We start from the raw sequence: 72,089 nt of genomic DNA, 5'->3' as shown, positions 1-72,089 counted from the left end.
AACTTACTATATCCTAATATCTACTACATACTATTATATAAATGAATTACATATTTAGCAAGTGTTTTCCTCATAAGTTGAATTGACTTATCTGAAATTGGAGCAGTCCTATTAAATTTCTGCATAAAACACAATGATTTCAATTAGTGTATATGAAATCCAAACTATAGAGAACATAAAATTCAAACCTAAATATTACCGTTTCCCATCCACTGGTGTAATGTGCACGAATGATGGTCATAACTTTTTATTGTTTTGAAGAAACTTCAAATTCACCCCTTTTATTTATTACTTTTTTTTAATCTTTTAGAAACAAAATCTATTTACCAGAAGAAATTGGATGTTAATAATAATATTAGACATCTAGTTTGAAAAAATATATGTTTTTGGGTATCATTAAAATACTTCCCAACATGGTCCTAGTATGTATCTATCCATTAATTAATCAGTTTTCATTGGTGTTACTTCATATATATTATAAGTACTACAAAGAGAGGTAGAGGACTTCATGTGTCTTGATGCATTAATGTCATGTTGAAAGTTACGCTCTCAAATAAAAATATTATAGTTTTTAATCTTATAGTAGGTATTCAATCTAACAATTAACATGAAAGAAAATTCATACATTGAAATTGTTGAATTGCATTTATTATCAAGTAGAAAGAGTGTAGTGTTTTGGTTGTTACACTAATGAAAAAGTTTCATCTTGACTATTAGTTACAATCTTCAAACCAAGTGGTTAACATTTAATCCAAAATTAGAAAAACATCTTTATTTTCCATGATGTTTACATTTATTTAGTTAAAGCTAATAATTTTATTAGTTTTATTTATCAAAAAAAAAAGAGTGGATATACATATGTTTTCACCAGCTATTATATAAAGAGGATTCATCATTTACCTATATACATTTGTTTTTTAATTTTATCATTTAATAACAATCATCATTTTTTAAATTAAAATAATTATCTTATCAATTTTACTTTTAAGTGACATTTTTTAATTTTCATTATTTTATAAAATTTAATTATTCTCTTAAACTAAAATAATTATTTATAATAAAAAAATTACATAAAAGAAATAAAAATTATTTACAATAAAATTATAAAAATTATCTATATTAAAAATTGTAATTTTCTTTTATCATAAATATGTATTTTTCAGTGTATATGATAAATGCATATTTATACTCTCATTTAATCTTTAATTTTGGATTCTTAATTTATTTTTCTGCTTTAAGATATTGTTTTAATTAGGATTTTTTTATAATTTGCAGCTGAAGCTAAGTTGATATCATAGACATGTAAAAATAAATTGATTATAACTTCATGACACCTTAAACATAAATTCAAGAATAAAAAATAATCAAAACTACACAAATTCAAATCAAATATTGCATGAAGAAGACAAGAAAAACATGAAAAAGTGAAGAAATTTGATTAAGCCAACAAGAGATAAAAAAACAATAAAAATTGAACATTGCGGTTCTCTATTATTTATACAAAAAGGGCTTTGATAAATCTTTATGATAAAAGACAATTTAGAATAAATATATCTTTAGATATTTTATTTGATATTTTTTGTATGGTATGTAGGATAGGCCAAACGGTCAACGCATGCAACTGTTCCATCTACTACTTTTGTCAATGGTCAAAACAGATCAAATGTTGGGCCAGCGATTAAGTTATCAATCTTATACCACCGCTCAAGTTATTATTATTGGACCAATGGTTTGGGCAAATAAACCGTTAATAAATTAATAACACACAGTTAAAGATATTGATTAAAGATATTGATTGAAGACAGTGTTAACTGATTGAAGTTGTTTACGAGTAATAGACCAGATTTAAAGGTAAGTTCGTTTTATTGGACTTACAAATACAAGGCTAAGCGGCAAAGGTAAGTACGTTTTGGCTAAAGTCATAATACTCAATTGTGAGAGAAAGTTCCTAAAACAACACCTAAGCGTCGGAGTGTCTTTTGCAGGTATCCTCCCCATTCCAGACTTGAATAAGTGCTAGGATAAGGAGATTCAAAAGCTAGAATATAGGAAGGCTACAACGTAAAGGTGCATCTCTCAGCCCTACTCAAATATATACAGAAACATTTTTAGATTTCCATAATAATAAAATATATCTTGAAGATATTGAATTTTTTAGAAGATAAAAAGATAAAATTATTATGAGAAATAAAACTGTAACAACAACGAAAAAAATCGAAACAATGCTGTCAACACCCAATTTCGTCCGGGTTGACTAAATAGTGAGTCTCTTTTGATTTTGCCTTATTTTACTTTATGTTTTTATAATTTTAATTCTATTTTTATTATTATTTTATTTCGTTTTTATTATTTCATTTGATTTTCTATATGAGTATTTTAAAAAGAAAAAAAAAAGAAAACAAAAGAATAAAAAAAGAGAGAGGCAAGATCACGTACACCCCATTTCTCAAAAGAAAAAAATCGTTCCTCCCTCACACACACTGACACACGCTCCCTGGATTTCCACCCCTCTGCTCTTCACACACCCGTAACCACCTCAACAACTTGGCCTTTTTCACTCCCAACTCCATTACCTCTAGGGGGATCCATTCACCTCTGACCAAAAACATCTCCGCCTCCATCACGTTTTCGTGGACACCACGCCTCAGTGCTAAAAAAAAAACACCATTCCCCCAATCTTCATCACCTTCATCTCAAACACCATCTCCAACATCATCAACACGTCCACGGCCAAACACCCATCCTCCATACTCACACTCACAGCCCATATCCATCACATCATCCTTATTACCATACGGCCCATCATTTTGATTTTCTTCTTCTTCATTTTCATCACTCACGGTTACTGGAAATTCCCCAACCATGGCCTAATTTCAAACTCCTCTCTACCCTTCCCCATACTCTGTCAACACCGAAAGAACCCCTTATCACCTCCAATCCCATTATCATCATCAACCCTGACTTCTAATACCAAAATCCCCCAAATACTTTTTTCCTGCAAAGAAAAGAGAATCAATCCAAGCACTCAATCAATACACAGAGCAGAATAGACCCATATGCGCACAACACACAATAATCGTTCCCAATCCAGTAGACAAAATATCAGACAATACTGAACCAATCAATAGTTGATAAAAAAAAAAAAAAGGGATGGGAAGAAAGAATGATGCCGCGACGGCCTGCGGTGGTTGGCCTCACTGAGGGTGGCGTCGAGGGGCGAGAGTCTCTCTCGCACGCGAAGCGGCGGAGAAGAGAAGGAGTTGGCGGAGCGGAGTTTGGGCTGACGCTGGCTCCGGCGTGCGCGTGGTTACCGGCGACGCCACGAAGGCGGTTCACGGTGGTCTGGTTCGAGGAAGCTTGGCGCGGCAACCAGTGGAGTCTGTGTCGGCGATCAGCGCACTGGTGGCGTCCTAGTTTGCGGCTGGCGGCGGCCGATTTGGCGGAGGCGGCAGTGTGCGTGCGGAGGTGACGCCCCTTCATCGGAGTTCTTGGCTGGGAGAAGAGAGATTTGGTTCGTAGTGGGCATATGGAAAATGGAAGAATGAAGAAGGTATGAACAGACCCCTAATGGGATTTTGAATAAAGAGTCTTTGGACCTAGCTATTGGGCCGCGTCCTTTTCCTCCTGCCACATGCACAATTCCATTCACACCCCCACTGCCCACTCGCACCCCTGTTCCGTTTTGGGCTTCAGATCATTCTGTTTCTGCAAACAAAAATAAAAGAAGAATTGGGCCTGCGCACAGTATTTCGGGATGCACCTCCAGTTTCATCCTTACACCCCTGACAGATACAAAGTTGGAGAAAAAAGGTTTTGGCCCAAACTAAAGAGCCTCAACTTTACGTCGCACCTCTGGTTTTTAATCTCTACACCCTTATTCTTGTTGGGCTGTTTCTCTTGTTTCATTTTTATGCTTTTGTTTCTTTATTTTTATTAGTATTTGTTTGGTTATTAGTTTTTACTGTATGTAACCTCTTTATATGATAACCCCACTCCTAGATCTTGTCTTTTATTTTTATTTTGGTTTATTTGCTGCACTTTAAACACGAAAAAGACGATAATAAAAAATAATAATAATAAATAATAATAATAACAAAAAATACGTTTAAAGGTTAAGCACACGTGTGACCGCTCGCGTCGTCCTTGTGCTAAAAACCTTTTCTTCTTTCTTAAATAAAATTACGTTTAAAGGTTAAGCACACGTGTGACCGCTCGCGTCGTCCTTGTGCTAAAAACCTTTTCTTCTTTCTTAAATAAAATTACAAAAAAAATACGTTTAAAGGTTAAGCACACGTGTGACCGCTCGCGTCGTCCTTGTGCTAAAAACCTTTTCTTCTTTCTTAAATAAAATTACAAAAAAATACGTTTAAAGGTTAAGCACACGTGTGACCGCTCGCGTCGTCCTTGTGCTAAAAACCTTTTCTTCTTTCTTAAATAAAATTACGTTTAAAGGTTAAGCACACGTGTGATCGCTCGCGTCGTCCTTGTGCTAAAAACCTTTTCTTCTTTCTTAAATAAAATTACAAAAAAAATACGTTTAAAGGTTAAGCACACGTGTGACCGCTCGCGTCGTCCTTGTGCTAAAAACCTTTTCTTCTTTCTTAAATAAAATTACAAAAAAATACGTTTAAAGGTTAAGCACACGTGTGACCGCTCGCGTCGTCCTTGTGCTAAAAACCTTTTCTTCTTTCTTAAATAAAATTACAAAAAAAATACGTTTAAAGGTTAAGCACACGTGTGACCGCTCGCGTCGTCCTTGTGCTAAAAACCTTTTCTTCTTTTCTTAAATAAAATTTCAAAAATATGTTTTAAAGATTGAACACTCGTGTGATCGCTCGCATCGTCCTAGTGTTCAATACCTTTCTCTCTTATTTACGTAATATTAAACGAGGGTATGAGTGCTCGTGCGATCGTTCGCATCAGCCTAGCACTCAATACTCTCAAGTCTTCCTAAATAAGTAGATAACGGTATGAGTGCTCGTGTGATCGTTCGCATCGTCCTAGTGCTTAATATCGTTATCTCTCTTTTAAAAAAAAATAATAATTAAAAATATTTAAATATCATTTTAAAGGTATGAGTACTCGTGCGACCGTTCGCGTCGGCCTAGTACTCATTACCTTCTTTTTCTCGAAAATATTAAAAACATAAAATCTCCAAAAATTAAAAACATCTGCTTTTTCAAACAAACAAACAATCTTTCCGCTAGAACTACGTAACCCTGATTTCTCATTTTGAATGAGAATACGTAGGAGCAAGGTCAATCCTTGTCGGGCCCAAAAAACTAAAAAATATGTTTTGTTTATTTAGAATTTTATTTTAGGGGATAATTAAACATTTTGAAAAACCACATCATATTCGTGCATTTAGTTAAAGGTACTGCCTTAGGGCAGGCGTTGTGGGGTGCTAACACCTTCCCCACGCGTAACCGACTCCCGAACCCAATCTTTGGTTTTCGTGGACCGTGCTTTATCGTTTTGAGGTTTTTCCATAGTTTTCCATAATAAACTATGGTGGCGACTCCAAATCTCTTTTTAAAACCCGTTTCTTTTTGGATCGTCGTCCCGTCGCGATTCCGGTTGCGACAAATGCTTAGTTTAATTTTTAGACAGGGAAACACAAAGGGTTTGGAAACCTAATTTAATCCTCTTCCTCATCTTTTGCATTCTCTAACATCTATTCATTATTCTACATTTCATGGAGTGTTAAGCCTCTCAGGTTAATTATGCTGTAATTTCTTCATTGGATTTTGATGTTAGAATGAAATAATTTTCTTGTTGTGATTTATTTTTATCCATGTCTTTTGTCTGTTAATCAAGTAAAAATAATTATTTTACATTGTAGTGCCAATAATTGATAATGTATTTTTATTAAAGATGAGAACTTTAACAAAAGAGTATACTTTGGTTAATTAGTTTTTTATTTTACATAAGAGATAAAAGAATATATATGATTAAACATAGTAATAGTTATTTGAGAATGTATTTTCTTAAATTTACTATAATTAATCTACAACGTTCTTGTTCTTAATTGAGAATATACTTTTATTAATCATGACAACGCCAACAAATTAATTGATAAATAATTAATTTGAAAATCTAAGATAATAATTAATAAAACAGTCATTTTTAGAGAACGAAAGATTAATTTTATTTTGAAAAAGTTGTGGAATCAATCCATTTTCATTATTATTATTTTTTTATCTTTTTTATATTTTCAATTATATTTTTGTTTTTTCATCATTATTTTGTTATTTAAGTTTGGGTTAAATATGTTTTTGATCTCTTAATTTTTAGTAAAATTTGGAATTGGTCCAACTTCGAAATTTCAAATCAATTTAATCTTCCATCTTTAGAAATGTGCAGATGGAGTCTTTTTAACCAAATTTTGTTAAACTTATAAGACGTTTCAAACGCATTTTTATCTAACATTGAAGCGAAAATAATTCAAATAATATAAATAACTCAAATGTTATCATGAAATGCTTTGAAACATCAAATAAACTTAACAAAATTTGATTAAAAATACTAAATCTACCCATTTCTAAAATTTGGAGATTAAATTGATTGATTCCATATTCCATTAATAAACCAAAAATATATTTAATCATTTAATCTTTTATTTATTTTATTTTTTTTATCTTTACTTTGTTTGATTAAACCTTCTCTTTAATTTTTATAAAAACTAATTAGTTAAAAATCAATTTTATTTTAGTTAATAGACATGTTGGTCAAATGTGTTAAATGAAATTTAATTAATTCTATAATACACAAAATATGATTTTTTATGTGTATTTTTAATGCAGCAAATATATAAATTTATATTTTATTCTTATTTAGTTTGTCTTATAAAATAAAACTATTAACTTTTAATCTTATTTTAACTAATTTTTATGGTTAAATTAATTGCTTTAATAGACAAATTTTATCTAGATTGAATTCCTAAACTTTAAAGTGAGGTGCTTCAATGACACGAAACATGGGAAAAAAGTATGTATATATAAATAAATAAAAAATAAAAGAATAAGTAAGGTGTTCAGTAAGAAAATAGATAAGCAAATGAAAATAAAATCCTAAACAATGGGAAGGCATCCAAATAAGGCATTCTTGAGCGATCCCCGTCGCCTCATCGGCCGGACCAGTTCCCAGCAGCTCTCTCCGCCGTCGTCCTTCGCCGTGAACCTCGGCTGCGGTGGTCGCGACTCAATCCGGTCCTGCCTCATCTTAATGTCACTTAACTCCATTTGCAAGGGAAACTTCATCCCCACCCCAAACACCTTGTTATACCGCCGCCGGCAACTCTCGCTCCTCCGGCAGCGGCTATCCCTCCCGGACGGCGACCGAAGCCACGCCACGAAGCCATTGGTCCGACCCGAAGACTCGGACCTCAACAGAACCCGGGTCTCGCTTTCGGATCGGCGTGTTATGACTTTGCCGCAGAAAACGATGTCGTCGGGGACGTCACTGGAAACGAAAGCCGTTGCGGGGAACTCGAATTCAGAGCGTTCCATAACGGAAACAGTTATTAGTTAAACACCGATTTTCTAAGAGAATCAATCTTTTGGTTTGAAGAGTTGAGAATAACTGAAGTGTAACACAGAAACATATAAATATATAGTTGAATAAAAAAGAGAAAAAAAAAACACACCGGTGTTTCTTCTAACGTTAGAGTTACGAGATCTGTTTCTAGAATGCGTAGATAGAGAGACCTAAAGTAATTGACGGAGTCATGGGAGTGAAAATTTTTTTTGCATATTATATATTTCTTTCACCACCTGACTTTGAGAAATTCTAGAGAACTAATTATATATATATAATTTAAAAAAAAAAAAAACTTGACGTTACACCTCATTTGATAACTTTGTTCCCTTTCCCAAAGGTACGTTTCTTATTAAATAGTCAACATTCAATAGAACATGTTTAAAGTAAATCAGGGTTTAATTTGTACAACTAAGATCTTCAATTTAAATTTTATATAAAATAGTAATTAACGGAAAGAGAACACTCATTTCATCTCTCTAGATAATTCCATTCAAGCATTTGTTTTTACAGATAATCTATTTTTATTAATGATTGTAAAACATCTCTCGTCATTTTAATTTTAGCATGTTTGGTTGGGATTATTTTTATACGAATAATAGTCAATTTAAAAAAAATTAGGTTAATTTGCTTGTTTTCTAGAAATTAAATATGCCTCTTTAGTTTTAAGAAAATTAAAAGAAAAAGGGGAACCCAGCAAACTAATGTTTAAACTCTCAAGAGTGATAATGTTATAATAATATGATGGATTTGTACTTAATTAAGAGCACAGATAAAAATGTAATTTAATGTATATCCTTGAGGACCTTGGCATTCTTAAATGATCCATTGATAAATGTTGTTTTTTCTTAATATTTTTTGGGTTTAGGGTTACTAGAAGTTTTGACTAAAAGCTTTGTTAATGTTTTTTGTTTCCATTCTACCAATATAGTATTGAGTGGGTAGAGATTTGGTGGATATCATCATTTGGTGTGAAAGGTTATTGTATTGTATTGTTCTTGACAGAAAGCAATGAGGAGAAAATTAAGTGGGCATTGTGTGGATGTTTGATTGACTTGAACCTCAAGATCTTGTGTTTGTGTCTGTGTGTGTGAAGAATGAGAAGCTGTAATATGATCCGTGATATGATCTGTTTCATGATGGATTTTGTAGATTTCTAGTGTCATAGGTGACGAAAACGCGGGTTTGGTTCAGCTATTCTAGAATTTTTCCTTTTAATTTTCTCAGACTTATAAAACATTATAATTTGTAACATGAAAGGTCAACGTGATGATAGTAGAGCTTGATAGGGTAATATATTATAATCATTCATTAAATAAATACATTACATTCATTAATTCATATTTACATAACAATTATTAGACAAAAAAATAAATAAATGTGAAAAGAGACGTGTTATATTTAGATAATTTACTTTATTGCTTACTTTTTTTAAAAAAACTAGTACAGTAATTTCTTAAAATAAAAAAAAAAAACCTTTAACTTGTGCATTCATAATATTATTTTTTAATATTGTTAATTATTGTAATTAATGTAATTGTCAATTATAAATATTATTATTATTAACTTATTTATTTGTAAGGTTTTAATGTTAGTTATAATAAAAGGATCATTAATTGTTATATATACACTATTATTATCATATTAATATATTATTTTTTACTTTCAATATATTTTTTTACTTTCAATACATTTCTATTTGGCATTAGATCACTTAAGTCTTAAAATATTAATGCAGAGAAAAGTTTTAGCACAAGTTATTTTGATACTGTATTTTAGTTTAAACATCTCACTAGCTCTAAAAAATGTTGAGAGATACATGAATTGCAAAGAACACCCTTACTAGGTGGGAGAACACATATGGAACTCATTGTTGGTACAAAGAAATTTATCAGACTATCGAACAAATGTGCTACCGTCTAAAGAAATAGGGCTTTAGAAAAAGGTGGTGTACTGCACACTAGTGGATCAATCACCACACATTAGCATGTCATTCGTATAGTACAAATCTTCATTCATTTCTTAACAATTAGGATATAACATTATGTACTTTGAAATTGATATATATATTCTATAATTTTACAGACAGTAAAGCTTGGACGGACTATCCACGTTGATGAGGTATTTACACAAACTCATCTTCGGAAGGGCATTAGCGCATATGTTGATGAGAGGCCTCGCAGGGCTATTATAAGTTAACCTTTTAACAATATTCAATCTTGTATTATTTATTTTCTTTCACAGTTTTAACTTTATGTTACTAACGCTTTATATATTATTTAACAAGAAGATTTCTCCTTACACTCTCATAGGCTAGATTTAAGGTGGGATATACTCGTGATGTTGCATCAAGAGTAGATGGTGGTGATGATGACATCATTGGGACTTGGTGTTCGGTTGATATGACGTCGTTTGCGAATTGGCCGTTAAAAGTCCAAAATATTCGACGTTCTACGTGAATTTTGTAATAGTGATTATTTTACCATTATCAATCGATTTCATCTATCGATAATTATAGTTTTTTTTAGTTGTATGAAAAGGTTCTTTTATGAGTCCAATTGAGTGAAATGATCAATTTATTGATTGTATGAAAGCACCCGTATGATCTTCCTTGTTATATGTAACATTCCAAAATACAGCAATAAACCATATGATAGAATAATTACATTAATAATAATCCAGATTAGTCTTACACTAGAGTCGAGCGTACGCTCATGGCCGAACGGCCTTACAGAAAGAGTTACAAATTTAAGCCGTACATTGCTACCTAAACTATCCGACCGGTTTACAAAATAACAATACCGATCGTTCATACTTAAACAAAATGGAAGGTGATCGGACGTCCACCTTACTATAACTAGACTATTGACCGAACGTCCTACTCTTCGGTCTTGACTTCGATTTCTTCCAAATTTTCTTCTTCCAGCGCCTTTTCCAACAGCTCGACTCCTTCTACTCACATTCACACGGATGATCATTGCAATGACAAGGACAGACGTACAAAACCAGACACGACAGGAAACGCAGGGTAAGCTTATGTAATTTAATTCATGCATAAACATACATTTCAAATAATTCAACACCAGATAAATTTCAACGTACGTATCACACAAGCCTATCACTAGATTGACTGTCCGGACTGTATGAAATTTGCGTAGCTACAAGCGTTCGTGCACCCGGGTGATGTATTAACTAGAATACTCTCATCAGCTGCCACCCGAGGTTAGTCTGTTCCGTCCAAAGTAACTAGGACCTCCTGTCGTTCCCACACATGACCTACCCTCCTCTACGTGAGGACGAGTACTCACGGAACATCAGGATGAACCGCCAGCATTAGCATGCCCACAATCATACTTTACCAATTCCAATATTTATCCATGAGTCGTTCCTCCCTAGAATGCTCGTTCAAATCCACATCATTTCATTCATATCACATTCTCTTCCTATTTCATTCATAATCATTCTCAATTTCATCTTTCATTATCACTTTTCTCAAATTCATCTTTCATTACCAATAAGTTAAATTTCATCTTTGTTCAAAGATTCTTACAGATACTCGATACCGAACGTTCAATCCTCACTCAGAACGAGGACGAACACGTTGAACGAGACAGAGAGGTCTCCTGTTCCAGAATAGAATAAGACCGAGAGGGTTACTATCGGATTACGAAAGAAACCGAGGTCAACTGCATATCACAAGAATGACTAGAACGGACGTTACTTACAAAGTGAGTCAATTAGATGAACTGACCCTTGAGAGTTCTAACCGAACGCAGAAAGAACTAGGCCAAATACTAAAGCTCTAAGCCGGAACCAAATGGACGTATACACTTCAAGACTTTCAGAGAAGAATACTTAGAAGGATTCACCTGAAGAAACCGAACGCTTAAGAATATTTAGCTTATTTAAATTTACATCAAGAATTCCGAATGTCAGTCAATGACCGAGCACGGTGGAGAAGAAGATTTTATTTAAGTTAAACGAACGCTACTTTTCATCAAGATAGATTATATAAGAAACGAGTACGAGTGCTTGGTGTAAGACCGAGCACTACTCAGTACGAGCGCTTGGTGTAAGACCGAGCACTACTCAGTACGAGCGCTTGGTGTAAGACCGAGCACTACTCAGTACAAGCTCTTGGTGTAAGACCGAGCACTAATGAACTTATAATAAAAGGCTTGATAAATATAGTCAGATACTATATCATTACATATATATAAAGATTTAAGTTATCACAGGATACCCAGATACAACTATGCTTGACCGAACGCTCAAGCATAGTATTACCACACGAGGACGCTCGTCCTCAACTAGGATTCTCTCCAAATGAAAGAATCTCATTTCAACTATGTTTACCAGAAGAACCGAACGGTCAATGACCGTTCAGTTACGAACGTACACTTTCATATGAGAAATTTCATATTCAGAATTCATTTGTATTTATCTCCTTTCTTAACATATAGTTTCATAACTTTATACATTCATATCATGATCAACTTTCATACTTCATAAAATCCATATCATATAAGGTTCATATCTTTCATTCATTAAAACATAACTCAACCATATTTCATTTCCACTCATTAAACAAACGAACGTTCATGCAATCCAATCATATCAATCATCATGCATCAAAGTCATTCAGTTAACTAACGAATGGTCATACAGTACAGTACATACATATTAAATTAAATAAGCTTCCCTTACCTCTGAGCATGAACGTACGTCCTACAGACTGAGACTCAGTTCGCCGAACTACGATCCTTTCTACCCTCAACGCTCAACGACTCTTCGAACCAAAATAAAACAACAGTCCAACTCGTTCAGAATGAAACTAAGGACCCATGCAACCAGAACTTGGTTTGCATGTTTACAAGAACGAACGGTTAAAGACAAGGAAAACTTACCCGTTCAGAATTTGAAACCAATCGGATCAAACTAAAGCTTGGGACGCCGGAAGTGCTCCTACGGTGCTTGAATGGAGATCGGAGAAGAGAAAGTGAGTGTTTACTCAGAGAGAAGATGAAGAGGATGTAGAGAGAAGGAGGAAAGAATGAGGTTCTTCAGAAACGTGAAAAGAGGGTGCATACAGAGAGTGGAGCAGATTTTCTGAAAATCCAAGTTTTGCTGCACACGTCACAACGAACGTCCCCTCTTCAGTCGACACCTGCTTTCCACTAACTGATTTTCGGATCATCTTCGCTTGACACCTAGCGTCCGCCATCTGAGTGTCGAGCCCCCATCTTGACACGTGAACTCCACTAAACGATACGTGCGTGGATTTTACTGGTTCTGATATTTGATTTTACTTGACATTATACTGAAATTGAAAATTACAAATATTATTCCCAGCTTGTGGTTGACATGATCATGCTTTGTGATTGATGTTATAGAGAACGTCCAAAATATCAAATAAAGGAAGAAGATTTGGAAACTCCTAGAAATGTCTCAAGAAGGATAGGGGAAGGATCATATACTGTAAAAGTGACTCTAGAGATGTAAGAGGTGAAGAAAATAATCGACCCCGGTAGGTTAACTGTTGGCTACTATTTTTTAGTTACATATTGATTTTTTCTATGGACTATTTCTAATTAGCAGTGATCAAGGTAAAATCTTGAAAAGTGCTGGATGGGACGTTAGTATTGGTGGATCACAAGGTACTGGAACCCTTCGTAATGTTTCTCGACCACCTCAGTTTAGAGAGAAGAAAGCTGAAGCTTCACATAATCAGGTAACCCAAAGAATCCATAGAGTGGTTATCAAAGGGATCTGCTAATAAAAGGGCACAGTGAGTCACTTGAAAGTTCCTCACCATGATGAGCATCTGGACAATCACACTGAAGATGTAAATGACTCTTTCTTTTCATATTGATGTTTCAGTGCTATAAATTGTGATCAAGGTTAGTGTACTATATTTTTATGGTTCAGTTTGTGTTAAAGTTTTGGTGCTTCTAAGAAAACTGGTGCATGAAATCAATAGAATATTAAAGAATATTTTGTTTAATAAATAAGTTATTAAATAATTAATAGTTAAATAAATTATTACAAAACATATTCGAATCAAGAAACCAGCTCTAGGCAGATCAATTGAAATCAAGAACTGCATAAATATATGTAAAAATTTAATATTCCTTCACAACTACAATCACTCATCATACAACAATAAGTTTTTCAAAGAGTCATACACAGCTATAAGACATATTTTGACATAGTATCGTTTTTGCTAGAAGCAAAAGAAAAGGTTTGCTTGAATATCTTCTTTTAAATTGATTTCCTTCCATTTCATGACACAGAAAGAATGCAACTGGGCTTAATGAACTGTGTTGCACATACCAGGGTTCCTAACACACCAAAGGGGCTGAATCGGTTCAGCCCCTATTCCTCTACTTACCATTCTGCTTCTCCATTCATTCAGTCTATCTGTGGCCTCTGCATATCTTTTCACACCCTTTTCATCCTTATTTCCTGACCACAATGACTCAGCAAATGCACTAGTTCTTGGCCAAATTCTTGCATCCAAAACAGTAGAATCAGATTGTTCAGACCACAGTGCTACTTCTCCACCCAAAACCAATTTTGCTTCTTCCTCATTCAACCCATATGCTATATCATAATTGTATATGGTTTGCCATGTCTTAAAAGGTCCACACCAAGAGCCACCGTTGTCTTTGTCGTCCCCATTTTGATTATCATAGGCACTGTTGTTTCCTACAAAGTCACCATGGCCACAATCCAGGTAATAGAAGTCTGATGATGACACAATGGTGCGGTATCCCAAAGAAACTATCCTCTTAGTGTTGTTGTGTCCATTGCTCCATGTCTGCAAAATCACATGCTCCTTGGGAAGAATTGTGGATGAAACATGGACTGTTTCATCCAGTAAAACATCTTCCCAATAGACAACGGTGCGGTTGAGGGACAAAATGAAAGGGAGAGTGTTGTTGATAAACTTCTCAAGAACTTGGTTGAGAGTTCCACCATCTGATAGATATTTCTGAATTGTGGGATCAGTTTTCCAGCAACCTGGTATAATCTCATCAGCACCCGAGTGGTAAAATGTTTCTGGGAACAATGTGGTCGTGTCACGTATTACATTCTTTAGCACTTGGTAAGTCTTGGGGTTTAGAGGGTTCAAATGACCTGTTCCTGGTTCTGCAGCAAGGACATCGCCGCTAGCTGGCGACCAGAACATGTTGGCACAAGTTACAATCTCAGGGTAGGCTAAAGCCCAAGATCCTGTGTGCCCTGCAAAGCAGTTCATTCATACCAATCAGTGACCATAATTCTCATATATCTCGTGAAAGAGGAAAACAGAAAGTATAGTATCACTACAAATTCTCAAAAAGCTTCTCTTCTAATCTACCTACAGATTTTGGATACTAAAGTAGTTTACTAATATAAGTTATAAATTAAAATTACCGATCCAAATCCGTAAAAAATATATATAGAAAATCATAAATTATGTACGTATGTAATTTATAAGTAGGTACAAATTTTAATGTTTTAAAACATACAAAAGCCTAATTGATTTATAAATTTGCCACATGATTACAAGACTTCTTTCTGTCAAAATTATTATAACCCTTTAAGTATGTGGTGTAACAAGGTTCTCATGAATCAAAAATCTATTAAATTTTAATGTATTGAAATTGAACACGTAGTAGACTATCTTAGAATATGTTATACAACTTTACCAGGAGATTTTGATTAATTAATTGATCGTAATTCCGTGAGTGTCAAAACATACAGAAAGAAACAGACACAAGAATCAAAGACATGTAATCATTAATTTATTGTTCTTGAGCTGAAATTTTTCAATGCAACGTAGGCTCCAAATAAAAAGACAAAATAAGCAACCAAAATACAGTTCAAAAGTAAAAGAAATTGAACTAACCAGGTGCATCAATCTCAGGCAGAACACGAACCCCATGATCGAGACCAAACTCCACGATCGTTTTAACATCCTCTGGTGTGTACACCATGTGAGAAGCATAAGCACCCTTTTCAGCCAAAGAAGACTCAGAAGGAAGCACAAGTGGAAAAGATTGTGAGTCCGTGAGATGCCAGTGGAAGACGTTGAGTTTGTTCATGCTCATGGCTTCCACCGTCCTCAACAAGTCCTTCACGGGGTAGTAGTTCCTCGACGTGTCCAACGTAATCCCACGGTGGGCATAGAGTGGGGAATCCCACACACGCACTCCCACTGCAACACACGAGGGACGACCCCATGCAAGCTGGGAGAAAGTTTCAAGTCCTCGTATGGCGCCCCACGTAGTCTTGGCAGTGAGGATGGCTGAAGAAGGGAAAATGGAGAGGGTGTAGGACTCGTCGACACCATGGACGAGTCCTGCATCAGGGTCATGAACGACGAGGGTGAGAAACTCTAATGGTGGAATGTTTTTGGAGATGTTGACCTCCGGGGGGACAAGTGGGTGGTGATGTTCGGATATTACGAGGTTTCGGTAGCGGGTGATGGCGGCGGAAAGGTGTTTGTTGTGGTGAGGAGTGGGGGTGGTGATGGTGAACTTGGAAGCAATGAGGGTGGCTTGATGTGGTGGGGCCCACGTGAGGTTTCTGGGCTTGGGCCACACGTTGAGGATTGTGGTTGAGTGTGCATTGTTGAGTGTGAAACAGGAGCATGAGAAGAGGAAGAGAAGTGATAAAAGGAGTGTTGTTTCTGATTTTTTCATGGTGATACGATTGTGTGTTGGAATGTTTGGTAATGATTATATATATACGAGGAATTTGTGTTTTGAAAATGGATGGAAGTGGTTTAAGAGTCAGCAGTTTGATTCATTGGAAACTTAGTTCTTTGTTTGTCTGCTGTTTGTCTGGTTGTTGATTGGACTGTGTGTTGACGCTTGCTTTGTTTCATTGCATATTGATTTAGAAGTAATCAATTGTTTAGAGCAATGGACTGCACTGATAAATTATTCATAAGCTGTTAATAAAATTTTATGATTAATTGTGAATAAAGTTTATAAATGGGTGTTAAGCTCTTTAAATTATTATAAAAAAATAAATTTGTTTTGGAATTTTAGTATATTATGCATGAATATATATATATATTCCTTTACTTATACGACAGATAAACCTCAAAGAATTAGAACATTTAAGACTCTTCTGACCACTTGAAATAAGTCCAAGAAAACAACACTAGAATATTGCAAGAAAGGGAAATTTGTAGGTGGAAAACGTTCGAGTGAAAGGCAAATGACATCGTTTAACGAAAGAGTTGTAGGCCTTCTATGTTTAACTAAAGATTACTTTTGTTTCAGTCTAACGAACCATTTGGATCATTAGAAAAAAAATGATTTTTTTGGTACAGAAAATAGTTGCCGGCCACCCTCTATGTGTTCGGGTTTCAACTGAAAATAGGACATTCATTAATACTTGCCGGCAATTATGTCTTCCATTTTCCTATTTCTAGATGATCACTGATGTTCAATAATTAATTAAGATTAAAAACACACTCTGAAACGTTCACTTATGCCTTTTCTTTTTAATTATAAAATATCATCTTATTTTCAGCCTAGTTATTTCAGTTTTTAAAGACTTACATAATAAGAAAATAATAAATAAAAAGGTGTTTACTACAAAAATAATAAACTTGTATTAATTATTTTTGTATTAGCTATTTAAATTATTATCTTTAACTAATTTTTTTATAAATTATTTTTTAATATGTAAATACATAATAATCCAATATATATGTGTGTGTCCATGTCCTACATTTTTGGAGTTTACAAGCATCCACTATGTGTCTGCATTACATCTTAAATGATAACGGTCTATGTTTTGGGAAAATATTAAAATTAGTTTTTTTGGAAAGGGTAATTTTGTTGTGAGGAAGTAAGAAAGTTTAAAAAACTCCAAAAGGCTAATATGTCATTTTGTGCTTTTGAAGGATAGATAGATATCACAATTTCTTGTGTAGGAAGAAAGAGGCATGGAGGCATTGTGTATATTAAGTATTATTTATCAATGCAATTTATTTTATGATTTTTCTTCCTCCACTTCCAACGTTTTTTTCTTTCACCAAGCAATATGCAAAATAACCAACATATTTTTAAACTTAAATGTTTTGAAATAGAAATTAAAAGAAAAAAACAATGCATGGAAGCTTGATTTTCTTTTTTTGTTGTAATATAAGGAAATGGTGCTTAAAACAAAGAATGTGGATTTTAAAAAATGGTTCAAATTTTAATGTTGTAAACATATTTTTATGCTCTTAGAAATATCAGCATCTCCTTTGTCATGCTCCATTAAACTCCATCGATGCCAAAGTAGCAGTTTATTTGAATCACTCTTAGCTTTTACTACTTGCACCCCCATAACTTTTAATATGACCATTCTACCTTTCATCGTGGTGACTTTTAGACTTGTTTCAAAATCCTTTTAGAACAAATTTTCTTAACATGATTTCCATAACAGGAGTTTTGGAATATATGTGATATACTTTCTGAAATGAAACTTTTCAAAACATATAACATGTTTTTTGGAATAGGATTCGAGGAATAAAATTCTCAAAACAAACTTTCCAGAACATACGAGATACTTTCCAAAACAAATTGTTCACCACACCAAAGTTTTACTCTCTCTCTCTCACTCTCCCCCTATTCTTCTTTTTCTTTTAAAATAGTACAATGGAAAATGAAGGTGTAGTGAAGAAGAAGACACAGTAAGTAGCAGCAATGCTTATAGTGGCGGCAGCAGCGTGGTGTAGTAATGGAAGGTATTTTAGTCCTTTCCCTTGTTAATATAAGCGTGCAAATAGTAACCATGGGAGTACAGGAAGAAAACATTCCAGTGTATTGATTGTGAACTAATTTCGTTTGGGCTTTAATTTCACCACTCCCATATTTTGAAATTTTTGAAATATTCAAATTAGTAGTGTTCCTTTCCGCATTCACCCTCTCTCCAACACTACTCTAATTTATTTAATTTTCTCTAAAATTCATCTTTGTCTTTTTTATATATTTTTTTTCAGCTTTTAACCTATCCTAAAAAAACTAGTTATGTATTATAATTAAATTTTATACAATATGAAAACTTAGTGCGAGTGTACAATAAAAAATTTAAAAATTTATTATTTTAAGATTTTAGATTAAAATTGATCTTGAATTCATTTTGGTTTTTGTCCAAACAAATATAATATATGAGAAAAATTATAAGTGTGAGAAAGTGTATTGTACTATATGGTCAAACGAACATGTAAATAAGACTGAACAGTAAAGGTCACTAGAGGGGACGACCGGCCATGGAGGTTGGGATCCATCACCATGCACCATGAAATCTAGATAAATAGCATGTTGACTCGAATAGGAGGAAAGACTGAATGGTCGCCTTCAGCAGTAAACATCTCTAAACACCACTTCAAAGTAGGATTACTATAAACCTTACTTAGTAGGTAATGAGCCATGGTTGGGTCGTGATTAGGTTTTCACTAATCTGAGACCCATCTTGAAACCTATAAATAAAGGTAAAAGGTAAGAAAGTAGATTATTGCATGGGTGTTTCACCCTGCACCTCCAATTTTCATAAATGTCCTCATAATTAATGAGGTTGATTAGGATTAAATATTCTTTATTGAATTAAGTATTTGACAAATATAGGGAAGTATTGAATGAGCGTAAAGTTCCCTTGTCCCTGCACCCCTTTCATTTTTTCACTATCTTCTTCTCCGGTTACATTTTCTATGGTTCTTGAGAGAGATTTTTCTTTAAGAAGTGTTTGAGACATGTGATAGAGGTGTTAGTGTGTTGCTGGTCATCGTTGGAGTTGAAAAAGTGATTTTTTTTAAGTTTCTCGTGTCGAACAGGTATATGAATTCGTTATAAAACTTCCAACTCTTAATCGGATATCAAAATCCGATTCCTTTTTATCGAATATCAAAATCCGATATTTCACTTATCGGATTCCTATACCCGATTTTGTTGAATTTGGATATCAATATCCGATAGTGTTTTTTTTATTTGAATACATAGTTTAAAATTTGAATTGTAGTTTTATATATACTTTGGAACATTTATAAAAATAATAAAATCCATGGATGCGTGGATTTTTTAAATTGTTTTCAAATTTGTAATTCAATATTTATTAAATTTTAATAATTTATTAAGTATTTGAATTTATAAATGTTTTTAATTGATTTGATAGTATTAGTTTTTAATCTTTATCTATAAAATTATAGACATGACTTTTCAAATTTTTAATTTAATATTTATTAAATTTTAAAAGCTTTCAAATAAATTATGGCTTTCGAAATTTTTAGTTTAATATTTAAGAAAGTTTAATGATTTATTAAGTCTTTCAAATTATAAAAAATTTTAATTGATTTTTTAAATGATTTATTAAGTTTCATTTCTTTTACATTCATAATTCATTAATATATTATTACAAATAAAAAACTTTTAAATTCTATAAAATTTAAAAAAATATTAAATACTTACAAACTAAATTATTTAATTCAAAATAGATATAATTAATTTAAATATTTATATAAATATTTAATTAATAAAAATAAAACAAATCAATTTAAAATAAAAAAGAAAAACTTATTAAACAAATAAAACATAAAATAATTCAAAACAACACGATCTAATCAAAATATAAATAATTAATTAATTAAAATAAATATATAAAAACAGCAAAGAAGAAAGGATGTAATAAGATCCTAGAGAGAAAAAGTCTTAAAAAAATCTAGTCAAAAGATTCTTTTTGTTTTATTAAAAATTAATAACATTTTAATTAAGGACATGATTAAGTCTTTGGAGGTGCAGAGTGAAACATCCTTACTACATTTATTATAAATTTAAGATTTATAATGATTTCCAATCGAATTAATTACTGACTAAAGTGTCAAAGTGTTTTTTTTTAAAATACATTCAGACGATTTGGAAGACGCGCAAAAAAGAACTTTGGACTAGAATATATAAAAGTATCTAAGCTAATTTGAAAAAAAAAAGTGTGTATAAGTGTTTTATAAAGATACTCTACCCTGTACCAAAACATGTATAATGTAACGTTATAAAATAATAGCATATGTGAAGTGATTGTTGATGGTTGAAAATCTCAAAACTGATAAATTTATCGATTTTGAAGAAAGATGAGAAGAAATACAGAAAATATTGAAAGTACATATGCATGAAGCCCCGTTGCAATATTATTCTGATCCCTGTAGAAAGTATACGAAGATGAAGAATGTTTTTAAAATTTGAAATTTTGATTGGTCTAGTCACTAATATGCAGTCCATTCTTCATGGATTATTGAGCACGCACGCACCCATGTGCTGTCATCATTTTTTCCTCCCAATAACCTTTTATTTATATATTAGCCCACATTCATACCCTCTCTTTTTCAGCTCCAATCCATAAAATATAAACATTCTTCTTCCTTAAACAATAAAATAGATTAGTATTATATTTCCAAAATTTTATATCAACTTAAAATATAACCAAATTATAATAAAGTAATACGTATAAATTTTATTTTACAAAACCGATTTTGAGATTGACTTAAATTTAAGACAGTATAATAATCTATTTTAGTACGATTATTGAATGTGTTGTGTCATTAGCTATGAAATTTTTCTTGTTCTCACACTTAATATCTTCAACCTAAAAGAATATGTTAAAAATCCTCATTTACAAATATCATCAGATACTAATGAAATATTATGTATGTAATAATGGTTATTTAATATTTAGTAGTCAAACCAATAATAATTTATTTATATTTGATATAATTTGGTGTTTTAATTATTTTTCCTTTGGCTCACTTAAATACACTTTATGTTTATTTTAGATAATCATGATACGTAAAATATTCATTCCAAATGATAAAATAAATTTGGTTGATGACCTTTAATAATTGATATTATTTTTCATCTATAAGATCTGCATAAGTAATATTGTTTGGAGAATTTAAGTCCAGTTTTACTTCAATAAACGTTTATTAAACTATGCAACCTTGATCATAATTGTGTACTTTTTTTCTAGATTTGCAACTTTCGGAATGCATTATCCAATCCGAAAGCTCTTCCTTTTTTGATATAATTTTATAAGGGTGAAAGGGTAAGTTTAAAATTTAGGGGGTGCAGAAAGAAAAACTAGTGCTGCAAGAAATGTCCTTTCTTCATGGCCCATGGACTGCTTAAGAAGCTACACGAATAAACTAAAATTTCAATACGAAAATGCAACCACACGCATATGCAAATGAATGGATTAATTTAATTTATGAACCTACTAAACATTTTCATATTTTATTGAATTTTTCTTACAAATGTTTCGTAAAATTTATAAAATCCACTAAAAAGTTTATACGAAACTAATCTTTTCAAAATTTCTCTGAAGAATTTATAGAAAAATCTTGTAAAGTATGAAAAGAAATCTAGTAGTGGAAGTTTGAATATACAAACAATTAAAATATATCACAACAATGCATTTAACCTAAAATCTAAAAAAAATAATTACGAATCACTTTTACTTACATATTACCCAGTTTTGTTTATTTTTAATCAATGTGAATTCTAATTTATATTTAACTCCAACACTTACTTTTTTAATAAATGCAATAATAAAATGGTTATTCATACATGTTACGGAAATGTCAATATATCTTATTATGTATTTTTCAATAAAAAGAACTTTATATTTTTATATTTTATCCAATGTTTACTGACTTGCATCAGAAAAAAAAACTAAAAAACATATAGATTTACTACCACTTTTAATGTTTATATTTATAGTAATTATACAATGTTTTCTCTTAATTTATTTTTAACTTAATATGATCACTATTTTTTTTTAAAAAAAAAAAGGACTCAACGTGGTTATACTCATAGTGTTAATCTCCATCTTACTCAATATTTATATTGACTTACACATATCAACAAAATTTGCACATAATATTTATGGCTTACACGTATCACACAAAATTAGCACAAAGAACGATGTTAGTTTTAAAAGTGAAACTAATTATAACTTCTACACAGTCATCATCCTCCATTTTTAAACAAAAAAATCGTATTAAATTTATATAAGAAATATAAGAATCACATTAAATTAAAAATAAATTATAAAAAATATTGAATAATTACTATAAATATAGATATTAAATAAAAAAACTATATCAACAACAATAGTAATTACATTTTGGTGAAAGAAAAGGAGATGATTATTTTACCAAAAAAAAAGCATATATGAAGTAGCTTTTGCTGTTTTTTTTTTTTATAACATTAGATAGTATTGATTGGTTGAAGATAGATATGGCATTTAATATTGGTTTGAGTGGTGAAAATTATTATGATTGTGATATTGTTTTAATGATGATATTGAGAATGAACGTGTCTGTGAATGATCAGAGAAAGCAGAAACATCATCATAGACTCAGATTGATTATAAGGAATATAGATTCTCCAATTATTTGAAGCTGCAACGTGCAAACTACAGAGATCTAGATCATGCACCTAGATTTCTCTCAGCCTTTATAATGTTTCTTTTTTTACTACAACAACTTTTGCTAATTCTTTAAATTATCATAAACATATTTTTATGCATAATACAAATAACTTAAATACTCAATCCGTCAATCCAATGAGTATTTAAATTGTATCATTAGTACTACTTTAATGTCTAATGATTCAATTGTGTTACAGATAGATTACAGTCAGACTGGTATTAATAAAATAATAATAATAATAATTAAATACTCCTTTGTTTTAAAATAAATACAACTTTGGTTGAGAAAACTTAAATTTAAATTGGATAATATTTTAAAATTTTTATTCTTAATTGCTTCAGCCTTTTTAAAAGAGAAGTAGTTTTATATTCAGAATAAAACATAAGAAATATTTTAAGTTAATTTATACTTTTAGTAAAGAAATTAATGTTATACTAAATTTTGTAATGATGGTAAGGATCTAAAAAGTAAAGAAATGAAGAAATTATAATATGGAAGTGGCATCTTGAAAACCCTAATAATATAATGAGCCATTTGCATACCATGTTCCCTACTCCAACAAGTTATTGTTGTTTCAGAGTGATATTAATTAACCGCGTTGTGTGGTGAATTAGACGAAAGTTGTCTTCCACAAACTCCTTTTTACCTTGTTGCATGAACACACATATAATTGCACATCATCACTAAAACCTAATCAGACAATTCCGTGGAAAATGGATGTCCCATATGTGTTTGGCAGTGACAGCTCAAGTTAGGTCCCACTGTTCCATTTTCTACTCAAGTGTTTCACAAAAGTCAAGTAAACAACATGCTATAAGGTAGTTAGTGTAAAACTGTCAGATATTTTTGAGGTAGCTGTCTTTATTGTTGTTTTTAGTTTATTTATTTTCTTCTTATCAACATCATCATCTTTTGAGACATTCTCATTTAACTCTGAAAGTTTAATAATTTTGTCACTTTGAAGCTTAATAATTTTTTTTATGGTTTCTGTTGATGATTTTTTTTATCCATTCCTTCATTGTTACTTTTTAGTTTCAGCAGTCTCCGTCTTGGTAAGCAGAATATTTGCCAAAATACTCTACACTCAAATTAGATGGTATCCGATTCCAGTACTAAATGTGTGGAATAATATCAGTGTACTTTACCCCTGGATTTTACTGCACTTATATTATATTGTAGATATTTTACCTGTAGATCCTACATGGGTCCAAGTTGCTCCCGTTAGAAATAATAATAATAATAATCGTAAAAACACAAATAATAATAATAATAAAAATAGTAATAATAATAATAATAATAATAAATTTAAACTAAGAAAAGATTAGAAAGAATTTGAATTAAAATACAATGTTATCTCTAGAGAGAAAATGTTCATAGCAAAATATAACAAATGTGTTTTTCTTTTAAGACAGAATAATACGTTATATCAATCAAGTTCAACAAAAAAAAATTTTGAATCTCATCGATATTTTAAAAGATAATATAAATTAGAAGACTAAATCTTTTTTATATGAGTTGTTGTATTTGTTGTGTATTTTAATATTGGTTGTATTTATAGGTAGCACAAAGTAAATAGCTGTATTTTTTTAATATAGTAAAATAAGGGAAAAAAAAGCGTGAGAGATCATATTTTAGTGTTTCACTGCGAGTGAGGCTCCTTTGTAGCTAGGCAACGACAACAACGAGGTTTTGAGGTCATTGTTCTCTTTTTTACTTCATTGAAACTTGTGATGATTGTCTTCCAAATGATTCATTATAACCGATTAGTTTCAGTGTGAAGTTTGTTTTTAATTGTGTCACTGTGCGCGATCCTCCATTGAAGTAGGACGATGACGAGCACTTGAGATTTATTGTACTTCATTTTACTCTTATTGATGCTTGTTTTCTCCAAATGATTCATTCTACCATATTGGTTTTCACATTAAGGTTGATTTTCTTCAACCTTGCATTGCTCTTTCTCTCTTATATTGAATGTACGATAACATTAGTTATCCCTTGTTGATTGCAAGTGTATATCCTTGTATTGTATTCATATCAGACCTCCTTTGTTATTGGTCTTTTTTCCTTCCATGGTAGTTTTTGTGCTTCTAGAATGTTTAGTATTAAATATTTAGTTTGTATTTAGTTTTATCTTGTTTTAATATGAATATTTAATTTTATCTTAGTAGGTGCATTTTAATGTATATTATGACCTATTGGGTGTTGATTATTCAAAAGTTTTATTCTATACTCAGACCCAACCATTTTTATCTATTTTATCTGCTGTTATTTCTTCACTATTACCCATATTCATAGAAAATTGACCAGTGATTAAGTTTTCATTCAATTTCTCAGTTGCGATTTCAACCTTCATAATATCACGAGAAGTTGAACTATAAAATCATCTTGAGCTTACCATGTCATCATCATTATAATCAAAGGTTGTCTCATGTCACAAATAATGAAATATTCATGGACTTAACTAAATAACAAATTTAATCTATAAATTTGGGCACGACATTTGAATTCGTTCATATCATAAACTTTGATACATTATGGTGCTTCAAACTTTAAAAATGAATGGATATAGTCTTTTTAACTTAACTAAGTTAATTTTATTGGGTTTGTTAAATAGTGTTCCAGTGTAACATTTGAGCTGGAACATGTCAAAATGGTGTAAACAAATCAAATGTCATCCTGAAACACATTTGACACGTCAAAAACATTTAATGATGTGAGATTAGGATGAATATATTTTTAAAGTTTGAGAACCAAACTGTATCAAATTTTTGGGACAATAATGAATTCAAATTTCACATCAAAATTTAAGAACTAAATACATATTTAACTCTAACAAATATAAACATAATAATGCAATAATTTTGCCCTTAAAATAGGTTTGACCAAATGCTTTGGCTTTATTTGAGATGTTTTTAATGTTTCCACTAATTAAACTCTTGTATTTGCATATAGACACTTTAGCAACATTGCGAACTTTGTCTATCATTATCCACATTTAGTTTAACTATAAAGAAACACTTCTTCAACTATTTTTATTGTTCTTACAAAGCCAAAGAGGTACATAAACTTCTTGAGCCTTCACTCTCCAAAGTACTTATCTTCCTATTTTTTGATACTAATCCTTCGTAAGGTGAATAGGTATTATGTCTATAAAAAAACATTTCAACACTCAAGTCGGTCTTAAACCTCAATAAAGAGTCAAAGTATAATTAATGCAAAATGTAAAAAAGTTATCTCGATCATTGTGATATTTATAGTATAATTTAATAGTCGTAGACTCTTACCTAGATGGATATGGACCAGTAGCCCATTTACCTTTAAGTCATAGTTTAACCATATTCTACTACGTTTTAGAGTAGACGGTATATCATTAGCTTTAATAGGTCGACATGTACTCGAATAAGTACCTTAATAGTCAATGAATACGTGGGTGCATAAGTTAAGACATGTTATATACTATGTTGTCCTAAAACAAAATTAATATTAATAAGGTGGAAAGGTATTAAATTACAACTATAATAATCACTAAATAAATAGTATAATTTTTTATTATTTTTAAGAGTAGTTTGACACATCAATATCACTGTTATCTTTTTTTATGAATGCACCGGTATAAAAAAAGTTTCACCAAAATACGGAAAAGAATTACATGGATGATCAATACAAACCTTTCTAGTTGCAAAACATTTCAGCGTTACATGCTTGACAAAAGCACCACAAAAGTCCAAGAAAAACATTTAAAAAGAATGTTTGCCCTTACTTTACTCCTCCCACGTTCTGTAATCTGCTCGTCAACTTTGATTAAATTAATTTAAAGAATAGCAGAAACAGTGTTTCAGATATATATAATGTTTTATTCATATTTAGATGTAAAGCTTTTGTGCTAACCAGGAGTAGACTTCCTCTGCAGACATTTTAAACACCTGAAAATCAGCATATAATATAAATTATTATGAAAATTGTAATGCACGTTATTACAGTTATTAAAGTAAAAGCTTTTCAATTTTCTTTGGATCCTGATTTGATTAAAAGGGTCAATACAACGCGCTTGTTATTTTTCAACCATTCATTTTCAGCCAACTGGCCATCATCACAAAAGTCAAATCTCACACCTTTTATATACCTTCTGCTTCTACTGTTTTCTTCTCCTTAAACTTTTTTTCTTTAGAAATAATATATTCAATATTTTCCACCAAATAAAGTAATATATCATTCAATATTCACAGCTGTTTTTTCAATTACTTTTATTTTTATTTGCAAGGTCACAATATCTTGAAGTTAGAAACCAAGTATAATCTGCAGTCACCGAACGTGATTTTTGTTAGCCAAACGTTATTTTGTTGTTTTATAAATTGATCTAACTTTTGCCGGTTAAACACTGTTTTAATATTGTGTGAATGGGTTCTAGATCTATACATTTACATAGACTATGTTTACTTCAAAAGCGCTTCATTATTTTCTTTTGTCCCAATATTTATATTAGTTATTTAATGTTTTTTCTTAATTTATTTTAAACTTGATATAGTTCCAATACTTATTATTAAAAGGAGTTAATGTGATTCATTTCATTAAAAAAAGAAGAAGAGAAAAACACTGAATAAAAAGAGTAGATTAACATAAAGGGGTGTGTGATTATAGAAAAATAGATGGAGAATTTCTTCTTCTTGGAGAGGGAAGAAGTAGGAGAGGAAACAAAAATAAAGAAGAAACACATGGATGAAGAAGAAGGAAGATGACTTAAGATGTTAAATCATTACTTTTTAAGGACACGGACTCTGATTTAATTAAATGAACCACCTTAATTTCATTTAATAAATATTGAAACCACATTTAATCTAAAAAAATTTAATTGAACAATTACTAAATATACTTGATTCTTTTAATTTTTACTTGTAATTTAAAACTATTATTTGTAGTGATAGTTTTTATTTATTATTTTTACATATTACTTAAAAATGCTCACATAAATTATATTGAATAAAGATTATTTCTTTTGAGAATTACACATCTATAAAGAAAACTGTCATTGAAGAAAAAGAAAGAAAAAGTTGAGATTTGAGGAACGATAAAATATATTTTAACTATCAAAGATGTTAGATTTTAAGCAGTTGGCTAATTTAAAGAGAGAAAAACATTATGGAGTGTTTAAATATTGAGGCACAAATTAATTAATATTACATAATATAACATAATATGTTTACATTTAAACTTAGTTTTATAAATAAAAAATATTATGTTGTAAACATTTTTCGTTTTAGGCGTTTTAAAATAAAACTAAGTTGCCATTTGCAATGTAATTATTTTACCCACCACATAATCCTTTGAATTAAATACGATTTTACTATTAGATAATTATTTTTTTAGTCCTTAAAAAAATTGGAAACTAATCCTTAAAAAATACCATTTTGGTTGGTAATTAAGAAATTGCAAAATTTATCCCTCCGTACAAAATAATGTTGACTTTTGTATGTTCATTTATTGGTAGTGTATAAGAGTGTTAGTTTCTAAGATAAAAAAAACATAGAGATACTATAAATAGATAAATGAAGAAAAAGTAAAATCAAATAATATTTTATGTCTAACTCTACATATATATATATATATATATATATATATATATATATATATATGAATACAAAATTTTATTTAAATTGATTTTATAATTTTAAATTGAGTTTAAAATATAGTTTAATAAGAAATGCAATTGATTATTAATCTTATATTATGAATCCAAAACAGATAGATAATTAATAAATCATAAACATTTTCTTTATTAAATTAATTTTTAATTCTTCTAGAGTAGTAAGCGAAAGCAGATTAATCATTAGAAATAATGTAGGTTAACTTATATATATATATGATTTTTTAACTATAGATCATCTTGGGTTTTCTCTTGACTTCCTTTTCTAATGAGAATGTAATCTCTATCAATTACTTTTTCTTAAGTTTCAATATTTTAATTTGATCCTTCAACAAATTAAAATATTGTTTGTAGTCTCTATATAGTAAATATTTCATGACATATATGTTTTTAGTAATAATTTAATTAATTAAGTCACTTTAATAAATTAGTTAACAAAATATAATGTCCTATTAATATATTTAATAATTTGTTTTAAATTGATTGGTTTTAAATGGTTGAACATCTCACAAAATATAAATATATATAATGTCCTATAAATATATATATATATATATATATATATATATATATATATATATATATATATATATATATAAGTTATAATATAAAAGTTATAATATATAAGTTATAATATATAAGTAAATTCAATGTTAAATCGAGCTTAAAATCTAGTTTAAATAAGAAATGCAATTTATTATTGACAACTTTTACCTTACTTCCTCTTTATATTTCTCTACAAAAATTTCTCTCTTTCTCCAAATCTTCGTCTCTTACAAAATTTGGTCACATCCGGCTGTTAAGAATCAATTTTAACTAATCATATTTTTAAAGTGAGTAAATTTCTATTTACTCTTTATATGTTTTATTTTTCCTTTTTTTTAACTTGCCATTGTGGATTAATTTATATAAGTGATTCTTTCAACTTAGTTAATTACACGTTGAAAATTTTGTTATACTTAAATGTTTTGCTTTAAACTAGTAAATTTTGAATTATTTTATTGTTAGATTGAATATAAGGTTAATTTTTAACTTATTTTCACTCAAAGCAAAAATATGGAGGCTTAAATTTTTTGTTCAATTTTTATGAGTTAATATCTTCCGTTTCAGCTAAATAGGATTCCATATGAGAAAACTAAATAAATCCTTATGAATTAATGATATCAATCAAACTTGAAATGCTTAAAAGCATAGAATGCCAAACTAAGCTAATGTTACTTGACCTTAATAGAAAAGAAAAGACTCCAAAAGATTTAATTGCGTATTTACTCATTATCTTAAACTTAGTACTATCTATAATTTTCTTATTTTTAAGATTAATGTGCATGACTTTAATACACTCATTTAGACTAACAATTAAGTTATTTGAGAACATGTTTCCTTTGATAATGTAATTACCCGGGTTAATTAAAGTTCTAGTCAATCTGTTTAAACCTACATTAAACCTATATAAGATATTTTAGGAGATAAAATGAAAAGGAAAGAAAAATCTTTTGAGGTGATTTTATTACTTTTGTACTTCATAATGAAAGTAATTCAAAAGTGGTTAATTTTTCATAGAACAAGTTATTAATAATACAAATTATTTAATAAGCACTACAAGAATAAATGGATTTACTCATAATCAAAATTTGTTGGTAATCATTAAAATATAATATGTTGATAAATTAAAATTATCGACAACTTACCAATGATCAAACAATTGTCCATACAATTTTCGTCGATAAAAGGAAAATATGTTAGTAGTTATCGATGATAAAAAAATTATTGATAATTATTCATTGACGAAAATCCATTAGTAGTAATAAGTTAGTAATATTCAATTTAAAATATTAATTATTATCTATATTACAAGACGAATTTATTTATCATCCTTTTTCTATAATATGATTTGTTAAAAAAAAATTACATGTTTATTCTTAAGGAAATTTAATAAGTTATAAAATGTGTTAATTCTTTTCAATAATCTTTTAAATTCCTTGACTGGTTTTATTTTAGTTACACATGATTAATTTGCTTCTTTTCCCTATATATACTTAACCTTAAAAGCTTTCCAAACACAGAAATAACTCTTCTCACCGTTCTCTTGAATTCTATTTTTTTATTTTGTTAGTTTTGTTGTCTCACTTAACTTAGAAATTGGTGATATATATCACATGAAACTTTTGTAGCAATTTGCGGTCAATAGTTATTAAATTTATTAATAAATTAAATAAGTAATATATTTTTACTTGTTAAATTTATTGATAGTTTTAAGTTTAAATATATTTTTAGTACGTTAATTTATTTTTTGTATTAAATAATCTTTTAATAAATTACATCAAAATTTGTGATAAGAATAAATTTTAATTTTACATATAAATTAAGTGACTGAAAATATATTTAATTTTTAATTTCACTAACAATTAATAAATCTAACCAAAAGAAATAGCATATAGTATTAGTTACATATTTTCAAATTCGAAGAAATTTATTTGTGACATTCAATTTGATAGATAGAGTTACAAATGAAAAATCAAAATTAGAACTAGAAATTGAAGTAGATTCACTATAATTGGTTCAATTAAATCCCATAGTTTTATTATTATCATTTATTATTATTAGATAAATTAGACCCATTTCAAACATAATAACTTATTGCCACACACAGGCTATTGAATTTTAAAATGTCGAATTATGATTTTCCAAGATCGCTCAAACTTTTATGTAAGGTTATAATTGACAATCTAAAACTATTTTGAAATTTGAAGTCTACCACCCTAAAACAAAAGAATGCTCATTTTTTCACTTGAATTTCCTCAACAAAATCATGCCTTTTTTAATACTCTAAAAAAGGCAAATTAACCCAAACCCTCTCAAATTTTGTGGGCAAGACCAACAAACTAATAAAAAATGGCGTCAGAAAAAGGGAAAAACCAAAAACCTCTTAACTTAAAATAATATGAAGGGTGGTGGTGGTCGCAACTGAACCAGCATCCAAAATAGTTAGCACTGCAAAAACTGTACACTAATTATGGAAGCCAACCAAGACAATACCCCAAAAACAAATTAGCAAAAAACGACGTTGATGTTGAAAGCATGAGAGAGAAAGAGCCACCCACGATACAAAACAAACTAATACCATCACAAACTAAATCACAAAACATTCATAATCATTATAATAATAATAATAATAATAATAATAATAATAATATAATATGATCAAAATAGAAAAAGTAATTTATGCCCTTTACATTGTTAACACATACAATCATTGATATAAAATTACACAACTGTTTTTTATTGATTCACAATTGTTTCCGCTAATTTTGTATAAATATTAAACTCCAAATCAATTTGATTTTTGAAATATTCAAATATTTATTTTAGAAAGTGTGTTTTCTTAAATATTTAACTCGATAACTAGTATTTAATTGTTATCATCAAGTCATATATTGAAGCACCAAATTATCGATTTACCCTTATTATATGAAGTTAGGTTTTTTCTTCCACAAACAAACATATCCTACTGTCATATGTTACAGTTTAGCATGTATATTATCTGTCATTGTTTAAAAAAAACAAAGTTTGAAAGAAAAAGCTTAGAACTTTGAAAAACCTAGAAAATGTAAAAATGATATATGTATGTAGGTATATGTATATATAGGCAAAAGGGTGTGAAAAATCTTACGAAAACAAAGGTCCTACCTTGAAAATCCAGTGTGGTATATGATATATATCTTGGTTGCTGGTGTCCCCCACCTCCATCCATCCTAGTAAAATGGACCCATCACCACCAAAACCAGCTCAATCTCATTCTCCCTCACATTTCTAGCCCCTTTATTCTCCCCCTCTCATTCATTCATTCATTCATTCCTTCCTTCTCAACCCCATTTTCATCAACCACCCATTCTTCAAACCCAAAAAAAACACACACATTGCTATTTTACCACAGTCATCTTTATATCATTATCTTCGTTATCATCATCAACACATCACATTACACAATTGATGGGGAGGATGATGCAATGGAACAAAACCAACAACTCCGACAACATGTTTAAGGTTTCGATTCTCTTCACCTTCACCCTCGCCCTCCTCCTCTTTTCTCTCCCCGCCGCTGTGCACGGCGCCAGACTCGAGCTGGTGCACCGGAACCATGACCGCTTCACCGGCGGCAAGTTGGATCGGGTAGAGGCCTTCAAAGGGTTCGTCCAGAGGGACAACCATCGACGACTGCAGATCAACCAAAGGCTGGGGTATGACGACGACTACGACACGCGGAGGAGGGCCGCGGAAACAGACTCGGACACGTCCGAAGCGGAAATGCCGTTGCTCACCGGGCGAGACCTCGGCATCGGAGAGTACTTCGTGCAGGTTAAGGTGGGCACGCCGGGGCAGAAACTCTGGCTGGCCGCCGACACCGGCAGCGAGTTCACGTGGTTCAACTGCTACTCGCGGGAGAAGGCCGATGTCCCACGCCAGAGTCCGAAGAAGAAGCGTCTGCGTCGCGCGAGGAGCCACCACCACCACCACCACCACCACAGAGGGTCGAAGAACCACACCAGAACGAAGAAGAAGGCCAGGAATAAGAACAAGAACGATCCCTGCATTGGTGTGTACTGTCCCGACAAGTCTCGAACGTTTCACTCTGTGACGTGTGCTTCCAGAAAGTGTAAGGTTGACCTCAGCGACCTTTTCTCCTTGACCTATTGCCCCAATCCATCTGATCCTTGCCTATACGATATCGGGTTCGTCAAATTCTTCCTTCTCTTGTTTCTTTTTCATCACCATGCAAAATCTCATTTTAACATTTTCTTATCAGATTTAGACTTTTATTATAACAATATGCATTGCTGTTTGATGAGTTTTCTTGTTGGGGAGACATTTTTTAACTTTCACTGCAAACCGGCAGTGCAATGATGTTATATGTTCGTATAAGTTTTCTTCTTCTTTGATTGGGTGGGAGTGAAAAAGTTTTTTCTTCTTTTTGTTTTGTTTCTTGATATTGGAGTATTGGTGGAAATCAATTAATGGGGTTGTTGTGGAAAGATGGGAGGAATGGGGCAACTGTTTTTTTTCCTCTTTTAATTTTTTCTTTTCTAGAAAAGAAAAAGGAGATGAGAACGAGGATGAGGCTCTGTGTTATTTTCATTCTGGAAAGGAGTTGGTAATGAACAGGATAAGATGAAAGTGGCTTGTTTTTTAGGATGGTGGATTAAAGTTAGAATCATTGTAAAAAGAAACGTTTTATGTTTGACTGTGATTTGAATAAGATTGTTTTTTTTTTAAATATCTGTTGGAAGAAAAAAAATTGAATTGGAGGGTTGGGAGAAATTAATAGCTGTCTGTTTTGGACCTCAATTTCGGTTTGTGTCTCTGTGCGAGTGAGATGGGTAATTAAAGCGGTTGGAAGGGTATGTCCTTTTGAAAGACTGGTTTCATTAGAAAATATTTGGAATGTTTCTCTTCTGAAAGAGATTCAAGTTTCATTTTTTCTAATGTTATTATTAAGTATGGCATGATTCAAGGCACAATTCCATCTTTATGATTTGTCAATTGAGCCTTGTAGGTTGTTTGGTTTAAGGTTCAAATGGTAGTACTTGTTTCACAAGACAATTTTATGATTTTGGTTTTTGCTTTGGGGTATTTAAAGTTTTGACATATCATTATCCTATTAAGGAACAGTTATAAGAAGAGAACATTACAGGTCCAACAAAGCATTTAAAGTTGTGAAAGGAGTGAGTGTACATTTATAACAAGCCTTCTGTTTATGGGCATCATAACCAAAGATCTAAATGTGCCACACTTGTTTTCTTTCTTTAAGAAAGGAAAAATCTTGGGGGTTACTAATTAACAAAAAGGTAGCCTTCGTAAACAGACACAAGCACAAAAAGTGGCATGCACCTGTTGGTGAGCCAGCAAGCATTGTTTCCGGTATCCAACCATTGTTATAAATGAGAATTAATGTTAGTAGGTGAGAATCACATGACCCACATTTCTGTATCCAAGGCTTCACAGTGTCTGTCTACTAGCACAGCATCACCACCCCATCTGCATAGCTTTTGCACTACACTGTTTGATTTTAGACATTTCTGATGTTATAATTGACAGGTATGCTGATGGATCATCTGCAAAGGGGTTCTTTGGCACTGACAGTATCATATTAGGCAGTTCAAATGGGAAGGAAGAAAAACTGAATAATCTGACAGTTGGGTGCACACAAGAAATGCTAGATGGGATAAACTTCAACGAAGAAACTGGTGGCATATTGGGACTGGGCTATTTCAAGGACTCATTCATTGATAAAGCAAGTAGCAAATATGGTTCCCAATTCTCCTATTGTCTTGTTGACCATTTGAGCCACACAGACGTCCCTAGTGTTCTAACTCTTGGAGGCCATCACAAAGCCAAATTGCTGGCCGAAATGCAAAAAACCGAACTCATTCTGTTTCCTCCATTCTATGGTGTGAGTGTGGTTGGCATCTCACTTGGGAACCAAATGCTGAATATCACACCTGAGGTTTGGAATTTCGATGCTCAAGGAGGCACCATAGTTGACACCGGCACAACCCTGACTGCACTACTCACCCCAGCCTATGATCCAGTTTTTGAGGGTCTGACGAAGCCCCTAAGCACAGTGAAGAGGTTAGCTGCAGAAGATTTTGGAGCTTTAGAATTTTGCTTTGAAAGTGATGGGTTTGATGATAAAATAGTGCCAAGATTAGCATTCCACTTTGCAGGGGGAGCAAAGTTTGAGCCACCAGTTAAGAGCTACATCATTGATGTGGCACCCCAAGTGAAGTGCATTGGAATTGTGCCAATACTGGGTGCAGCTGGTGTAAATGTCATTGGCAATATCATGCAGCAAGACCATCTCTGGGATTTTGACTTTGGAAAACGCACAGTAGGCTTTGCTCCTTCTGCCTGCTCCTAGTTCTATTCCTTTCTTTCCTCCAAAACATATATCTATGCAACTACTAATCCCTTCCGTCTGCACCTTTCTGCCTTTGTCAATGTGATTATTTCCATCTCTTTCTTTCCCCATTGGCTCTTCCCAACAGAAACAACTCACATTAGATGTTTGTCTTGTTCCAATTGGATTTTCATTCTTTTCATTTTCTATTTTTTCACCTTTGTAAAAAATATTACGTGTAAAGATGTATCATACATCTAATTCAACTTCTTATGATTAATCATACGTGGCTCCGCCACTGATTTCCCATTTAGATTCAAATTTCTTGCATCACTGCAATCATTTCTTCACATCCTGATCATAATATTACTTATGTCTATTCTCTTCTCCTTCTTATATTGCTTTAATAAATTACACAACTGTTGTAAAACAATGAAATAATTATTAAGGTTAATTATTCGACGTGAGAGATGAAACTGGAACAACACTCTATACGAGAAATGAATAAAGAAGAAGATTGCGGCCAGAACGGTGAATTATAGTTTTCTGATATAAACCATGTCTTTGAAAGATAGAGAGATGTCACAATCAAATCAAATGCAAATTTATGGTTTCAATTAAAATAATAAAGATAGCCAGCGTCTACATCATATATCATATGTCGTGACAAAGTGTATGTTTTTTTCTTTTTGTTGTGTGGTGTAATTTGAAATAATGCAAGTGCACGATTTTGATATATTGTTAATTATTAAATTTTTTTCAATAATAAATGATAATTGATGATTAGCTGATGAGGTAATTCGGAAGGAAAGCAAACTATATATCTATTTTGGGTCATCAAGGAGAAGGTTTACCTGGATTACATAAACACCAATAACATCTGAGCAAATTATATAAAGGATTGACACCACTCTTTACACAAAACCTTAAGACAATGATTAAAGGGTCTTTTATCTTTATATATTGCTTTACTTTCTTATTTTTATCTAAGGAGGAACTTGGACTCACACTTTGGATATTACATTATGTAAATAATCAAAAGTAATAAAATGACTTGAAAAGAAATGGAGATAAATTAAAGATAAGAAAAAATGCATAAAATAAAAATATAACACATACTGTAACTTATTTTCATTATCCATTACTATATATAGGTGACACATAAGTTTATAATGTTTGAATAATATGTTTTCTAAACTCAGCAATGTGATATTATAAAATAACATCCATGTTATCAACTTAATAGTCCACAGAAAAATTAAACTGTGAGGACTCAATTAAACAATATAAATTTATTGGGTATTTAATAAATTATAAAAATTTATTAAAAAACTTAATTAAAAATTTTCAAATTTACTAGAGATTTTAAACATAATTAAGCCAAAATTATTTATTATCTTCTTCAATTATTTTATAGTTTATAGATAACAATAATGAATGTTTAAATAAACCTTGCCTTGAAGATTTTTATAGGTGGAAAAAAAACTTAACTTCTCGAAAAGTTAAAATTAAGTTATGAAAAAGTTATAGGGTAGAATTTCTCTTATATAACTTACTTAAATTTTTACTTTTTAATTTATGTACAAATTTCAATTTATGTTTTGATTTTTCACTTTTCAGTTTATGTACAAACTAATTTAAATTTATGAAAAGGTTCACTTTATCTTTCTCTTATTAAAGTCCTCATATACAAGTTTATCAACGATGCAAATAAAATTTGTGTGAACACAATAATCAAACACATCAATAAAGCCACATATTGAAAACTCAATCAAGTGCACAATCGATTGTGACATAAGAATGTTCTCGAGTGGTAGCTACATGAAGCAAGTGTATCCAAAATTTCCTCTGAATCATTGACGTGTAGCGTGTAAACCTATATTATCGATGATAATTAAATGATCAGGCAACAAAAAAAACGAAATAAATCACTTAAATAAAGTGAAGACATTTTCAATTAACACGTACCATTCATTTTACATCATATATGTGACAACTTAGTAACTATCACTACAAAAAAGTAGGGTATTACCGAAGGCCAGAAGCCCTCGGAAAATGCCAAAGGCCGTCGATAAAGGGTGTTTACCGAAGGCTTATCGACGGCCAAAAATCCTTCGGTAAATCCCTTGTCGCTAACAATTACCGAGGGCTTTCGCCCTTCGGTAATTACCGAGGGCCAAAAGCCTTCGGTAATTACCGAAGGCCAAAAGCCCTCGGTAATTACCGAAGGGCAAAAGCCTTCGGTAATTACCGAAGGGCAGAAGCCCTCGGTAATTACCGAAGGGCAGAAGCCCTCGGTAATGGCCATTCGAGGGTATTTACCGAAGGGCAAAAGCCTTCGGTAATGACCTGCTTTGGGCATTTACCGAAGGGCAAAAGCCTTCGGTAAAATGCAGAGCAGGTTTCAGAGAAATCTGATTCCTGTGCAACCCACACCTGTATATCAAATTCCAATTACAAACAGACCTGCATATCAGTTTTCAAGCACATACAAACATGCATAATGTGCATCTCAATGATGCAATCAATTATCAATATCCATTGAACATCAATTAATCGATAGAACATCCATTAATGTTCAAATATAAAACAATGTAACAAAAGGATGTTCTAACATCCAAAGTCTGAAAATAGATCGAAGTAACACTGAAATGATATCAACTCAAAATGTTCTAATATCCAAATGTTTGTCTAACAAGTAATAAGAAAATGAAACCTAAAAATGTACATAACTATCATCAGAATGATTTTCATCATCCTGCTCCTCTATTGATGGCTGGACTGGTGTGGGTTGGACTGATGAGGGTTGGACTGATGACGGTTGGACTGAAGTGGGCTGCTGAGTGGCAGCAGGTGATGAGGACGGTCGTGATTGGGTGGGAGGGATATTTTGTAAGTCCTGTGAGGTTTGAGGCAAGACAGTCATGACCAGGGCCTTAAAATTTGTAAACTCTGCTCTGAGATCAGTGAGCTCCTGGTCACGTTGATGGAGTTCCTGCCTGAGTTGAACAACCTCTTCAGCAGCAGTACTGGTGGAAGAAGAAGGCTGGTGCTTAAGAGTACCTCCTCTGGATGCTGTATAGTTTGCTGCAAGCTGTCCCGCACCATACACTCGTCCCTTTTTCTTCCCACCAACGGTGTCGATCCAGCACTGCGTCCTACGGATGTCATCATCTGCATTACTGGCATCATCCGGTGTAGGAGCTGACTCATGTTCAGATCTAACCTGTGAAAGTCTCGTAGAAAAGTCTTCCTGTTGAAACATTAAAAGCAATGTCAGGGAACGATAGTATAACATAAATGAACAATTATTAATAGTGTTATAAACTTACATGAGTCTTCCGAGATCTTTCATCAACAAATTGATTAGTTCCCTTCCGAACATGAGTCTGTGCAAAGACCTCATCAACATGCACCGCCCGTCCTAGAGCCTGTGCCTGTAACATAATTAAGAATTACAAGCGTACATATGAAATACAATATACACAACTTATTTATGAAAGAAAAAGTTATGTAATGAGATTATACCATACGAATGGCATGCTCATGAATGGTGATCGACCCACCAGTATGCAGGGTGCCACCCCTTTCAGACGCTCTGTTCCGCTGGGCTTTGGCACACTTATTGCGGAACTCTACTGTATTCCAATGGGCCAGTAAAGAGTTCCAAATGTGCTCACCCAGCCAGTTAGGGCGCTGTCCTGCATTCCGGGCATCCCTAAACATCTCTGAGAGCCGATGAGATGCTTTCATGTGGAAATTTCTGTGTATCTGAGTTTCATGTTCCGGTTTCCACTGCACCTTCATCTGTAACATTAAAGAGAACAAACATTGATTACAGAACATACTAAAATAAGACGGACAATTAGTTTAGTGGATTGGTCACCTGAAAACGCTCCCAGAATGGCTTTCTGTCGTCGTGAGGTATTGCTCCCCAAGTAGGCCATGGAGTTAAAAACTGCTGCTTAATTGAACGTGTGATGGCCTGGGAAGCAACCCTAGATGGAATAAACCTGCATAACCAAAGTCATTTCAATTACAATATGGTTTAAACATCAATCAATATCAACAGATTATAAACTTACCCTTTACCATAGGGCTCAATCCATGGTCGATCACCGAGGGGCGGGTCAAGATATTCAGCATCACCACTTGAATCTGGATCAGCAAGTGGTGTGCCAGTGTCAGAAGGAGGCACAGAAGATGAGGAAGGTATAGAAGTAGGGTCAGGGAGAGGAGTGGGGGTAATAACAATAGGGGGAGGAGTGGGGGTGGCAATAAGAGGAGGAGGAAGAGGGTCTGCTGCAGGGGTTGTAGAAGGGTGTGCTGCAGGAGGAGAAGGGTCTACTGCAGTGGTAGTAGAAGGGTGTACTGCACGAGGAGGACGAGTAGGGTCTACTGCTGGTGTAGGAGTCTGTATACTAGGGGTAGGAGGAGGCCCCACAGATGATGAACTACCGGGAGCAGGGGTAGGTAGTGTAGCAGGCACCCTAAGTACATACTTTGGTGCCTGCCGTCCAGCATGCATTGTCTGATATCGAGGTGAGCCACAAAACTTGCATTCAACCAACAGTGCATCATTTTTGCCACTGTCATTGTCATAGAATAACATACATCCATTAACACAACAATCAATCTTCTTCACATCCAATCCCAACCTTGAAACACATTTTTTGGCTTGGTAATAATTCTTCGGCATCAAATTGTTTGGTGGTGTCAAATCTAACATCAGTTTTGTATAGAAGTCCACTGCTTGAATGGGAACGTTCCAATTAGATTTGCCAGCCATGAGTCTAATGCACACTGACAATTTTGACTCAGATGAACCTTCAAATACAGGTAGATTTGCCTCTGTCAGTAAATTGTAAAACCTCTGCGTCGTTTCATTTGGAGGCTCTTCATCATGACTATCGTCTGCTTCTGCAGCATGGTGACGAAGAGCGTGGTCGACCATCTCTTGCATGTAGGCAAATTGATCTATCTCACATGTATGTAGAACAGTATTCGAACCTGATGCAAGCCGTTTTTCAGCTGCAGTGGAGGTCGAAGGAATTTCTTCACCATGAAATGTCCAGACCGTGTAATTAGGCATGAACCCTTTTTGGTAAAGGTGAACTTTGACGACTTCATCTTTCAGAATGCTTGTACATTCGCACTTGATGCATGGACATCGAATCCCTCCATCAAGGGCATAATATTGATATCGTCGGGCCGTCTCCACGAACTCTTCAACTCCAATGACAAAAGATTCCTTCAAACCTCTCCTTCCACTATAACAACGGTCGTACATCCATGCACGATGGTTGGGAAAATGGGCCATGTTCTGTGACAAGCCAAACAAATACAAACTTAGCCAAAACAGCAACACTCCATGTGACATAAGTAATAAACCTATTACTACTGAAGTCGAACATGGAAGGCAATTTCAACACTATGGTCATAGGCATTCAATAAGGGCATGCAAAGACAAGTCCTCAGTATTGAAATGCATTAAACATCCTAAGGGGTTGTGTATTAAAGTTGCAGGAGACAACTTATTACACCTGAAGTTCTCTTGTCTAGAGTACTTCCACATATTTTGTACGTTCTAAGTGTTTATAGTATTTTTACCCTTCTCATTTCATTGAGAATGTGGGTAGTACCATAGGATTTTAAATAACTACTTCGGTAAATCAAGTTGTAGCCTAATAAATGAAAGACAATATACATGAACATACAATATAAAGATGAACATAATTTAGGCAATCAAATATCTATAGAAGCATGGATATATAATACATATAAACATTAGGTGTGGTTGCAAATTCTCACCTTTTAAGCACACTTTTATACCTTCCAACTACTCAAAATTTTAGTTGTACCTAATTCTTTGCTTTTAAATAGTTTCCTAGTTTTATTTCACTACTTTAGACATGTTAGGATGTTCACATTACTTAAATTTAGGGTACATTAGTTGTATTTGCAATTGTTCACCCTTTGAACACACTTTTTAGGTGCTAAATACTAAAACTTTTAGTTTTAGTATATTATTTGTTTTTCAGTACTTTCCTACCTTGATTTAACTAAGTTATACTTGTTAGGATGTTTACATACCTTAGAATGAGTCTACATTAGGTGAAATGACAATTTCTCACCTTATAAGTACACTTTTATAGGTACTAAAAAATGAAACTTCTAGTGCTAATTTTGGTTTAAAAATGCTGCATAATTGGCTATAGCAGCTGTGACTTGAAGCATCTGCTTCTTTGTGTGCATTGTCAATGTTTGAAAAAGTTTATTTCACCATTTTAAACTTGGGTGCACTGTTCATTTGGTCAAATTTTAGCCTACATGCAAAATCACTATCAAAACCGTTAATTTTGCTTAAATTTGGAAGTGAATTAGTGATTTTCGAGTGTACTATGATTCCTTGTTGTTTCAATGTTTAAACACCTTTAAATTGATGATATAAAGTTGCTTGAATCATCACTTAAGCTTTACAAACACTGCCAATCATTTTTTGGGTTTGAAAGCACACTTTTAAAGTCCATTTTCTGGTGCAGTTTTCATTCTTAGTGCTGTTTGATTTTGTATACTTTTTATTTTCGAATTGTGCCCTCATATCTATCTTTCTTTTATGTTTCAAAACTTGTGTATATAGTTGTTTTACTGTTTTGGTTAATGCTTTAATACTATGACCACTTTTACTGTATTCTACTAACTAGTTTTAGGTTCTAGGGTGTCATATTTTTAGTTCTATAGAAGCATGGATATATACTATAATTTGTGGTTTATGGAATTCTTTGCATTTTTAGTACTCATTTTGAAGAAGAAAAAGTTGTATTGGGTGTCTATTTTCGTGCAACAGGGATTTTGTGCTATTTGGTAGTTTAAACAAGTCCTAATTGTTGTTTTAAACTTATTTCAACATTCAAATATTTGCCAGATTAATGTATGTGCAATTTGCATATTCAAACCTCAATTTTTAAGTGAAATTGGGAACTAAAAGGGTCAATCTGCTATACATGTATATTGTACACCTATTTCTATTATTTTTAAGGTTGTTGGCATTTAAAAATTGACCAATTGAAGTCATAATTTGGTGCTGTCCTTGTACATTTCTGGTCCACTTTTTTATCTGCTTTGGTGATAATTAATGTGTGAAATAGTGGTGTTCTAAAGACTTTGAGGTGCAGTCCAGTTTTAGAAACATTTTCCAACTAAGGTGGCATCTTAGGAAGTGGAGAAGGACCACAATTTGTCAATTCAAAGGGGCTGTCCAGCAAGGAAAATTGATGAAATTGGCAACAAGAAAGGTGAATGAAAGCATCAACAGTGAAAACCTATCAGATGTGGAACTCTCACAAGTCTATATGTATAAATTAATCTGTGTGATGTCAGGTTTTGAAACATGATGCAGTCTTGAATTTATTATAGTTTTGTTGTGTAGTGAATGGACAGTGACGAGTGTTGAAGGCATGCAGTGAGTAGCTGGTGAAGGTCCTGAGAGACATAGCTAGAGGAGAAAGAGCAATGAATGAAACAAGAGCAGAGAAGAGATGTGCTGGAACAGTTAAGCAGTGACTAGTTGTTCTTTTTTATAGGGGAATCTAAGAATCCTGTCAAAGATAAAAAAAAAAGGTGACTCTGTCTTGTTAGCCAAAGCTACAAGGCAAAAGGTCATCTGAACCTAAAGCTTCTTATGTGTTGTATTCAAACAACCAATTTGGAATCATTGTAAACTTTTTTTAATGTACAAGACACTTGGGAAGTGGAACAAAATTGACAGCAGGGTTGTTGAAGGCCAATTGCTTTGATTCTAGTCAACAAGCTAATTTACGTAGAAGACATTACTAAACTGAAGAGGCTAATCTAAACCTACACATTCTATGATCTTACAAACATGGTAAGATGCGTCATGGCTATTTATGACAGATTATAACTAATGGAACAGGCCATTGTACATGCTTTATTTTATCAAATTCATCATTCACATATTAAAGTACCAAAACAAACCTCTTACATGTTTGGCAATCAGTTTCAAACTATTCACAACAAACTTTGACATACCTCAATGTTAACAATATCAGAAAACTTCAATCAGTATAACTTAACATTTAAACTCAACATTCACCACATCTAAGAACAAGATCAAATTCATTAAATGAAAGTCAAAATAATAGGACAGATACAATCATGCAATTTCAGTTTAGGTCCTCATACCTTTGCCTTTGCTTTCCTTTCCTAGTTAAGTCTTCTCCGTCCTCCCTTTGTGGCCACAATCCAAACTCCTTTAAAACCTCACCCTAACACATGAAATGAAAGTTCCTCTAAAAACTCCTTTAAATGTACACAAAAAATTGAATCCAATCTCATGAACTTACAGTCATTCCAAATAGCCTAATACTTTAACATAAATAATATTTTCCTAATGAACTTCCTAACAACTATAAAAAGCACATGGAAGTGATTTAAACAAAGAAAGAAAAAAAGTGTGTTAAGGATGAAAGAGTAATTACAGAAATATGGAGCTGTGGCAGTAATTAGGGAACAATTAATTTTGAAACAGAGACTGTGCCACTAAAACAACCCTGGTTTACTATAATAAACAACCCTGGCAGAAAAGCACACTGTTTCTGCCAGTTTTCTTGTATCTAAAACTTGGGACAAGTTTCTTATGTGATATTAAGCATGTCTGAAGTGATAGTCATTACAATCAATCAAAGATATGCAAAAAACAGTATTTGAGTTGATTTAAATCTGGTTTTTACTATTGTATCAGAATTTCTCATCCATTCTCATCCAATACTTCAAGCACGTAGCACTTTTTCCTCAAAATTATGAAAGCAGAAAGAATCTACAAATTTTCAAAAGATGGATTGGCCCAAAAAACAAGTTCTTTAAAGAATCTTTTGTTGTGACTGTAAAGTTTTTGTCAATTTACACACCAGTAAAGACCGACTCCTGTCATAGAACAGAGAAACACCTGTATCCTTCTTAACAATTTATTTAACACTACAGTAGAGAAACAGTGATTGAAATTTACTCTTTGATTTATTACAGTCATCAACCAAGTGTAATTTGTCTTCTTAACATAGCCAATGATGGAAATACTGTTATCAACCATATATTGCAAATTTGTAAATAGTCAATTTATATAAGAATGCGGTAAAATCAATAGTTGCTTTACTGTAATAAATTTATCCTTTTTTTATATACTTGGATTATGAAATTTGGGGCAGATACTAGTTATTAATCTTTTTACATTATTTTGTTAGAGAATTGGATAATATTTAGATGAAGTAGAGTAGAAAAATAAATAGGGATTTTATTGATTTTATTCTGCTTTCAAGATCTAGATAAAAGAGATATCACAGGTCCAAGGCAGAAGAAAACCATGACTCATGTACAAAAGGGAACTCAACTCTTAGGAAATTTGACAGTCCTTGTTCTCCTTAACTTTTCTCTACAATTTTCAGTTAATACTCTATTAACCACTGAACAACTATCACATAGTGGTTAAAATCTTCTAAACTATTGGCAAGCTCTTCTGGTGTATCCATCACATGTGAATTGGGACATCAGAACTAGATGAGGGACAGCGTGTTGATGTTATTGACATCCCAGGTAAAGACATGATAACATATTAATTCAGGAGCATGTGTGGTTGTGATAGGAATCACACTCATAATTCCCTATTAGCATACTCCCGTGGGCTCAAATCCCCCAGGTTATGGCCCAATACACCCGTAAGTAAGAATAAATGGTTGTATAGAGAGAGTGTAGATTCCAGTAGGGGTATAAGGAATATTGTTTTTAAGTCTAGAGCTTTTTCTTGTACTTGGGACTACGACTCTTATCTTTCCCTGTTTTTTCCTCTTTTATTATCAATAAAATAGCGGATTATTCAATGTTATATGGGAATTGCTATCTTTGTGTTTTCTTTGAGATCATTGCCCAAGTCATCTATGCCAACACTCGTTTCACTGGTTTAGGACGGAGAGGTGCTAAATATTGAATCTCTAATAGCCATGGAGGGGAAGGAGGCCGAGGAAGGGAAGGAGATGGTATGACAAATCTTAAATTGTAGACCCTTCAACAACCGCAAAGAGCTTTCTTGTTCAAAATCCATTAAATTTGAAGGACTTTTGGAGGGGTATTAAATTCTAATCTTTTTAGTCTATAGTGCTTCCAGTCACAACTTTATGCCTTTGTAGTCTGTTGGGGCTCTAGGAATGAGTTTTACTAATACGTGAGGCTTTATACTCAACTTTGGAAATGGTAGCTGGTGTGCTTCTCAATTTATGTGAGGGACTGAAGGTTAAAGTTGGCTAGTATAATTTGGATATGGATGCTTGTGTGTTGGATTTAAGAGGGGTTGACTTATTGTTAGGAGTGGATTTGCTGGAACAACTTGGATAAACCATAATAGATTGGAGGAAGACACTGAGTCTTGATGAGAATGGATGAACAACGTGGATCCTCAAATTACACAATTTATTTCCTATCAAGGCTATCATCAAAATAGACAATTCATACATGCTCATATTGCTCAAATTGCAAACTAAACAATCCAAATTCAATTATAATTGGCTCTCAGTTCATAAGGCAATTAACACAACACAATGAGAATGGCAAACACAACAGGATGAACTTTACCTACCTGTAAATGATAACTGTTGGACACTTCAGTGCATCCCTTTTGCAACCAGCTTTAACCCACTGTGTTGGAACCTTCTACACGTTCTGTGACTCAGCCCCTTATCAAGACCCTAAAACCTTGTAGAATAATGGACAAATTACATTAGCAAACCGTAACACCAACAAATATTAATCATTAAACACCCTCTTACGAAGAATAGGGGCTAAACACATGCAGGTTCAATAAGAAACCTACTTACCTTGACGGTAGGGGAAGTAAGGCAACACAAAACCTCCACCGCAGGGATTGTCCACACCCTCCCTCCAACATACCCTCCTCCACAGCGGCACAAAAGGCAGCAACTCAGCCTCTACCGTAGAATAGCCGTCAAAGAAAACCCCTAACCAAGATGACAGAAACGCACCACCCAACCTCTCGTTTAGCGACAGCACCAAACCAGCTCCAAGCCTCCCCTCACCACCACCAACCGAAGAAGGAAGCCAATGTTGATTGGGAGCAAAGGACGAACAATTTTCTCGGACTCAAATGGATTGGGGAATCAAGAAAGGGAGTAGTGTTCGAAGAAACAAATTTCGGGTAAAGGGAGAAAGGAAGACTTGCGCGAAAACAATTTGGGACAATGGGAGAGGGAAATCCCAAATTCGCATTTCATTAAGTCGATCCTTATACCGACGGTCGCAAGCCTTCGGTATTTACACTCAGCCATTATCGACGGTCAGAATCCTTCGGTAATTACCATCTCACATGCCCTTCGGTAAAGCCTTCGGTAAATGAACATTACCGACGGTCCAAAAAGCCTTCGGTATTTATCCTTCGGTATTTACTGCATTTCTTGTAGTGTATACATATTTAGATGTATACTTATATTGTTTGCATTACCCAATGCTTGAAAAATATCTATGGCTTGTTCAATCAATTGTGAATAAGACAAATTGTTTAGTTAATCAACAGTTTGGAGTTTGGAGTTTGTGATATACATAATCTTTCTTTTGCTTTTTCTCTTTCTTTTGTTGATTGTATGTATTAAGAGCTTTCCAAAATAAACTTCAATCAAATAAAACATTTTTTTAGTGATAGCCTCATTAATGGATAAAAATTAAATAGAACTTTACTTATTACTCTATCATTTTTATTTGTCGGTTTCTTTTTTAAATTTTATTCTAATTTATTTATCTATAAGTGAATTGAAGTTTGCACTTAACCATATTAACACAATACAAGGGGACTATAATGAAAAATAAGTTTAGCATTAATATAAATATGATAGACGCGTTAATATTTTCTTTTTTTTTTTTTTGTTAGTGTGATGGGAAGGGATCCTATTGCTAAGGCTTGAGAGAAGCAAGAAGGGTAATTGCTTTATTGGTAAGTTGGGTACAAAAGTTATAAATTGATTCCAAATATTAAAATTACTAGTATTTGTATTGATTGTTATGTTGACTTATTTTGAACATGTAACGATATGTTTAAACTATTGATTTTTTTCAATAAACTCGCACACAATTAAGGTAGTTATATATACAACTTATTAAGAGTAAAAATCGAAATTTACAAGTTTTTAAATTTAAAATAAATATATATGTATATATATATATATATATAATATTTCTTTTTAATAAGATATATACTTCTAGAAAATGCACCAACATTATAATAAAAAATATATATCACATATTAATAAAATTTCATATACCTATTAATTCTTCTTACTGCTTTGCCTTTGTTCTCTTACCTTTCACAGTTATTTGAAAAATGAAAATATATATAATTAAAATATATTTTTTTATATAATATTTCCTACAATAAATTTATTGTCGGTATATATTGTTAATTTGTGATTGAGTTATCTATATAAATGCAAGTATATTAATAGACGTTTTAGATATGAGATCGATGTCAATTATTTAAGCTATGTTCATCGGTATTAAAATTAATGTATTTTTATTTATGACCGTTTATGATTAAACAGTCACACGGTATAATAAATTTGGATGAAAATAATTATAGGTTATATTTAAATAAGATAATTATAAAGTAAAATAAAAAAATTACTAGTTATTTATCAAAAATCTACATTTTACTATAAAGTAAGTAAACAATTTTTAAAAAAAAAAAAAACAACACCGTTTAATATGAAACTTGCAGTACACACTCTTACGAATTTTAAAATAGTGAGTCAAATTTTAGAGTGGAAAACCCTAAAATTTCATTAGTGAAAAAGTATAAACTGAATCCATCACTATAAAAATAGAAAAACCTTCACCGTATACAGTAACTAAACCAAAGTTTTCTTTTTCTTGACTTATTCTTATTACCATTTCGATCACGAAACGTAGCTTTTGGATACCGAAAGTCTCCAAAATCAAAAGTTTCCATGGCAAGTTCGGAGTTCATGGTTCACCAAAAATTCAAACTTTTCATCTGTGATGTTACACCACATCTTCCAAACTTGTTCCCAGCGTATCACCAAGTTGATAATGGCAATTTTTTTTATACTATTATAGTAAGTGTTATGAAAATAATTACTTATTTTAAAAATAGATACTATTTGTTTATTAAAATAAAAAGAAAATAATTTATTTTTGAAAGTTTAATTACTTTTTTAGTCCTCAAGTTCCCAAATTTAAAAGAAAATATACTCTCTTAAAATTGACAAAATGTTGTTTAACTTTATAAACAGTAATGAGAATTTAAAAATAATTTTAAATCTTATATCTTAAACCCTAAATTCTAAATTTGAAATCATAAGCTATAAATCCTAAAAATATCTCATCTATTTAGCTTCTCAAATATTAGGAACTTCACCGTACATTTTACTTTTTCAATTTTGAGATTAATTTTTTTTTCTAAAATTTGAAAATCACTTATCCTAAAATTTAAGAAATAAAAATATAAATAATTTTTTTTAATATCCCACATTCTTCACACATAAAATATATATATATATATATATATATATATATATATATGATTGAATTAGGTTTGATATATACTTCTTAAAACTTAAAAAAATGCATAAAGAAATATACACATTTTATTAAAAAAAAATCTTTTCAAAAGAACCGTAAAAAATCCAATTTTATACAACATGTCCATGTGCAAATTGGAAAGAACTTTGCTATTTACATGGATTCAACAACCGTTGGTAATCATGAATCATCTACATTCATGCATCTTCTTCCATAAGCTAAATTGGTGGAAAAACAAGTCACGAACTTGAAAAAAGTTCTTAGAGGAAGTGTGTTTGAATTGGCTGCTACATCTATGTATCAGTAAAATTATCTTAACTTGAGACAAAGAAAAGTATTTTTATACAACCTTTGAAAACAATTCATAATGTAAAATACTACTATTTATTCTGACATAAGAAATGATAATCAAAGGTAGTAGTTCAAAAAAGACAAACTAGCATCTACCATGAGTGCATATATAGCATCATCAATTATTAATGAACACATTATTATATAGAAATAAAATAAAATAAAAATGTATGGAAGATTATCAATGATTGAGGTTTGTGTGTTTTACATCAATCAAGGCGCATAACACGGTCATGCCATGTATTATCTACCCACTTTTCCTACTACTCTTGTATGTATCTGTTTTTTTTCTTCTACCATTTTTTAATGCATTTGAAATGTGTTATAAAGTGGGAAGTTTTCAAGATCAAATATAAGAGTCTCATTGTTTCTCTTAAGAGAATAAGAATGAAGATGTCAGCACTTTCTCAACTCCATGTGCACGGACTGCAACCCTTCGTCATCGTAATCAAAGCTGAATATATATATATATAAAGTAATTTGTCATATGCAGAGACTCGGTAGATACTTGCAAGCTAGCAGTTTTTAGCTCGTGATCTTCTCAGAGGGATGTTAAAACACAAAGCAACTTATTGCTTCTTTCGACGAAATTTTTATTAAACTTTAAATAATTCATGTTAATGTTGATGGGTATAAGAAGAAATAATATTGGGATAACAACACTAATTTAATTCATGTTAATCCTCAATTTTATAAGAATACCGATAATTTAATTCACACACTTTATAGTTTTTAAAGTTTTAACTCTTCGAAGCATTTACATTGTTAGAACACAATTAGGGTTCCCATGTTGAGAAATATGGAAAAGGAGTGTGAATAAATGTGAGGACGTGGAGTTCAATAAAAGGCTAAAGGATTTTCAAACTTTTGGCCTTTTACATTGTCAACTTACCTAAAAAATCAATATATTATTTGAGGAATTTTTTTTTTCCTTTTGTGTGTTTAAAGATGACAAAAAAAAAATTATTATTATGGTTCTGAATATGTTGTTTTTGACAAGTGAGATGATTTAAGTGGTTTTGAAGTTTTTGATGTTTATTCATGGGATTGGAATATGAGAGTTTAAATGAAAAATAAGTATGAGAGTTTAAATGAAAAATAAGTATGAGAGTAAGTATTTTCTAAGAGAATACCAAATATATTTATAGAATTTTTCAAGTTTTAGGCTTATGTTGTGATATTAAATAACACTTAGATAATAATATCAACTATAATATCTTACCGTAAATAATCATGAATATCAAACTAGTAAAATTAGTTACAATTATCGTTATACGTGAATATTTTTTTACTATATATATTTTAAGATGTTGCAAAATGAAAAAGTTTTATAGACTTTATGGGACTGTATTCTTTAGCACACCGTAGGTACAAGAATAAAACATGAATTTTTTTGAGTATTTTATGATCTTAATAGTTAGTTGTTTAGTTAAAATGTATTAAATTATTAATTATTAATTAATATAGAGAAAAAGAAACATACCTTCAGAAATATATTAATTGGATTAGTAGATCACGTAACATAATCTCCAAGAATCTATTTGAAAAATGATTTCCCTATTTTTTTTTTCCTTTCTTTGCTTAGTGAATTATATATTGAAAATATTGTTTTATCTTAAATAAATAATTATGTGGCTTCTTACAAAACAATTGTTAAATGTGGAAGACACCTAAGCATGCTCGAAGATGAAACTAGAAATTTGACTATTCTTATTTTTTAGAATAGTCAAAGAACTAAAGTGATTAGCATTTACATTTTTAAGATTAAAATAAAATTTCACATTTGAAAACATTGCATAAACTAGTTTCTAATATATATATATATATATATATATATATTAGACTAGTTTCAAAGAACTAAAGTGATTAAACTAGTTTCTTTGTTTTATCAACGCTTCATCATTGGTATTCGTATGCTTTAAAGTTTTCAAGAAGCGTTTAGACATAACATATAACTTCATTTATCAAATAAATAAAGTATATAACATATTCAAGACATATACATGTACAACATAGTTTATTTTAATTTGATATTTAGGTCATATTATCTAGAAAGCCAACTCTAACAAAAGATATAATATTTTAAAATTATTAGACTAAGCTATTGAACTAAATATTCGGTAAACTTATTTATTAAAGTATATTATAAATGTAAAATAACAAAAGTAGACACATTTAAGCATAATTAATATCAATGTTTAATTGATATAAAAATATATTGAGAAGTTTATAATTTACTTTTCTCAATTAACTTTAAAATATTGTAATTTTTATTTACAAATCAATTACTTTTATTTTATATTTACTTTGAATTTTTGTTTTTTCATAAATATTTTATTAATAGTCTTACGCAATATTTTAAAATAATTAAAATTAAGTTTTAAATAAATAACATAATCGAGAAAAATGTAATAATACTTCCCTTATTCAAAAGATAAAACCTTAATTTAAGAATTATAAAAAAAACCATGAATAAATATAAAAAATTTAAAAATTAGGATATTTCATTTCAAAAGACGTTATTTCAAGTCTTCAAATAATTAAATATGTAATTTGGTCACTTTTCATTTATTTTAGATTTCATATTTTTATTTTTACTCAATTCAGTCTTTATTTTTATTCAATTCATTCAATTCAGTTTTTATTTTAATTCTGATAAAAAATATTTAATGTACCTTCTTGTTTTAAATTAGTGTTGACACAATTTTAAAATGTTGTGTTAAAATTTAGGTCTATCATATGTTAAATTTTTATTTATTTTCTACATTAAAAGTAACACATGTTAAAATCAAATAGATTCTAACTTAAAAAAGGACAAATTTTGATATATATATATACCATACTTAAATTTTGACATATAATACTTGTAAACGGTGTTAATATCAATTTAACCGTGAATCTTTTTTCAAAAATAAAAAATCAATTGAGTCGAAAACAAATTTAATAAAGACCAAAACGAATAAAAACCTTAAGTACAAAAATTAAATCACTAATTTTTTTTAAAATTTAATCTCTAAAAATTAAAATAAAAATGATGTTAATTCCTAAACACCAAATACAAAAAGACTAAGCCAACTTTAACTCTAAATTCCAGACCTGAACAAGAAATATTTTTTTTAAAAAATATATTTTAATCTAAAAACTTTAGTATTTGTAATTATATTTTTTTCAATTTGGAAGAATAGAAAAAACATTTTTGCAAATTTGGAAGCCAAAACTCAAATTCCGTTAAATTTAAAGGATTAAAATTAATTAATAATTTAAAAAAATTTAAAATTAAAGTATAGTCTGAGTGACCAAAATTCCAGTCAGTAACTCGATCGGAAATAAAAATACTCAAATTCATTACTTAGTCGTTAAAAACCATTATACACTTTAGGATCATATATATATAATTACACAAAACTTATAATTATATCTTTATTAAACCATTTAATTGCAGGATTTGGTTACCTTCAATTTAATTTGAATAAGGTGAAAAAATATATTAAGAATCAAATGTTAGAAAGGGAGAGAGAGAAAAATGTACACGATTTTATGTTTAAATATATTTTTAGTCTTTGATATGAAATTGAAATTTGTTCATCTCTCAATTAGCATATTTAATTTCAACTTTTCATTATAAGAAAATTTGTAATTACCAATTAAATTTTACAAACCAAAATAGTTCATCGACAAAATAAATTTTACTAATAAATTTTAGAATTTTTATTACCAATGGATATATTTTATCGATAATGAATCCATTAGTAAAATGTTTGTAATTTAGAATTTTTTTTACCGATTAATATTTCAATTAGTAAAATTAGTTAGTACTTAGATGCTTTAGTAATTCATTAGTATAATGGACACCGCAATTTTCGTTTTTAGACTTGACGATTTTGTAATAAAATTTATTGTTAAACTTTATTAATAAAACTCATCGTTAATTGATTTAAAAAAAAAACTATTAGCTAATTCATTAGTAAAATGAGTGGCAAAAAGAGGGAGAAGGAAAATGAAACATAACTATTGAAGATGTCAGAACCAATGAAGAAGTCGAAGTCAAAGGAAGAGAAAGCGAGAGATAGAAGAAAAGAAAGAAAAAGAATAGGAAAAAAATGAAAAAGTGGAAGAAGTAAAAGGAAAAAAGAAGAGAGAAAAACTAAATTAAAATAATTACTAACAATCAATTTTTATCGGTAATTACCAACAAATTATTATTACCAAATTTATTGTCTTTTTGATAATTACCGAGAACTTTTTTTTATCTATTGGTAAAATTTATTAACAAACTTTTATTAATGAATCTTTTACTGTTGTTTTTTATCTATTGGTAAAACTGCTGGATCATTTTACAATTTTGAGGGTGCAATTAGAAATTTGGGAATGCAGAAAGAAAATTTCCACAAAGGGTATAGTTAGAAAATGGTCAGAACATGTAAGATGATGGGTGTTACTTCTTGCACCCTATAATTTTCTTCCTGCACGCTATCTATTTATTTAATTTCCGCATTTGTTCTTATTTGAAACTTACTTCCGGAAAATATAATCCGAAAATAGAGGATATATTCCAAAATTTTGTTTTCTGAAAAGAAAATATGTTTCTGAAAATGTTTTTCCAAAATTCTTTTTTGGAAATTATTTTTGGGAAGTTTTTTCCGAAACTGACTTCCAGAATTCATTATCTGGATATTGACTTACCTCGTCCAGAATCTTCTTTTCAAAAAACGTTTTTTCCCTTTCAAAATCTATTTTCTGATATGCATGGCCCATGGGCCTAGAAGATTCCCAATGAGCATCTAATATAAGATTTGGGAAAAAGAAAAAAAAAGGGAAAATATTAAATTATAATTTTTAAAAAATAAAATTCTGTCGTTAGTTTTTTTTTCCAAACGAATGAAAAGAAATACAAAAATATAACTAATTTGTAATATAACTTTGGTTTAACGAATAATTTAGTGTAGTCAATTCTTAATTGAATTCTAACACATACAGAATCATTATATTATTCCATATACGTGTGAAATATTATCAATATAATAAAATTGTTCCATATATGTATAAAATATTGTCAATTTTATCTCTACGAACATTACTTATTTAAATCATGAATTTAGTTTATATATATATATATATATATTCTTAAAATGGCATTTATGTAGTGCATCTTAATTATATCCCTTATAAATAAAGACTAAAACATAAAAATATCATATTAGAAATGTGTTACATCTATAAAAATAAAATTAAACACACTATTAAGATTTAATTAAGATGGTGATAGGAACAAAAGCCAAATCATTAATATTTTGCATAATGACTGATGTTTAACAAATTTTCATATTTAATTATTAAATTAAGAATGGTTTACCAATAAGTACTAAATTGTACCTTTGAATCTTATGCAAAGATAAAGAAAGGAGTGTAAATAAAAGTTACAAAGAATATCTCGCAGTAAAAATGAAGAGTTAAATTTATTGATAAAAGATGGATTGTAACATTTTTATAATTATCATTTTTATCCTTTATAAATACTTTTCAAAGAGAAAAATAAAAAAAGGAAATTGATTTTTTTCGTAAGATGAACTCTTTGAACACATGGTTAAGAGTGTAATCTGTAATTTATATGTATGAAAAAAAAACGTATAAAAGAAGATAATATCTTAAATAAATTTCAAAATATTTTAACTTTTTTTTTCAACTAAGGTTTAATGTATCAATATTTTCCTATTTTTGTTCAGAATTTGAAATAGGTCCTTTATTTTTTGGCGTCTCAATTGGATCCTTATTTTTGTTAATTTGATGCAAATAAATCCTTTCTTCATCAAACGGCGTTAATGAATGTGTGACGTGGCCTGAGGACAGTATTGACACGTGTAAGGCCACGTCACACATTCATTAACGCCGTTTGATGAAGAAAGGATTTATTTGCATCAAATTAATAAAAATAAGGACCCAATTGAGACGTCAAAAAATAAAGGGACCTATTTCAAATTCTGAATAAAAATAGGGACCTATTGAGACATTAAACCTTCAACTAAGAAGGATTCCAATTTCACACCAAAAGGAAAAACATAATTTAAATTTATTTTGCTAAATACTTATATAAAATTTATTCTTTTGTTTTGTTACCTTCAATGATCCCACTATCACCTTTTTGCATTTTAGTGCTCATAAAGCAAGACACGTGCACTCCATATTGAGCTCTAAAATGTGCCAACTAATCGTGCTCTCTTATCTCACACCATAATAAAAATCTCTCACGTCATAATAAAAATAAAATAATTGAATGTTTTACATCAATTATAGATAAAAATATATAAGTATATAAGTAGTTGATTTTGTGGAATTAAATTAAGTTTAAAATTAAATTTTTAACGCATAAACAAAACTAATCTCAGTCTGCAACATATTTTAATAAATAAAAAAAAAATAAAAAAACGCAGAAAGAAAGATGAGATTGATTTCCACGGCACGCGAATTGTCCACGGAATGGCTTACAATCCTTAGCCATTAAGGCAAACACACTGACTTTGACAAAGCCAGAGACAGAGAAGAAGAACTCAATAAATATGACAATAATTAATTAATTAATTAATTAATTAATTAATAAATAAATAAATTATTCAGTTTGTTCTACCTTCTCTTTCTTTTTTCCATCTTCTAGTGGATTCCAACTCTCTCTTTGTCGTCTTCTTCTTCTTCCAAATCAAATATGCAAAACACCATTTCACTAAGCAAACACCAACACGCATTCTCAATTATAAACTAAATCAAATTAGGGTTCCAATTTCTCATTACTATTATTTTACCAAATAAACTATAACTTCCACGTTTCTTCCTCTATTATTGCTTCATATATTTTCATGCAGTACCAGAATCCAGAATCAGAATATGTCACTGTAATTATAAGAATTTTCCCAATATCTACCTTTTCAATGGATCTTTTTAACTTCCAAGAACATCTCCTTTACACAGATTATATTAATGCTTATAACTTTAATACTTTTATCTTATAATGAAATATATGTCTGTGACATCAAATTTAAGTATTCTATGTCCTAAATAATATTATAAACAAAAAACATTTTTAAATATTAAATTTTTTAATGTTTTTTTATAAAAGTACTTAAATTCTGGGTTTTATAATACTTTTGTATTGAAATAAAAATTGTAAATGATGTAATATAGCACATAACAAATACATTAAGATATATGAGACGGATTTTAAAAACTATTTTAAAAATACAAAAAATAGATATATAAATTTTTTAAAAATAATAAATACATAAAATATAGTAAAATTAAAAAAAAAACTTTTATTAATATTATATAAAAAAATTAAGGAGTCAAGCTCTCCCTACCAGTCTAATGTCAGTAAATGAAAAATGAAATATTAAATATATAATTTTTTAAATAATTTTACGGCAATAAAAAACAGTGTTAGAAAAATGAGTGTATAAGATTTATTAATAGTGTTTAATATTTGCATATAGATTAATAATGTTCGATGTATAGTTCCGTTGTCTGTTAAAGTGATTCTTTCTCCTTGACTACACACAAAATAAAGAAAAACTATTGAAGAACTGTGATAGTTCGGTGGGCAAGAATATTTCGTTTGTCACTATATGTATATATTCTTTATTAACAAAGTTGAAGTTGCATGGAACAATGCATTCTTTTCCGGTAGTGGCATTATTTATTTAATTCTTTTTTTGTATATTTAATGAAAGGATCATAAAATGTTTTTAAGCATCATATTTTTTTCAAACATGTTAGTTTAAGGATAAATGTATTTTACTTTTAGTTAAGAAGTTTGAAAACTTTAAGCTCTAGGCATAGTGTTATCTTTTCTTTAGTGACATATGTTCCTATTTAATATTATCCTTATGTCTTTATATCTGTTTTCTTTTTCATTTATTGTCTTGATTCATTATATTTATTAAAAAACTATTGTTTTGATACAATGATTTTTATGTTTCACTAATGATTTTTATTAGCAACGTTATTGGAATTGGCCTATTATATGAACTAAATATTTATGAACTAAAATATTTTGTACGTCTAGTTTAACTTATTGATAATCTAGAAAGAACATTAATCAACTCAGTTTTGATCCCTAGTATAATTAGTTACTAAAATTTCTTGTATGGTAGTTAACTTAAAATAAATTATTTTAGGAAAGCGATAGTAAAACATCCCTTATAGTCTTTATGAAAAATAATATTGTGATGTTCTCACTCTTAACAAAGTTAACAAGTTAGAAATATAATATATTTAGTTTTATCAAAATCACCTTATTAATATATTATCAACATCGGTTTTTTTATGTATCTTTTTATTTGGTTTTTTAATATTTTTTTTTAGGTTTTTATGTAGTGACAATAATTAATGAGTAATGAGGTGTAGATTTTGATACTGGTTCATCCTAACTTCTTAGGTTAGGTATAATTTTTTTTTTTTTTTTAAGAAATAGCTTAAAAGGTTTCATTATACAAAACACAATTAAAAGATCTAATTAAAAAATTGGGTACACAAATCATTTATGGTTTCTAGGACACAAATTACTCTGGATTATCCTTTTTAATCTTTATTGAGATTAAGAACTCTCAAACAAAAGAAATACTCTCACAAAAAAATATAGTTTAAGTTTATTAAAAACAATTTCATAAGGTGAAAGATTTATAGAAGATATCTCACAACCCACCACGAATGTGCATGATCTTCTTTAAAACACATATTCATATTCATGGCCTTGGATGTTTGAAAAGGAAAGTTTTGATTTATTCTTTCAAACATTGATCTTGATCTAAGGAAACCATTCAAAAAGCATTTGTAAATATAATGGATAATTGCAATTAAACATAGTTGTATAAGATTGTTTATTTCCTTATTTATCAACACATATAGTCATTATTTCAAAAAGTTAATTTAAACACATAAATTATTTATTGATGTTAGCTTAATTTAGAAAATATTTATGATTGTAACTTAGATTGATTTATATTAAATAACTAAACCATGTTAGATGAAGTCTACTAGAACAACATGTAAGATATAACAAAGCTTGAAGGTTCAAAATGTTCCTTCAACTATCATAAAACACGTGTTAGAAATTTAGACTTTGGAACCGTACAACACTCAAAGTATTTATTATCATAAAAACTATCATATGATTTATTGGTGTTAAACCGTCTAGGTGTTCTTATGATTAGATCGTCTAAGGTCTCAATAAAGCTCAATTCCTTGTCAATATTGTGAGTGTTGTACACTTGTTTAATTCTTCTAAAAATTACAACGTTTATTGTCATCTTATTACTGATAATTTAGCGACCTGACACCAATTAATCACCCTCCAAGTGGCTACACGAGTCTCATAAGATTTAGAACTTCATGCACAATGAATATTAGGAGATATTTTAGGTTTCAATTATAAACTCATATCATAATGACATTTTTTCTTTTCAGATGGCAAAGTAGACACACCAACATCTACCCATGGAGAACGAACACCAAAGAGAAAGCGAAAGAAAATTCACTTGATGCATAAAAGATTGAAGAAGTCCATGAAAATCATCTTCACATTATACATTCGGTTCCATAAGAACACTAATAAAATTAATTATACAAGGGAAATTGTACGTGAAACTTTCAAATTATTATTTTGTTGACAACTTTAATTAAATTTCATTGTTCTAACTAATTTCTAACTTAGTTGTCTTGTCCATCGTAATTAAAGTCAAATTAGTACTATAATACATGTTGTGTTTAATTTGAGAATTTTTATTTGGTTGTTTTCCACTTTGTCTTTCATGAGAAGATATTTTGTATTTGCTATATGATTTAAAAGTATAGTAAAATAATTTCTTTTAACTCATGTTAAAATATAAAGTTTAATAATTGGCTTACTAAAAGAAACTAAAAAAAATGGAATAACAATTCTGAATTTTTAAGCATGTCCTTATCCTTCCATGATTGTGGAGTTTTATACAATTTCGAATTAATTAAATAATTAGTACTATTTGTAGATAGTTATACGTCATCTTTGAAATTGTCATATGCTTTATTAGTTTAGTATTTGTATCCTAATTGGGAACAAAAGGTTTAATATGTGAATGTTTGACTTAATAAACAAAGCATTTGGATATCGATAAACTATTGATTTGTTGAAAGCAAAATGTTATAGTCAACTTTAGTTTTAAAAAACAAGTTATTACAATATTTATTTATACGAATAAAAGAAAATCTTATGGGAATTCTTAGATTTTTATCACCAAAATAAGCTCAAGAAGAGAAACTGTTATGACATTAACCTCGATATGATCAATTTGGAGGTAAATGAGATTGGATTTGGAAGTAAATTTTTTTAATCTGTCACGTCAATCAAATCCTAGACTAATTCTCACAAACTTTACTTCCAAATTCATTCTTACTTACCTCCAAATTAACTCAAATAAACAACTAAAAAATTTATTTTCAAATCCTCTCAAATCCCCTCAATTACTCTCCCTCAAATCCACTCAAGTGAACAAGGCAACCATTGCTAAAACCTTCTCGTAATCACTGTTTTACGTTTTTCATAAATATAAAACTATTTAAATTTTGCAATTTTAAGAGATCAATCCAATAACAAACGCTGATAAAAACTTAATGTAATGATACGCTAATTTTTAAACTATTCATTTCAAACTGATCAATTGTAACAGAAAATTTATATTAATAATAAATATTAATATGACAGTAGCTCAAAATAATTTTAAAATTAATTAAATTTAAGACACACAAATGCAGGAAAGCAACCTTGTTTTATGTTTTAGGTAAACAAATTGAAGTTAAATTGAAAATAAATATTTTATTATTTAAAAGTTAGGAGATTATATTAATTTAAAATCAATTCATGTGTGGTTAATTTAAAATATTTCATTTCTTAATATATATATAGGTTTAATGATTTCGTAAGTTTTTAATTTGGACGAGACTCTCAAATAAGATCCTTATTTATTGGTTTTTTCAATTGGGTCTTTAATTTTAAAAAATTGAAACAAATAGAGTCTTGCTGTTAAATTGGACTAATGAACGTTAGAATTATGTTTGGATATTGATGTTAATTTTTTAAAATGATGTGGCAAATTGTTAGATAATTTTAGCTAACGTGAACTTTGGTTTTTTTAAAATTAAAAAAAATTAAGAAAATTTAATTGAACATAATTGTTTTTTAAAATTAAGATTTTCACCAACCACCATCCTCCTCCTTCAATCTTTTTGTGCATCAGCCACTATTAACACCGTTCAGCCACCATCTTTATCACTCTCATAATCATAACTGCATTGTTTATGAAAATTAGGGATTTTGTTCGAGAGTTTAGGTTCACTAAACGTCCATCAATTATGAAAGAGGAAGTTGATGGTCGTCGCGCCTCAACCGTGAGTCGCCGTGAGGAAACCACTATCGCGTCTCAACTTACATGCGCCACCACAACCACCAGCCATGGCCACCATGCGCAAACCACAAAGACGCGATAGACTCCTAATTGTGAAACCCAATTCGACAATCATCATCTTCTTTGTTCATCACCATTGCTCCCACCATGAATCTAAATCACGAGCCACCCAAAGTTAGCAACATGGCAAACCTAGGTTTCGCGCATCCTTCATTGACGCATCAACAGTAGCATCTTCATGAAACCTAAATCGCGTCCCAGTTCAATCGTGCAACCTCCATGGCCGTCGCGACAAAGATAGCGATCCAACCTGCAAAGAGAAATCAGCATCATAGAACCATAAACAACAACAACCCATTCGAACAACATCGTTCAATCTCCCCTGTGAGCGAATCCTTCGAACCTCCATCTACCGCAAGAGAGCCATGAGTCAGAGAACCCAACATCTTTGTCTTAAATCTCTTCAAACATCAACCCTACGAAGGAACCCTAATTTGAGGAAGAAAGGGGTCAGTTCCCCTAATTTTTTTTTGAAGAAAGGGGTAAGTTCCCCCAATTTTTTAATTCAACTTTTTTAATTCAAAAGTTATAAAATTTCACATCAAATTATGTTATTACAACAAAAACTATGCCACATCATTTAAAAAAAAGACAATTAGCATGCCATGTGCACACCACTTAAACGACGTTTGTCCAATTTAATGGTAGACCTCTATTTGTTTCAAATTTTCAAAATTAAGGACCTAATTAAGGAAACCAATAAGTAAGGGTCCTATTTGAGAGTCTGACCCAAAATAAGGACTTACATAATCATTAAACCTATATATATATATATATATATATATATATATATATATATATATATATATATATATATATATATAAATCCTCGGATGATCCTAGTATTTATTCAGAAATCTCAATTTGGACTTCTCATTTAAAATAGTCTCAATTGGGTCCTAAATTTTGTAAATTAGTAACAATTAAGCTCTTTTCGTTAAGTGGTAAGAAACAACATTAAGACGTGTTGTGCTATAATATTTTTTGGAGGACGTGTCATTCTTGATTAATTGCGGTGGCTGATGTGTTTTATGATAATAATTTACACATTGAGTGAATTATGACCTGTAATTCCCCCATCAAATTAGGGTTCTAATGCAGAGGGGATTCTTGCGCCGGGAGAACACGGAGAAGGTTTTCTGGTGGCTGTTGGTTCTATCAATGGTGCATTGCATAGCTAGGTTTTGTGGTCTTTTCTTTTTTGTAGGTTGAAGAAGTTAATGGAGGCAGTGTGCGAGGCTCCTTGGAGAAAATGAGGTTCACGTGAATCTCACGAGAACGCGATTTCTTGTTGGTTTCGATTTGCAGGTGATTCGCTGTTGCGGCACGATGGAGAGGCCATGGTGGCGCGATTAAGCTCGCCATGAAGGAGGATTTCAGACTAGGGTTTCATTTTCTCTACAGGTTAGAGGGCGATTTGGGTTTTGTTGGTGATTAACGGTGAGGTTGATGGTTTTGCGGTGAGGAGCTTGCGAACTCGCAAGTTAGGGTTTCAATTTGTGTTTCTCTGTTTTTAGTTTTTGTTTTGGGTTATCTATGATTGCAAGTGCGTGATGATGGACTTGGATGCTCCATGATAGCTGCGGTTGCTCGATTTGGGTGGCGCGATTCTTGCGATTTTGTTTCTGCAGGTTTGGAAAGAAGATGATTCACGGTGGAAGAGGAACGAAGACACAAGACCGTGGTGGCTCTTCTTTGGTTCACGTCTTGGTTGCGATTTGGGGCTTTTCACAATCTGAGTTTTCTGGTTTTAAAGTCTTCATGGAGGCGCGATCATGGTGAAGTAATGGAACTCGCGATTTTTGCGATTAGGGTTTCGTCACGAACGACGGTGAAAGATGTTGCTCGCGATGGTGATTGAAACGAACATGGTGGAATCGTGGTGGTCTGATGGAGATGACGACATCGCGAGATCTACGATGGCACGAAGAAGATGAGTTCTTATGGTGTTATTAATTGCACGCCATACTTTAAATTCTATTTCCACGTAATAAAATAATTCATATCAACAAGTCTAATATATGTCACATCAACAAGTCTTGACGCCGGATATAAACCTATTTTAATTAGTGAGGTGTTCATAACATTGTTTTCATATATATTTATATTTACTTTATTTAGTAAGGTGTCCTTAACCTCATTCTTATTTATTTATTTATCTTTATTATTCTAATTTATTTTATTTAGTAGGTGTTCATGACCTTATTTTCATTTATATTTATATTTACTTTATTTAGTTTGGTACTCGTAACCTTATTCTAATTTATTTATTTATCTTTACCATTTCAATTTATTTTATTTTATTTAGTGATGTGTTCATAACCTCCTTTTCAATTGTATTTATATTTACTTTATTTGATGATTTGATGGGTGTTATTAACCTTATTCTCATTTATTTATTTATCTTTATCATTCCAATTTATGTTATTTAGTAAGACGTTCATAACCTTATTGTCATTTATAATTATATTTATTTTATTTAGAGAGTTGTTGTTAACCTCATCCTTATTTATTTATTTTGATTATATTCTAATTTATTTTATTTAGTGAGGTTTTCATAATCTCAATTTTATTTATATTTATTTTCATTTTTACTTCATTTAGAGTAAGGTGTTCATTCTGATTTATTTATTTTTATTATTCTAATTTTTTTCATTTGGTAAGGTGTCTATAATCTCATCTCAATCCTCTAACTATAATATTGTGGGAATTATGATCGTGTAAATCTGCTCTTCTACACATGGTTATTAGATTATTCTATTGAGTTATTTTGTTGAATATTTTTTCAATTAAATTCAAATTCTAATTTCATCAACCAATGCATAATTAGCAAATATTTTTTTAGCTTTGCAAATTGTATTCATCTTTCAACGTGAATTGTAACTAAAATACAATTTCAAATATGGTGTTCTAATACTCAAATTAAACCTTAACGAGTGAATTCAACACGAAAGAATCAACTTAATTGGAGTTTGGGGAAAAAGTTATAAGTAAAATAGTAAGTAGAGTTAGAATTTTTAGAATGAAATTTTTAGGTAACGAAATTAAGCTTTTACCATATTTTTGTTTCAAGTCTTAGATATGTAAGAAATTATACTTTTATGGTAAAATGAAATATTAATAGCATTATGACTTTGGTGTGTTATATAGTTGTTTGGATGAATTGTGTTGGCGCAGTGTTAAATGGATGCAAAACGCCCATGATGAACTCATTAAAAAGGTAATCAGACATGAAACTGAGTAAGGAATGACATATTGTTGGGTTATTAGGCTCTCTTCCTATGTGGAAAATATATAGGCTCAAATTATGTGGACCATTATGTCTCATTAGGTTAAGTGGAGGTGAGTTAGATTAGTAGGGCACATTAGAGTCATTTGAAGAGAGGAAAAACCAACTGAGAGAAAAATGAAGAAAGAAAATCTTTCCCGCATAACCCTAAACCTGCATTGGTGTTTTCGTCGTTGTAAAGTCGTTCACGGACTGAATTTTGGAGAGTGGGTTCCAAACGTATGGTTCTTCATTCGGACCGTTCAGATCGTCAATCGGAGGTATAGTTTAGGAGAAATCAGTCCCGCACCAGCAGCCCTAGTTTGGACAAATTTCATCTTCTTTGTTCTCATTTGTAAGCATTTGTGCTTAGTTAAATTGACTTATTGAAAACACCATTTGGTGTTGTTATTGGAGACTCTATTGTACCCTATTATTGATTATAGTGGATTTTTCTTTGATCGGGACGACTCGTGATTTTTACCCTTGCATTGAGGGGTTTTTCACGTTAAAAATTGTTGGTGTCTCTTTGTGCTTTGGATTCTTTTTTTTATTCTATTTGTTTGGTGCTCCTCACAGATTCTCGCAAGAAGGAAAATTGATTTTCCGCTGCGTTATTACTCTTTGCTAAGTTGTTATATTTTTTGGCCCTTTTCCCATCAATATACATATAAATGAACTCCTCCCTATAACCCTCTCAACCATGACATACATTATCTATGATACTTACCCTCTTAAAGGATTCTATATTCTTTAGCTCTTCATTCTCGAACACACATATGCTATTTAACCACAAGTTCAATATCCTTGACCACTTGAACTTGGAAAAATGTTTCCTTACTAGAGGATCTACCTAGTCATATCCTCCCCTTTGAGGTAACTTGTCCTCAACACAATCTTGACATGGATCCTTCCTACTCTTTATAATCACCTCTTGGGTCACACTTAGGGCCCTTGATGACGATGCATTAGAGGATGATGAGGATCGACAAGTAGGATGAATACCGACATTTGACACCTTGAAATTTTCTACGAGTCTTTAACATATAACATGTTAAGCTTGGGGGTTAGTGTATTGTATACATCTAGGTACGCTTTGGCCATGACAATATAAGACCTACTCTTGGTAGAGTATATGTCGGCCTACTAAGTTAACATATTCCCAGCCTATACATATTTGATCAAGACAAGATCATAACCAACCAGATTGTTAGTTACAAATTAAACCTAGGAATTCCATAGCTAATTACGATAATTCAAGATTAATATATAATTAGGCTACATGGTCCAAGCTCATCCAGATAAGGACCCATGAGTAGTAGTATAAATAAACACATTCTACGAGGTACATTGATTGTGTTTATTAATTATTAAATTTATTACATGTTGACGCACTTGACTAACCTGAGCGTCAAGTGTTTTTGGCAAACACAACTCCTACTCGGTTAGGAGAGGACGAGTACCTTTAAGAGAACTGGAAAATGATGAATACCCATCAAGTTGAAAACTTGTAATGTTTAATGTTATTATTAGAGTTTTTACCGAATATATTTGGTGTTGTAAGAAAAAAACATTATTTATTTTCTAGTGTATACATAGGTGTTGTCGTGCATTTGTATTTTTTTTAATATTTGTTTTGTACTATATGTTAATAATATATGTAAATTGATTAAGTTAATATACAAGAGAAAAGAAAAATGACGAGAGTAGTAAAAAATAACTTAATGCTAGTGTCAAAAACTACAGATATAATAAAGAAAGAAGAAAAAGAAAAAATGTGACTATTATATACAAAATATTTCAAAATAGTAATTACTTATAAAAATTCAGTTAACAATTATATTTAAAACATTACTAAATAATTATATTATGAACGATAAAATAAGAATAAAAATTATATAAAAAAATAAACATAACAAGTTTTTTATTTATTAATAAAATGTCACCCCATCTTGTAAATTACGCCTACCGTAATAAGTAATTATTATTTTTTGTGTTAGTGGTCCATAAAATTAATTAATAATTCCTTATAAATATGTTATTTTTACTTGCTTTTTTTTACTTCAACGAACTTAGTAACTTTTTAAAATTAAAAAAAAGACAACTTTTACCAAAGTCTTCATTACACTACGTAAGTTATTACACAGATAAGGATCGTGCCATAAATACCAACATTATAGCTATCCAAACTTTTTTATATTTATTAGAAAGAGTGGCACCGTGTTAACACGCGTGTTGTGGGATAGCATAAACTTTTTTCTAAATCAAGCTAGTTAGCTAATTAGAATAAAAACATACCTTTAGGGGCATATGAAATAGAAAGCACATATATATGTCTCTGTATTGTTTCTACATAGCCATTTTTTTTTTCTTACTTCTTTCAGCATTCTGCCACAGGTTGCTACATAATAGGTATTGTTGTTGGTTCCTGTTTATGAGTAATAGGCTACTATACATTGCCTTGACCATCCTAACTTAGCATGAATTGATAGCTATATTTCTAGCTACGTTTGTTTGCGTTCTTGCTGCCTCTTGTACCATATTCTTGCAATTAGTATTAGATAGCTAAAATGAAAGTTTAAGAAAATTGAACACCCTTATTCTTAGAATGAAATGTTCAAGGGATTAGATATGGGAAGAGAAGATATTTGTCCGGAAAAATTTACTATAGTAATCATTTTTTTTATTATCTAATATATATATATATAGAAAGAGTAAGATACAACGAAATCAATTTTTTTTATTTTTATTGTTTTAGTTTTTAAGAAAAAAATAAATAGAAGAAAATTTGTTTCTCTTGGAAGATTATATTTGTAGTTAATTTTCCTATTTCAAAAAGAGTTTGTTATTATTTTCTTCTCGGAGTTGCAAAGAATGGTAGTGTAATTTTTTTTCATAAAGTAAAATCACATTATTATTTGTTTAGTTTCTCTTTATCTTTTATCCTAGTGGGTTTTAATATTATTACTTTAGTATCTAACAATGATATCAAATCTTGCTTACTAATTATTTTGCTATTATTGCCTCTATTAATATTGTATAAAAAAATTTGTATACGTTTTGGTTGTAGTAAGTTTGATCTTTCACATAGGAAAATTATTATTGTTTCTAAATATAGAATGTGATAGTACGAAAGTTCTAACAAATTAAATACTTGACATTTAAGTGTGTTTATTAATGACTCACCTCTTTCTTGATACTTACCTCATGTGCTATGGTTTACCATTGTTATTTCAATAGATAATACTTTGCATAGTGAAAATGCGTAAGTTAGTTTTAAAATCATGACAACAAAACATGAGATGTTGTGGAAACTAAAGATGAAAGTAATTTTGGAAAAAAGATAACTCTATAGATGTAATTGAAGAAATACAAATGTGATTTTATCCACCATTATGGATATCACTAATCAAAGGTTGAATTAAAGATAATGTTATCACAAATTTGAACATAGTAATGACAAATGTAATTTTATCCACCATTATGGAGAATATCATTGTCAATGAGGTTTAGGACACTCTCATCAAATTGTACAAGGTTCAATCATTTTACGTATTCTTGAAGAAGAAGCTTTATATTCTTTGAATTGGTCATTCCAAATCAATTACCAAACACATCAACAATCTAAATACATTATTTATCCAAATTTCAACATAGTTAAATTTTTTTTACAAAACTTATAATTCATGGCTTACTTGATTCATATGATCAATTCATCTTCAATATAACAGATAAAAATATTAATGGGCACCTACAATTTGAGGATATTGTCGAAATTATTCTTGAAGAAGAATGTAGACAAAAGAGTAAGGTATAAAGGATGAAAAGTTCAAAGGAAGCATAAACTTTGATGATGAAGAGAGGTAGATCAACATGGTACATCATAGTCTCTAGGTAAGAAACATCTCAAATGCTACCATTGTGGCAAGAGAGGGATGCAAAGAAACATTGTTCGCATAAGAAGAATGGAGGAAAGAATTATAAAGCATTAACCTCACAAAGCTATGTTGCAAGTACCTCAAAAGATGGAGATATCCTAGTGAGTGAAGTAGATATTAAATTTAATGGTGAAAACAATTACATGATACATTAGTGCAAAAAGACCCATTAACAATAGATTAGAAGTCATTGTCGTGAAAAAAGACGTGATGAAAACTTTGTAAATAAATGAAGTTTTTATGACAGTTTTATGGGAATTGCCAATAAAAATAAAAAATCAAGAGAAGTAATGACGGTTTGGCGAGGAATCGTCATTAAAAGTTCAGAATAAAAAGGAAACAACAATGGTTGGGCAAAAAATCTTTCTTAAAAGTGATTTTCACTTTAAAAAGGTGGAGCCTTTTTTCCTTTCGTGCGTTGCACTCATTGCACTCCTAACATTGTAACATTTCAAATGGATTGGAGTTGTGTAATTTTGATGGGTTGGTGTAAAGGGAGTTAATGGAATTTTTTGTTCTAATTTTTGGTTGGAGAAATACATTATTTGAAAAATTGATATCTTTAGAAGTAAATTGTTAAATGGTGGAAAAAGAGGTTTATGAAAATTGATAATTAAATTATGAAGTTTCAATTGAATATGTGCACAAAAGTTTGAGCTGATTATATTTTAGGAATTTGATTAATGGTGTATGTAATTTAAATTTGGTGATTAAATGGAGGCATGAAATTAAATTTTATGTGGTTAAATAAGTTTTTGAAAATATAAGTGTAGGTGAATTAATGATTTGATAAGTATTTTGAAGGGTTTTGGATTAAATAGTGTAGTATATTGTTAATTTCTAGATGTTACACACATTTGATGTTTGGTGTTTGGTACTATTGTTGGATGTTTATAAATTAGATAAACTACAACTTTAAGTAAGTTTAAGAAAAGGTTGGTTTTAAATGGTTAATTATATAAAAAGTATTGTTATGTTTGAGTGTTTTTCATTGCATCATCATTGAGCCTCGTTCATAAATTGTTGGGTGTCATCGTTTTAGTTGGCTCTCGGGTTTGCTAGTGTTTGGCACAATGTATGTATTGTTGGGTGCAATGTAGGTAATGTTAGGCGCTACTAAGACAATAAGCTCATTGTCTTGGAACTGTTGGGCCCCAACATAGTGGTGTTGGGTGCCAAAATACCTGGATATCCGGGTGACAGAATGGAGCAACACCACAAATTCAGGTGTCACGAAAATGTAATAAATTCAATTTTTTTAAATCAATTACTAAATCGATTTATTCCTTGTAATTAAAGTTAAAAAAATAATATACTAAAGAGTTGTCATGTGAATCTAATTTCAAAGTTAACATTACATTGCTTAAAAAAAAAATTCTTATTCAAAACGAAATTAATAAATTCCTTCTTTAATCTTCCCCATCCTCTAATCACTCCTACTTAACATCTACAATATCTGAATCATCATTTGTTCCCATATAACAAACATTATACGATTAGCACAACAAACACAAACAATAAGGATGAGTTAACAATAATAACATAAAGAAATAAGAACATGCAAAATAGTTAACAAAGTAATAACTCTCTCAATAACAATCAGAGACTCAAACGGATCACCCTTGAGACCATGCCCTCAGTGGTATACTCAATCAGTGATTAAAACAAGATCACTCATGACACCTTGCCTTCAATGGTCTACTCTTAGCTCTTTCATATCACACTAATACCCCAAACATGGGTGGTCGAGTCATCCCACTATCGTAGTAGGTCCTGTTTCCCCTATTCCCCAAGGACTTACGAGTAAAAACTTCTATGAATCATACATCAAGTATTATACTTAGCAATGAGCTAGAATTCTAGGGCAAAAACTTCTATATCTTATTGATCACAAACAAATAAAGATTCAATTTTAGCTATTTGAATCACATGCATGGACCATATAAAATCACTTGCAACTCAAATACCAAATTGATTCAACAAAAAATGAAAAGTGAACTTATTTTATTTTGAATTCTAATTGGATTGATGCACATATATCTAGGATTCTTACTACATTCTATTATCTCTAAATATACAAAGGATGAAGTCGAAAATCTAAAAAAAATGTAAATAAAAAATTTATAAAAAAATTTAGAGAAATAATAACTTTTATAAAATTAAAATTCTATTTATAATTTAACTTTTTTAAAAAGTAAAATAATCAAATGTTATATTTTAAATTCACTACTTAGGTCCTTATAATATTTGTTTAGAATATGACTACAATTTTAACCACGTCTAGTTTGAACTAATTTGTTTCAAAATATAAGGTAAATAAATATGTAAGCCATAACAATGTAAGACATAACAATAAATATCTATGTATAAAGGATTATATACAAAAATATATGAAATTATTGACAGACTTTTATAGATGACAATAAATTCGTCGGTAAATATGCGTTACTAACAAATTTTTAAATTTCAATTATCGACAAATTTTATTGATAGATGCATTACTGAAGGATTTTTCGTCGATAAATTTGTTGGTAATTCATGTTTCATTTATCAAAGGATTTTTTTGTCGGTAAATTCGTCGGTAATGTAACCTTTATTTATCGATAGAAAAATCCATCATTAAAAAAAATGGCAAATTTTCTCCAAATATTTCGTCCAACTTTATACTTTGATCTCCTTTTTCTTCAAAACCCATGGATGCCACAACACCACATTTGCAAAACCCCAACGCCTCCAACCATGGCAACACCTTCAACCGTGAAACAACTCGCAACACCTTGTTGGATTTCTTTTCACAGTCACAACCCTCAAGCTTCCACAACTTCTTACTTTCTCCCAAACGCATGGTCGCTATGACCTAGAAGTTGTGTCACCACCGTCAACAATCATAGTATTTTCGCTCCAAGAATCTCGATCTGTTCCACTTGTAAAAGTTATAGAATTGCTTGTGTTTGGTTATGTGTTGATGAGTTCTGTGTGTATTTATGTGTTAGTGGATTCACAATTGACAATTGATTGGGAAGAAGATGAAGTGTTGGATGTAAAGGTGAAACGTTAGGTTGAAAAGAAGTTGCAAGTGTGCGATCGAGACAGAGAAATAGGACGACGATAGGCATAAGTGAATCTGATTTTGTTGGCTAGAAAAAACACAAATAAAAAAAAACTAAAACCCTAAAACAAAGAAGAAGGAAAGATGAGGAAGAAGAACCAAATCGCGATATTTATCGACAAAATTTACTAAAGAATTTTTTCATCGGTATTTACAAATAGATTTACTAATGAATTTTTCTAAAGATAATTACCGACGAATATTTTACATTTATCGAAATTTTTTTCTTCGATAATTACTGAAGGATATAAGATTCAATCAATAAATATTATCGAAGAATTTTAGTTTGTCGATAATCCATAAAAAAATATTATTGCCGAACAAATTTTGATCGTTAATAATACTTATTATATTTTTAATATCAATTTAGTTATTATAATATAATAATAAAAAATATCATCATTCAATTATAAAACAAGATATATGAAGAAACAAATTTTCACAAGACAAAAAGTTATCATATCATAACTTTTTATTGCATGATATGCACGAGTTATTTATATTATCAATCAGTATATTATATTTTTAAGTAATGTTTGTTTAAGAAATATTATTAAAATAGTTTTCTTACATTTTTTAAATAGTAAACTAAAGATAAATAATGAATTATAATTTTAAGATAATTATTGTAAAATTTAATATATTTACCTTTCATAATAATTTGTTGTTGAAGAAAATATAATTGAATTCTTTAAAGCAATGATTGATGAGAACTATAAATACAAAACTAATATATTTAGAAGTTCATTAATGATGACATTAAAATATCGTTAAAAAATTATTATATATATTCT

General features: G+C 30.7%; 2 protein-coding genes and 1 long non-coding RNA gene across 3 annotated transcripts; 1 reads left to right on the top strand and 2 right to left on the bottom strand.

Moving 5' to 3' along the window:
• Window positions 1-13,694: 13,694 nt before the first annotated feature.
• Window positions 13,695-16,337, bottom strand: LOC124845995 (beta-hexosaminidase 2-like). Its single transcript, XM_047323210.2, has 2 exons — window positions 15,431-16,337; window positions 13,695-14,781 (listed from the first exon to the last, which is right to left on the bottom strand). Exons 1-2 carry the CDS (start codon window positions 16,224-16,226, stop codon window positions 13,847-13,849), a joined length of 1,731 nt encoding a protein of 576 aa, XP_047179166.2. The 5' UTR covers window positions 16,227-16,337; the 3' UTR covers window positions 13,695-13,846.
• Window positions 16,338-32,314: 15,977 nt separating this feature from the next.
• On the top strand, window positions 32,315-35,848 carry NANA (Eukaryotic aspartyl protease family protein). The gene is made up of 2 exons (XM_047323247.2): window positions 32,315-33,370; window positions 34,734-35,848. Exons 1-2 carry the CDS (start codon window positions 32,631-32,633, stop codon window positions 35,554-35,556), a joined length of 1,563 nt encoding a protein of 520 aa, XP_047179203.1. The 5' UTR covers window positions 32,315-32,630; the 3' UTR covers window positions 35,557-35,848.
• Window positions 35,849-40,543: 4,695 nt separating this feature from the next.
• LOC148201473 (uncharacterized) lies at window positions 40,544-47,009 on the bottom strand. Its single transcript, XR_015784824.1, has 4 exons — window positions 46,416-47,009; window positions 46,178-46,293; window positions 43,738-43,820; window positions 40,544-40,858 (listed from the first exon to the last, which is right to left on the bottom strand). It is a non-coding gene; the product is annotated as an uncharacterized LOC148201473 (long non-coding RNA).
• Window positions 47,010-72,089: the final 25,080 nt, after the last annotated feature.

Source organism: Vigna umbellata, chromosome 3 (assembly GCF_029865625.1).
Source record: "Vigna umbellata cultivar VRB3 chromosome 3, Vumbellata_1.0, whole genome shotgun sequence".
In the NCBI taxonomy this organism is placed as follows: domain Eukaryota; kingdom Viridiplantae; phylum Streptophyta; class Magnoliopsida; order Fabales; family Fabaceae; genus Vigna; species Vigna umbellata.
This window is presented reverse-complemented; position numbering and strand designations above follow the sequence as displayed.

Excerpts from the sequence above, each read along its gene's own strand:
- LOC124845995 (XM_047323210.2), bottom strand. The coding sequence starts at position 16,226 with ATGAAAAAATCAGAAACAACACTCCTTTTATCACTTCTCTTCCTCTTC. Across the intron at positions 14,782-15,430 it reads GCCTGAGATTGATGCACCTG|GGCACACAGGATCTTGGGCT; the intron begins GTTAGTTCAATT and ends ACTGCTTTGCAG.
- NANA (XM_047323247.2), top strand. The coding sequence starts at position 32,631 with ATGGGGAGGATGATGCAATGGAACAAAACCAACAACTCCGACAACATG. Across the intron at positions 33,371-34,733 it reads CCTTGCCTATACGATATCGG|GTATGCTGATGGATCATCTG; the intron begins GTTCGTCAAATT and ends TATAATTGACAG.